Source organism: Emys orbicularis, chromosome 20, assembly GCF_028017835.1.
Source record: "Emys orbicularis isolate rEmyOrb1 chromosome 20, rEmyOrb1.hap1, whole genome shotgun sequence".
Classification (NCBI taxonomy): domain Eukaryota; kingdom Metazoa; phylum Chordata; order Testudines; family Emydidae; genus Emys; species Emys orbicularis.
The window spans coordinates 22,875,916-22,942,712 of record NC_088702.1 but is presented as its reverse complement, the minus strand read 5'-3'; the positions used below and the strand labels follow the sequence as shown (position 1 = coordinate 22,942,712).

General features: G+C 61.8%; 6 protein-coding genes across 6 annotated transcripts in view; 2 read left to right on the top strand and 4 right to left on the bottom strand.

The window, feature by feature from the left end:
• The first annotated feature begins 1,369 nt into the window (after positions 1 to 1,369).
• PHLDB3 (pleckstrin homology like domain family B member 3) lies at positions 1,370 to 17,867 on the top strand. Its single transcript, XM_065420603.1, has 16 exons — positions 1,370 to 1,392; positions 2,713 to 2,956; positions 3,756 to 3,887; positions 4,313 to 4,450; positions 4,821 to 4,949; positions 6,376 to 6,531; positions 12,662 to 12,772; positions 13,309 to 13,395; positions 14,409 to 14,504; positions 14,703 to 14,802; positions 15,000 to 15,111; positions 15,451 to 15,541; positions 16,337 to 16,396; positions 16,536 to 16,752; positions 17,173 to 17,258; positions 17,733 to 17,867. The coding sequence occupies exons 1-16, from the start codon at positions 1,370 to 1,372 to the stop codon at positions 17,865 to 17,867; spliced, it is 1,917 nt and encodes a 638-aa protein (XP_065276675.1).
• Positions 17,868 to 20,405: 2,538 nt separating this feature from the next.
• LOC135892702 (chemerin-like receptor 1) lies at positions 20,406 to 21,449 on the bottom strand. Its single transcript, XM_065420493.1, has one exon. It carries the CDS (start codon positions 21,447 to 21,449, stop codon positions 20,406 to 20,408), a length of 1,044 nt encoding a protein of 347 aa, XP_065276565.1.
• Positions 21,450 to 31,349: 9,900 nt separating this feature from the next.
• LOC135892734 (chemerin-like receptor 1) lies at positions 31,350 to 36,236 on the bottom strand. Its single transcript, XM_065420531.1, has 2 exons — positions 36,153 to 36,236; positions 31,350 to 32,357 (listed from the first exon to the last, which is right to left on the bottom strand). Exons 1-2 carry the CDS (start codon positions 36,186 to 36,188, stop codon positions 31,350 to 31,352), a joined length of 1,044 nt encoding a protein of 347 aa, XP_065276603.1. The 5' UTR covers positions 36,189 to 36,236.
• Positions 36,237 to 41,865: 5,629 nt separating this feature from the next.
• LOC135892758 (chemerin-like receptor 1) lies at positions 41,866 to 46,558 on the bottom strand. The gene is made up of 2 exons (XM_065420557.1): positions 46,523 to 46,558; positions 41,866 to 42,873 (listed from the first exon to the last, which is right to left on the bottom strand). The coding sequence occupies exons 1-2, from the start codon at positions 46,556 to 46,558 to the stop codon at positions 41,866 to 41,868; spliced, it is 1,044 nt and encodes a 347-aa protein (XP_065276629.1).
• A 6,215-nt stretch (positions 46,559 to 52,773) lies between these two features.
• LOC135892826 (ly6/PLAUR domain-containing protein 3-like) lies at positions 52,774 to 57,970 on the bottom strand. The gene is made up of 5 exons (XM_065420620.1): positions 57,904 to 57,970; positions 56,123 to 56,254; positions 55,737 to 55,907; positions 55,509 to 55,652; positions 52,774 to 53,270 (listed from the first exon to the last, which is right to left on the bottom strand). Exons 1-5 carry the CDS (start codon positions 57,968 to 57,970, stop codon positions 52,774 to 52,776), a joined length of 1,011 nt encoding a protein of 336 aa, XP_065276692.1.
• Positions 57,971 to 60,846: 2,876 nt separating this feature from the next.
• The window catches only part of LYPD5 (LY6/PLAUR domain containing 5), an 8,613-nt gene continuing 2,662 nt past the window's right edge, over positions 60,847 to 66,797 (top strand). The window contains exons 1-3 of the mRNA XM_065420566.1: positions 60,847 to 60,904; positions 65,946 to 66,044; positions 66,468 to 66,599. Of these exons, the coding sequence (XP_065276638.1) occupies positions 60,847 to 60,904; positions 65,946 to 66,044; positions 66,468 to 66,599 (289 nt within the window). The remainder of the gene's footprint in view (positions 60,905 to 65,945; positions 66,045 to 66,467; positions 66,600 to 66,797) is intronic.

Here is a 66,797-nt window from a genome sequence, read left to right as displayed (position 1 = left end):
CTGGGTTCTCTCTCCAGTTCTGGGAGGGGAGCGGGGTCTAGTGGGGACTCCTGGGTTCTCTCCCCAGCTCTGGGAGGGGAGTGGGGGCTGGTGGTTAGAGCAGGGCTGGGAGCCAGGACTCCTGGGTTCTCTCCCCAGCTCTGGGAGGGGAGTGGGGGCTGGTGGTTAGAGCAGGGGGGGTTGGGAGCCAGGACTCCTGGGTTCCCTCTCCGGCTCTGGGAGGGGAGGGGGGTCTAGTGGGTAGAGCAGAGGGGCTGGGAGCCAGGACTCCTGGGTTCTCGGTCTGTGGCTGGCCCTGACGTGCCCTCCCCTCCCGGGCGCTGATGTCACAGGTGGTGTGTTTCCAAGCTCGGGCTGGAAAACGAGTTTGAGCAGCCGCTGCCCCCCCGCCGGGACCGGAGCCGGACGCGCGGGCAGGAGAGCCCGGGGGCGGCCGGTGAGCGGGGCTGGGGCAGGGGTCCCGGAGCGCAGCGGCCGTCACCTGGCCATGGGGGTTGGGCGGAGCGGGGGGGTGGGAAAAAACCGAGGGAGAAAGAGAGAAAGAGAAACAGAAAGAGGCGTGTGTGTGTGTGTGTGGGGGGGGGGGGGTTGGCTCGTGACCTTCCCCCCATGGCTCGCCTGACCCTGCTTCTCTTCCCCAGTTCCTACAGCAACTCCCGGACACCTGGGTTCTGCCTGCGTCCTGGGAGCAGAGGGAGGAGGGGCCTGGAGAAATCCAGGGATCGCCCCCCCCCCCCACACACACACGGATTGCGGGGTGAGTGGGGCCGGGGCTGTGGCCCTCATTGGGGGGCGGGTTCGTGAAGGGAGAGCTCCTTGATTGATTGCTGTGCTGATTAATGGAAAGAATGGGGGCCTGGGAGCCAGGACTCCTGGGTTCTCTCCCCAGCTCTGGGAGGGGAGTGGGATCTAGTGGTTAGAGTGGGGGGGGCTGGGAGCCAAGACTCGTTTCTAGCAAACAGAAAAAATGATCCCCTGGGGGAAGGGGGCGGTGGAAGTGCTGTCAGAACAGTTCAATCAATATTGAAGTGCTTTGAGATCCTCAGACAGACCGGCTGGAGCATCCTCCCCCCCGCACCCCGAAGCTGAAATACAAACATCCCCGGGATCTGTGTCCCATTCTCCGCCCCCCCCCCCCCCCCGTGGGACCAGGATCGTCCCAGCCCCCACATCAGCAGTTTGCCCCAGCCCATGGAAAATTCTGACCCCCTTTGCTATTCACAGCACCCGGCCGGGCAGTGCCAGCCCCTGGCGCCGGTTCAAGTGGGGACAATCTAGCGCTGGAGATAAAGCAGAAGGTGCCAATGCCGGGGTGAACCAGGGTCAAGGTGATTTTTCCCTGCTACAGAGCCTGTCCAATGCACACAGCATGGAGATGCGGCCACCTCTGGGGTGGGGCACTGGGGCTGGTTATACAGGGATGCTCACTCAGTGCTGAGATGTGGCCACCTCTGGGGTGGGACCCGGGGGCTGTTTATACAGAGACCCCTCGCGCAGCCCTGAGATGCGGCCACCTCTGGGGAGAAACATGGCATCTGGTGAACAGCCCTGCCACAGGTTTTGGGACAGGAAGTGAAGGAGAATTTCTGTGTCCTGTTTGACAGCAGGGGGAATCATTTTGGCATGTGGTGGTTGCTAATTTGGAGCTGATGGGTAAGTGACTTCTTTATTAACAGCCCCCACGCCCTGCCCCAGAGGTGGCTGCATCTCCGCACCGGGCGAGGGGTTGCTGTATAACCAGCCTCCCCCCCCCCCCCCCGAGGTGTCTGCATCTCAGCGTCTCGGAAGGGTCCCTGCATAACAAGCCCCATTGCCCCAGAGGTGGCTGCATCCCAAGCTTGGCAAGGGGCCGAGAGCCCCGGGGGGGTTCCGTGAGGAAGTGGGGACAGCTGGCAGGCAGGGAGGGACTGGCTGGCTCGTGGGGCAGGGGCTGATCATTTCCTTTTGTCCTGTTGGAGCAAACAAACCCCTCTTCTCGCCTGCCCAGCGGAAAATTCCCCTCCCTGCTCCGGGCTTGGCCCACTCTTGGGACTCGCCCAGGCCAGGCGTCTCTTCCCCGGTCCCCCCGCCCCAGAGATCCAGGGAGGTGCCACCTCTGGGGCAGGAATGGCGCATTGAGGACGGGGCCGCCTGCCTGCTGCAGGGCGGCCCCACACCCATGGGGACAGTTTGGCTTTTTATCAGCAGAGCTGTTCCGAGTGCCGGAGGGTCGCTTTTGGGCTGCCTTCGGCTTCGTCCCAGGGGCAGGACTCGGGGAAATGACAAGGGCAGGACCTCTGCGAGGGACACTCTCTGTAATATCCAGTGGCAGGGAGTCCCTGGGGTTAACACTTATAATGGGGGCTGTTTATGCAGGGATCCCTCGCCCGGTGCTGAGATGTGGCCACCTCTGGGGTGGGGCTATTGATACAGGGACCCATCACCCGGCGCTGAGATGCAGCCACCTCTGGGGTGGGGCTATTGATACAGGGACCCCTCGCCCGGCGCTGAGATGCGGCCACCTCTGGGGTGGGGCTATTGATACAGGGACCCCTTGCCTGGCGCTGAGATGCGGCCACCTCTGGGGTGGGGTGTGGGGGCTGGTTATATGGGGAGATTTAGGGAACCAGAAAGGAGTCACTTGAGCTGAGGCATCGGGGCCAGGGCAGAGCCCCCCACCCGGCCCCCTGCAGCCCAGCGCCCCCTAGCGCCTCCTCTCCCTTGCTGTTGCAGGTCTCTGGCCATGGTTCTCCCGGAGAATGAGCCCCTGGCGGAGCTGAGCCAGACCTCGCGATGCCCTGTCCTGGTCCCCGTGGGGCAGGACAGGCGGAGGGGGCCGTTTCCAGCCCAGGGCCCCGAGCCGGCCCGGGCCCAGCCGGTGGGTGGTGCCGATTGTCTCTCCTCCGGCCCCGGGGGAGTCACGAGCGACAGCCCTGAGGAGGACGAGGCCAGCAGCACGGAGAGTGCCCAGAACGGGGTGAGTGGCGCGGGGCCTGTCCCCTCTAGGCCCCAGGGTGGGGGACCCGCTGGCTCAGGGGGCAGGGAATTGGGCATGGGGCCTGTCCCCTCTAGGGGGCTCCAGCTCCCATCCGGCCCCAGGGCAGGCTCAGGGGAGCAGGGAATGGGGCCCTGGGTCTGTCCCCTCGAGGGGGCGCTGGCTCCCATCCGGCCCCAGGGCGGGGACTGGGTGGCTCACGGGGGCAGGGAATGGGACATAGGGTCTGTCCCCTCAAGGGGGTGCCAGTTTCCATCTGGCCCCAGGGCGGGGACTGGCTGGCTCAGGGGGGCAGGGAATTGGGCCCTGGGTCTGTCCCCTCGAGGGGGCGCCGGTTCCCATCCGGCCCCAGGGCAGGGACTGTCTGGCTCAGGGGGGGGCAGGGAATGTGACATGGGGCCTGTCCCCTCGAGGGGGCGCCGGTTCCCATCCGGCCCCAGGGCGGGGACTGGCTGGCTCGGGGGGGCAGGGAATGGGGCAGGGGCCTGTCCCCTCGAGGGGGCGCCGGTTCCCATCCGGCCCCAGGGCAGGGACTGGCTGGCTCAGGGGGGCAGGGAATGTGACATGGGGCCTGTCCCCTCGAGGGGGCGCCGGTTCCCATCCGGCCCCAGGGCGGGGACTGGCTGGCTCGGGGGGGCAGGGAATGGAACATGGGGCCTGTCCCCTCGAGGGGGCGCCGGTTCCCATCCGGCCCCAGGGCAGGGGACTGGCTGGCTCGGGGGGCAGGGAATGGGGTCCCCTTGTCGACAGGGCTGGTTCACTCCCACTCTCTCCTGCCCAGGACGTGAGCCCCCAGGCGGGCGCGGAGGGGTCCCGGTTGCGGGGGGAGCAGGACAAGGCGCTGGGCCGGGTAGCGGAGCTGGAGAGTTGCATCAAGGAGCTGCAGCACCAGCAGAAGGAGATGAACATGGAGGTGCGTCCGTCCCCGGGCTCCCCTCCCTGAGTCACGGGGATGTCTGGGGGGTGGGGGTGGGGGGCGTTCCCCGCTGCCGGCACCTGGCAAACCTGTCTCGCCGGGGCACCGCGCCCAGCCAGGTGGGGAGGGGCTGGGTGGGTCCCTGCTACAATCGCAGCAGGAGCAGCTGGGTTTGGGGAGAGGGAAAACACTGAGCTGTGCAGACAGGACACCTGGGTCCTCTCCGGCTCGGGGAGGGGAGTGGGGTCTCGTGGGTTAGAGCGGAAGAGGCTGGGAGCCAGGACGCCTGGGTTCCATTCCTGGCCGTGGGAGAGGAGTGGGGTCTGGTGACTATCGCGGGCGGGAGCTGCCCGCTGTTGGCTCTGTGCTGTGGGCCCCGATCCCTGCGGCGCCGGGTCTAACCGCCCCCCTGCTCCCGGCAGATGAAACTGGAGGGGGCGCTGCTGGAGGGGGAGCTGGCGGCCGAGTGGCGGGAGATTCAGCGCGAGGAGCAGCTGGTCCTGCAGCTGCAGAGGAGGTTCGCAGAGACGGTGCACCGGTGCCACATCGAGAGAGAGAAGGTCAGGCCCCTGCCCAGTCTCCGTGCCTCCCAGCGGCCTTTGCGGGGCTCCTCTTTTCCCAGAATCCTTTGTGCTCCCTCCCCATTGTCTGCTTCGTCCCAGAATCCTTTGTGTTCCCTCCCTCCTTGGCCCATTTTCCCCAGAATCCTTTGCCACTCTCCCTGTTGCCCACTCGATCCCAGAATCCTTTGCTCCTGTCCAGGCGTGCCCACCTTTCCCAGCACTCTTTGCTGTGGGTTGGCCCTGTCCCCAGCATTCTTTGCTTCCTCTGCCGCCAAACTGGCCCTATTCCCCAGCCTGTCAGGGACGGTGTCTGGCCAGGGGACGGGGGGAGTGTGTCCTGGCTCCTGACCCCGCCCTTCTCCGGCAGGAGAAGGCTCGGCTGGGGAAGGAGCGGCACAAGGTGGAGGAGCTCCAGAGGCAACACGCCGAGTCCCAGACCCACCTGGAGACCCAGCCCGAGAGCATGCGGGAGCGGATGCAGAGCCAGCTGCAGCAGGTAGGGGCACGGGACGGCCCAGCAGGTCCCACCCTGTGTCGAGCTGGGCAGGCTGCTACGGCCCAGAGGAAGAGACCCCGGGGTGGCCCACGTACGCTGATATGGCCCAGAGGGGACGCGTAGAGGGGACATGCACAGAGGGGGGCCGGGTTCCATTAGAGCTCTTTGAGGGGTCAGCAAACCTGGCCGAGGGGGATCCAGGGGACATGGTGCACTTAGATTTCCAGAAAGCCTTTGACAAGGTCCCTCCCCAAAGGCCCTTAAGCAAAGTCAGCTGTCATGGGATAAGAGGGAAGGTCCCTCTCATGGGTCGGTAACTGGTTAAAAGATAGGAAGCAAAGGGTAGGAATAAATGGTCAGTTTTCAGAATGGAGAGAGGTAAATAGTGGTGTCCCCCAGGGGTCTGTACTGGGACCAGTGCTATTCAACATATTCATCAATGATCTGGAAAAAGGGGTAAACAGTGAGGTGGCAAAATTTGCCGATGATACAAAACTACTCAAGAGAGTTAAGTCCCAGGCAGACTGCGAAGAGCTACAAAAGGATCTCACAAAACTGGGTGACTGGGCAACCAAATGGCAGATGAAATTCAATGTTGATAAATGCAAAGTAATGCGCACCCCTCAAGAAAGAGATCTTGGAGTCATTGTGGACAGTTCTCTGAAAATATCCACTCAATGTGCAGTGGATATCATATTGCCTCTATTTAAATCCAGGGTACGCCCACACCTTGAATACTGTGTGCAGATGTGGTTGCCCCATCTCAAAAAAGATCTGTTAGAATTGGAAAATTTGCAGAGAAAGGCAACAAAAATGATTAGGGATATAAAATGGCTGCGATATGAGGAGAGGTTAAGAAGACTGGGACTGTTCATCTTAGAAAAGAGACGACTAAGGGGAGATAGTGAATAAGGAAGTGTTATTTGCTCCTTCTCGTAACACAAGAACCAGGCATCACCCAATGAAATTACTAGGCAGCAGGTTTAAAACAAACAAAAGGAAGTATTTCTTCACACAACACACAGTCAACCTGTGGAACTCCTTGCCGGGGGATGTTGTGAAAGCCAAAACTATAACTGGGTTAAAAAAAGAATTAAGTAAGTACCTGGAGGATAGGTCCATCAACGGCTAGTGGTCAGGGCCATGACCCCCTGCTCTGGATGTCCCTAAACCTCTGACTGCCCGGAGCTGGGAGTGGATGACGGGATGGATCACTCAGTAACTGCCCTCTGAAGCACTGAGCATCGGCCCCTGTTGGAAGACAGGATACTGGGCTAGATGGACCGTTGGGCTGGCCCAGTATGGCCATTCTTATATATAGCCCAGACGTAACAGCCCCCTCCCCCGCTGTAACCCACTAGACCCCGCTCCCCTTCCAGAGCTGGGTTAGAACCCAGGAGTCCTGACGGGATCTCCCTCCCTGCAGACGTCGGAGATGCTGGAGGGAGCACTGAAGAGCTACGAGGACCTGGAGTTCCAGCAGCTGGAGCGCGAGAGCCGCTTGGAAGAGGAGAAGGAGGAGGCCTGCCAGGCCTTGGCCCGCCAGGTGGCCCAGGTGCAAGAGAGGCTCAAGGAGAGGAAGGTGAGTGGGGCCAATCCTCAGAGATCCACTCCAGGTCTTACCCTCCTCCTGCAACTCCATTCCGGGGCACCAGGGATCCGGTTCTGTATCTTACCCTCCTCCCAGGGTGGAACCTGCGACTCCATTCCAGGGGCACCAGGACCCGGTTCCATATCGAACCTGCGACTCCATTCCAGGGGCACCGGGATCCGGTTCCATATCTTACCCTCCTCCCGGGGTGGAACCTGCGACTCCATTCCGGGGGCAGTGGGATCTGTCTCCAGGTTGTGACCGGAATGTCCTGTTCCAGGTCTTCCGGCAACCAGAGTGTGATCCAGAGGGGGAGGGGACCCAGAGACAGGGATCCAGGTCTTACCTTCCTCCGGGACAGTGGCACCCGGAATCCATTCCAGGGGTGCCAGGACCCAGTTCCATATCTTACCCTCCTTCTGGGTTGGAACCTGCGACTCCATTCCAGGGGCATCAGGACCTGGTTCCATATTGAACCTGCAACTCCATTCTAGGGGCACCTGGATCTGGCTCCATAACTTACCCTCCTCCCGGGGTGGAACCTGCGACTCCATTCCAGGGGCACCTGGATCCGGCTCCATATCTTACCCTCCTCCCGGGGTGGAACCTGCGACTCCATTCCAGGGGCACCTGGATCTGGCTCCATAACTTACCCTCCTCCCAGGGTGGAACCTGTGACTCCATTCCAGGGGCACTGGGATCTGGCTCCAGGTTGTGACCGGAAAGTCCTGTTCCAGGTCTTCCGGCAACCAGAGTGCGATCCAGAGGGGGAGGGGACCCAGAGACAGGGATCCAGGTCTTACCTTCCTCCAGGGCAGTGGCACCCGGAATCCATTCCAGGGGTGCCAGGATCATAGAATCATAGAATCATAGAATATCAGGGTTGGAAGGGACCTCAAGAGGTCATCTAGTCCAACCCCCTGCTCAAAGCAGGACCAATTCCCAACTAAATCATCCCAGCCAGGGCTTTGTCAAGCCGGGCCTTAAAAACCTCCAAGGAAGGAGACTCCACCACCTCCCTAGGTAACGCATTCCAGTGCTTCACCACCCTCCTAGTGAAATAGTGTTTCCTAATATCCAACCTAGACCTCCCCCACTGCAACTTGAGACCATTGCTCCTTGTTCTGTCATCTGGTACCACTGAGAACAGCCGAGCTCCATCCTCTTTGGAACCTCCCTTCAGGTAGTTGAAGGCTGCTATCAAATCCCCCCTCATTCTTCTCTTCTGGAGACTAAACAATCCCAGTTCCCTCAGCCTCTCCTCATAAGTCATGTGCTCCAGACCCCTAATCATTTTTGTTGCCCTCCGCTGGACTCTTTCCAATTTTTCCACATCCTTCTTGTAGTGTGGGGCCCAAAATTGGACACAGTATTCCAGATGAGGCCTCACCAATGTCGAATAAAGGGGAACGATCACGTTCCTCGATCTGCTGGCAATGCCCCTACTTATACAGCCCAAAATGCCGTTAGCCTTCTTGGCAACAAGAGCACACTGTTGACTCATATCCAGCTTCTCGTCCACTGTGACCCCTAGGTCCTTTTCTGCAGAACTGCTACCTAGCCATTCGGTCCCTAGTCTGTAGCAGTGCATGGGATTCTTCCGTCCTAAGTGCAGGACTCTGCACTTGTCCTTGTTGAACCTCATCAGGTTTCTTTTGGCCCAATCCTCTAATTTGTCTAGGTCCCTCTGTATCCGATCCCTACCCTCTAGTGTATCTACCACGCCTCCCAGTTTAGTGTCATCTGCAAACTTGCTGAGGGTGCAGTCCACTCCATCCTCCAGATCATTAATAAAGATATTAAACAAAACCGGCCCCAGGACCGACCCTTGGGGCACTCCGCTTGAAACCGGCTGCCAACTAGACATGGAGCCATTGATCACTACCCGTTGAGCCCGACGATCTAGCCAGCTTTCTATCCACCTTACAGTCCATTCATCCAGCCCATATTTCTTTAACTTGGCGGCAAGAATACTGTGGGAGACTGTGTCAAAAGCTTTGCTAAAGTCAAGGAATAACACATCCACTGCTTTCCCCTCATCCACAGAGCCAGTTATCTCATCATAGAAGGCAATTAGGTTAGTCAGGCACGACTTCCCTTTGGTGAATCCATGCTGACTGTTCCTGATCACTTTCCTCTCCTCTAAGTGTTTCATAATTGATTCCTTGAGGACCTGTTCCATGATTTTTCCAGGGACTGAGGTGAGGCTGACTGGCCTGTAGTTCCCCGGATCCTCCTTCTTCCCTTTTTTAAAGATGGGCACTACATTAGCCTTTTTCCAGTCATCCGGGACCTCCCCCGATCGCCATGAGTTTTCAAAAATAATGGCTAATGGCTCTGCAATCTCATCCGCCAACTCCTTTAGCACCCTCGGATGCAGCGCATCCGGCCCCATGGACTTGTGCACATCCAGTTTTTCTAAATAGTCCCGAACCACTTCTTTCTCCACATAGGGCTGGTCACCTTCTCCCCATATTGTGCTGCCCAGTGCAGCAGTCTGGGAGCTGACCTTGTTTGTGAAGACAGAGGCAAAAAAATCATTGAGTACATTAGCTTTTTCCACATCCTCGGTCACTAGGTTGCCTCCCACATTCAGTAAGGGGCCCACACTTTCCTTGACTTTCTTCTTGTTGCTAACATACCTGAAGAAACCTTTCTTGTTACTCTTAACATCTCTTGCTAGCTGCAACTCCAAGTGTGATTTGGCCTTCCTGATTTCACTCCTGCATGCCTGAGCAATAGTTTTATACTCCTCCCTGGTCATTTGTCCAATCTTCCACTTCTTGTAAGCTTCTTTTTTGCGTTTAAGTTCAGCAAGGATTTCACTGTTTAGCCAAGCTGGTCGCCTGCCATATTTACTATTCTTTCTACACATCGGGATGTTTTTTTCCTGCAACCGCAATAAGGATTCTTTAAAATACAGCCAGCTCTCCTGGACCCCTTTGCCCTTCATGTTATTCTCCCAGGGGATCCTGCCCATCTGTTCCCTGAGGGAGTCAAAGTCTGCTTTTCTGAAGTCCAGGGTCCGTATTCTGCTGCTCTCCTTTCTTCCTTGTGTTAGGATCCTGAACTCGACCATCTCATGGTCACTGCCTCCCAGGTTCCCATCCACTTTTGCTTCCCCTACTAATTCTTCCCTGTTTGTGAGCAGCAGGTCAAGAAAAGCTCTGCCCCTAGTTGGTTCCTCCAGGACTTGCACCAGGAAATTGTCCCCTACACTTTCCAAAAACTTCCTGGATTGTCTGTGCACCGCTGTATTGCTCTCCCAGCAGATATCAGGGTGATTAAAGTCTCCCATGAGAACCAGGGCCTGCGATCTAGCAACTTCTGCTAGTTGCCAGAAGAAAGCCTCATCCACCTCATCCCCCTGGTCTGGTGGTCTATAGCAGACTCCAACCACGACATCACCCTTGTTGCTCACACTTCTCAACTTTATCCAGAGACTCTCAGGTTTTTCTGCAGTTTCATATCGGAGCTCTGAGCAGTCATACTCCTCTCTTACATACAACGCAACTCCCCCACCTTTTCTGCCCTGCCTGTCCTTCCTGAACAGTTTATATCCATCCATGACAGTACTCCAGTCATGTGAGTTATCCCACCAAGTCTCTGTTATTCCAATCGCATCATAGTTCCCTGATTGTGCCAGGACTTCCAGTTCTCCCTGCTTGTTTCCCAGGCTTCTTGCATTTGTGTATAGGCACTTAAGATAACTCATCGATCGTCCCTCTTTCTCAGCATGAGACAGGAGTCCTCCCCTCTTGCGCTCTCCTGCTTGTGCTTCCTCCCAGGATCCCATTTCCCCACTGACCTCAGGGCTTTGGTCTCCTTCCCCCGGTGAACCTAGTTTAAAGCCCTCCTCACTAGGTTAGCCAGCCTGCTGGCGAAGATGCTCTTCCCTCTCTTCGTTAGGTGGAGCCCGTCTCTGCCCAGCACTCCTCCTTCTTGGAACACCATCCCATGGTCGAAGAATCCAAAGCCTTCTCTCCGACACCACCTGCGTAGCCATTCGTTGACTTCCACAATTCGACGGTCTCTACCCAGGCCTTTTCCTTGCACAGGGAGGATGGACGAGAACACCACTTGCGCCTCAAACTCCTTTATCCTTCTTCCCAGAGCCACGTAGTCTGCAGTGATCCGCTCAAGGTCATTCTTGGCAGTATCATTGGTGCCCACATGGAGAAGCAGGAAGGGGTAGCGATCCGAGGGCTTGATGAGTCTCGGCAGTCTCTCTGTCACATCGTGTATCCTAGCTCCTGGCAAGCAGCAGACCTCTCGGTTTTCCCGGTCGGGGCGGCAGATAGATGACTCAGTCCCCCTGAGGAGGGAGTCCCCGACCACCACCACCCTCCTCCTCCTCTTGGGAGTGGTGGTCGTGGAACCCCCATCCCTAGGACAGTGCATCTTTTGCCTTCCAATCGGTGGAGTCTCCTTCTGCTCCCTTCCCTCAGATGGGTCATCTAGTCCACTCTCCGCATTAGTACCTGTGGAGAGAACATGGAAACGATTGCTCACCTGTATCTCCATTGCTGGTGCATGGACGCTCCTCTTTCTCCTTCTGGAAGTCACATGCTGCCAAACCTCTTCACAATCCTTCTGTCCCTGCTGTGCCTGCTCTGAATCTTCAGAACATTGTGGCCGTAGAAGCATCTCCTGACGTCTGTCCAGGAAATCTTCATTTTCCCTTATGCAACGCAGTGTTGATACTCGTTTCTCCAGCCCTCGAACCTTCTCTTCCAATATGGAGACCAGCTTGCACTTTGTACAGACAAAGTCGCTTCTGTCCTGTGGAAGAAAGACAAACATGGCACAACCTGTGCAGGTTACAACAGCTGATCGCTCACCTTCCATATCCCTGTCCTCTTAAGAGCTTCCTCAGCTGTTGCAGGAACTACTCAGAGAAACCTGCAGATGAAAGCCTCAGTGAGCTCTCTCCAGGCGAACTCCCAGGCAAACTCCCTCTGTTAGCCTCTGCTGTTCGCCGCTCAGCTGGTTCACTGCTGACTGCCCTTATATACCAGTCAGGCCCACTCAAGGCCCACCTGGAACAAAGCACTCCCAATTCACACTTTTCAAACAAACAAGCAAGCAATCAAGCACACGGTCAAACTGACCAACTGTCCCAGCAGCAGACACTCAGATACTCACCAACACAGCCCCCCTAATGCAGCACTTAGCGTACCTCCTCTCGGACAGCTCCCAGGCAAACTCCCTCTGTTAGCCTCTGCTGTTCGCCGCTCAGCTGGTTCGCTGCTGACTGCCCTTATATACCAGTCAGGCCCACTCAAGGCCCACCAACACAGCCCCCCTAATGCAGCACTTAGCGTACCTCCTCTCGGACAGCTCCCAGGCAAACTCCCTCTGTTAGCCTCTGCTGTTCGCCGCTCAGCTGGTTCGCTGCTGACTGCCCTTATATACCAGTCAGGCCCACTCAAGGCCCACCTGGAACAAAGCACTCCCAATTCACACTTTTCAAACAAACAAGCAAGCAATCAAGCACACGGTCAAACTGACCAACTGTCCCAGCAGCAGACACTCAGATACTCACCAACACAGCCCCCCTAATGCAGCACTTAGCGTACCTCCTCTCGGACAGCTCCCAGGCAAACTCCCTCTGTTAGCCTCTGCTGTTCGCCGCTCAGCTGGTTCGCTGCTGACTGCCCTTATATACCAGTCAGGCCCACTCAAGGCCCACCAACACAGCCCCCCTAATGCAGCACTTAGCGTACCTCCTCTCGGACAGCTCCCAGGCAAACTCCCTCTGTTAGCCTCTGCTGTTCGCCGCAGAGTCCTGAGCAGTGAGTCCGTTCCAGAGGGCATGGGGGATCCTGCTCCACCCAGAGCCCATTCCAGAGGGGCAGGATGATCCAGCACCGGGTCTTACCCTGCTCCTGGATGGCACCTGGGAGGGCTGGGCCCTTGACTCCATTCCAGGGGGGCATTGGGATCCGGTGCCAGGTCTTACCCACCTCCTGGGTGGGGGGCTGTCCCCACAATTCAATGCAGGGGGGCCCCCAGGGGTGGGGTTCCCCCTTGCTAAGTCCCGGGTAGGGACACCTGGGCTCTTGGGGGAGGGGGTGTCGCCTCCCCCGCAGGACTCTCACCTTCCCCCGTTCCCCCCCAGAGGAAGGTGCGCAGGCTGGAGGCCCAGGTGCGCTCGGTGCAGGAGCACATGGCGGGCGAGTGCCGCAAGCTGGCGCAGGAGAAGGGAGAGGCCGTCCAGAGCCTCAACTTGGTGAGGAAACCCTCCCCCCACCCGGAAAGAACCCAGGAGTCCTGGCTCCCAGCCCCCAATCCCCATCTAACCCCATTCTCCTCCCAAACCTGGGATAGAACCCAGGAGTCCTGGCTCCCAGCCCCCAATCCCCATCTAACCCATTCTCCTCCCAAACCTGGGATAGAACCCAGGAGTCCTGGCTCCCAGCCTCCTGCTCTAACCATGAGACCCCACTGCCCTCCCAGAGTGGGAGGGAGGGGGGTTGCCTGGCCGGCTGGGCCCATGGGTCTAAGTAGGGGGCAGGGCAGGACCCTATGGGGTGGAGCAGGAGATGGGGCAGGACCCGGTGGGGCAGAACCCAGTGGGTGAGAGCAGGGGATAGTGCAGGACCCCGTGGATCTGAGTGGGGGGCAGGGCAGGACCCCGGGGGCGGGGCAGGACCCAGTGGGTGAGAGCAGGGGATGGGGCAGGACCCTGTGGAGCTGAGTGGGGGGCGAGGTAGGGGGTGGGGCAGGACCCCAGGAGGTGACCCCTGCCCCGGCCTGTGTCCCCAGGAGAGGCGTCGGCTGGAGGAGCTGGGCAAAGTCTGTGAAGACGAGAGCAGAGATGACTCTCCTGTCAGTAACCAGGAGCTCACCAAGGTAACCCCCATCCGCCGGGGTCCCCCCGGCACACCCATCCTATGCCCCCACCTACCTGTGTCCCACCTGCCAGATTCTCTCCCCCCCCATCCTGTGTCCCCCACCTCTCCCTTCCCCACCCGCTAGAGTCCCCCTCCCTGGCCCCCCACCCCTGCCTGCTCCCGTTCAGATCAAAGCTTCTCTGCTGTATCCCAAGGCTGTGCCCCCTCTTGCCCCCCCCGGATGCCTGGGTCCCTCCAGCTGCGGGCCGGGAGCCCCTGGTTAAGAAACACGTTGACCCGGTGTCCCGGAGACCCAGACCAGCAGCGACTCCCAGGCAGCGTGTGACGCAGCCGGGAGCCCAGCGTAGAACAGAGCTTGGGAGCGCAGGGAGAAGGGACCTGCAGCAAAGTCCATGTGGGGGCCCCAGAGCCCTGGACTCCCCCCTCTGAGTCCCAAGCAGGAGCCTGACCGGGCCCCAGACCCGCCTGTTCCCCCTCCTTGTTCCTTTGTCTCTGACCCGGGCCAGCACGGACACCGCCCCCTGATTCTGGCAGCGGAGGGGGCCCGGCCATCAGGTGCCAAGCTACAGCGTGTCTGGCCAGTTCTCTGTCCCAGGCAGCCAGTCAGTGTCACACCTGCCCTCCCCTCCCACCACCAGAAACTTGAGTAACACATAGGGGAAACTGAGGCACTCACTGTGTCTTCAGAGAAGACAGGCAGAACATTCCCACTTCCTCACACCTGGGCAGGTGGGGTCATGTTGCCACCTGCTGGTGAGTTCCAGCCATTGCAGACAGGTGGCTCCGAGGAGAACTGGGAGCCAGGACTCCTGGGTTCTCTCCTTGGGTCTGGGGAGGGGGGAATGGGGTCTGTTGATCAAAGCAAGGGGGCTGGGGCCCGGGACACCTGGACTGTTTCACTGGTTCTGGGAGGGGAGTGGGGGCTAGTGGTTAGAGCAGGGCGGGCTGGGAGCCCCACCCCTGCCGTGTCCGTGTGTCTGTCCGTACGTCGATGTCTCCGTGTCTCTGCAGCTCATGTTCACCCAAAAGACGGATCGGAAGGTCGTGGTGCTGGGCTGCGACCAGCGCGACCCGGCCTGCGTGTTCTCCGTCCGCAGCTCCGTCCAGGTGTGTGTGTCCGTCTGTCCTGTGCCCGTCCCCCGCCGTCTCTGCTCTGTGTCTGTGCTCGCCTGTGTCTGTGCCCCTTCCTGTCCCCCACCCCGACGGCTAGGAGGGGGCAGAGCCCTGGGGGCGGGCAGTGTCGGGGTACCTGGGGTGGGGGTGGGGTGAACCCCGCTCGTCGACCCCCTTGCTGTCTCTCTCCAGAGCTCCTTCGGGCTGCAGAGATCGAGGAGCCTGCCTCGAAGACGGGGGGACCGGCTGGTCCCCCGCCCCACCCAGCGCCCCCTCTCGCTCGAAGCCAACGGTAGGAGGGAGGGGATGGGAAGGATGTGTGTGTGTGTGTGGGGGGGGGTATATTTAGGGGGTTGTGGGGCTGGGACATCTCCCAGGGCACGGTGTGGGGCCGGGTGGGACCAGTGGTTTTTTTTTTGCGGGGGGGGAGGGGGTTCTCTGTGCCTGTGGGGTGCTGATCGTCCCCCCCCCCGTCTCTGTCTCTCTCAGGGGGGCTAGACTCAGACGTCCTGGCGCTGCAGCTCTCAGCGGGGGGCGACCGGCGCTGCGTGCCGCTCAAACATCTCAACGCCCCCCTGTACCCGCTGGGGGGGCCATACAGGTGAGATTCCCCCAATGGCCCCCCTCCATCCTTCGCCCCCCATCGTCCCCTCCATGCCCCTGATCACCCCCATCCCGCCCTCTTCCCCCCCTCCCCGCCCCTCCGTGCCTTCCCCCAGGCACCTCCGCGCCCGCCCCCCCCTTTGCACTGCCCTGTCCTTGGGTCTCCCAGATGCAGGCCCCTCCAAATTCCACCCCCGTATCAGAAGCCCCCTATCCCATTCTGCCCCCCTCCCCTGGGATTTCCCTCCTACCCATAGGGGGGGGACCCCTGGGTGTCTCCCTGGGTCACTCCAGGCTCCTCACGCCCCATCGACTCCATGTCCCGCTCCCTCCGCAGCAGCGTCAGCTCCTGTGTCACCAAACTGGCCGAAATGGAGCGGATGGTGCGGGAGGCCATGGCAGAGAGAGAGCGGCTGCTGCAGGCGCGGGTAAGAACCCAGGAGTCCTGGCTCTCCCCCCACCTCCCGCCGACCCCCAGCTCTGACTCACCAGCCCCCACTCCTCTCCCAGAGCCAGGGAGCGAACCCAGGAGTCCTGGCTCCCAGCCACCCCCCTTTTCTAATCCACTAGACCCCACACCCCTCCCAGAGCTGAGGAGGGAACCCAGGAGTCCTGGCTCCCAGCCCCCCCTGCTCTAACCACTAGACCCACTCTCCTCCCAAAACCAGGGAGCGAACCCAGGCCCCCGGCTCTAACCATTCCACCCTATCCCCTTCCCAGAGCCAGTGAGAGAACCCAGGAGTCCTGGCTCCCAGTCACCCCACTTTTCTAATCCACTAGACCCCGCTCTCCTCCCAAAACCAGGGAGCGAACCCAGGAGTCCTGGCTCCCGCCCCTCCCCTGCTTTAACCACAGGACCCCACATCCCCCCACGTGTCTGTCCCATGGTCTCCAGGGCGGTAATAGGGAAGTCGGGGTTTCGCTGCATCAGCTCCTGGCTTCCTCTCCCCCCCACCCTCCTGCACCAGACACCAGAGCGGGGAACACAGAGTGGCTGGGATCGGCCATGCGTGGGGCGGGGAAGGGGAGGGGCTTGCTTGGAGGTGGGGGCAGGGCCAGGATGGAGGCGGGGACAGAGGGGTGGGGGTGGGCAGGGTCAAGGTGGGGTGTGTGGCGGGAGGGGAGCCGGGGGGGCCAGATTGGGGTCTTTTGGGGGTGGAGGGGCCGGGTCCCCCCCCCCACGGTGGCCACTGGGTCCTGACCCCCCCCCCCCATCCCCGCAGGAGGCGAAGCGAGTGGCCCACGGGGAGACACAACACACGGAGCCGCCCCCCCCTGCCCAGGTGAGACACCCTCCCCCCCCCCCCCCCCCCGAGCCAGCCAGTCCCCCCAGGGCTGGATTGGGGCCGGGATTCCCGGCATTTCCCCCCCCCCCCCCCCATGTGCACACACACACATTTACCCCCTGCATTGCCTGTGCAGGACCGGGGGCCGGGGCCGGCGCGGGAGCCCCCTGCCCCCCTGGACCTGCGTGCCCACCTGGAGGCCTCGGGGCACAGCCTGGAGACCTGCCCCGAGGTGCGGGTGACGGGCAGGGCCTGCCGCGGCTTCCTGGTCAAGATGGGCGGGCGCATCAAAACCTGGAAGAAACGTTGGTTCTGCTTCGACCGTCAGCGGCGCCTGCTGGCCTACTACGTGGGTGAGCCCCAGTACTATCCCCCTGACACCCTCTGCCCCATGGGGGCCACCGGGTACCCCCTGCCCCCCGGGTACTCCCGTCCCCCAGCATTAGGGTGATCAGGCAGCAAGTGTGAAAAATCGGGACGGGGGTGGGGGGTAATAGGCTTCTATGTAAGAAAAAGCCTCAAATATCAGGACTGTCCCTATAAAATCGGGACATCTGGTCACCCTACCCAGCATCCCCGTCCTGTTCACCCACCCCCCGGCACCCACCCCCAGTGATGCCTGCTGGCCTACTCCGTGGGTGAGCCCCCCAGGTATCCCCCTGGGTGCCCCCTTCTCTGCTACTCCCCACTAGGGAGCCGGTGCCTCCTGCATCCTCCTGTAACCCTGCCCCCTCCCAGCCCCCCTTCCTAATCGCTGCCCCCTCTCGTTGCAGACAAAGAGGAGGCGAAGCTCAAGGGCGTCATCTACTTCCAGGCCATCGAGGAGGTTTATTATGATCACCTGCGCAGCGCCTTCAAGGTACGCCCGCCCCCCAGTGCCGGGACCCACAGTTTCCCTCTCCAGCCCCCCAGCCCCCCCCCCCCAGCACCAGGACCCATGGCATCATCCCGCCCCCCAGCCCCACAGTGTCCTCCCACAACCCCCCAGCACCAGGCCCCACGGTGTCATCCTGCCCCCCAGCACCGGGACCCACGGTGTCGTGTCCCCCCCGCCCCCAAACCTCCCTAGTGCTGGGACCCACGGCATCCCCCTCCAGTGCCAGGACCCACAGCATCCCCCCCAGTGCCTGGATGCACGACACTCCCCCCCAGCATGGGGACCCACAATGTCCACCCCAACCCTCCAGACCCCCAGCGCTGGGACCCACGGCGTCCTGCCCCCCAGCCCCGGAACCTATGGCATCATCCCCCCAACCCTCCAGCGCCCCCCAGCCCAGGGACCCAGGGGGTCCCAGCCACTCCTCCACTGGCTGACCCTTTCCTTCCCCCACAGAGCCCCAACCCCAAACTGACCTTCTGTGTCAAGACCTACGACCGGCTCTTCTGCCTGGTGGCGCCCAGCGCCGAGGCCATGCGCATCTGGATGGACGCCATCGTCACGGCCGCCGAGGAGAACACGCGCTATTGAGCCGGGCCCGCGGAGCGCCCCAGGGACCCACCAAAGACATTGTCCACCTGGTGGGCGTGGCCAGCTGGGCCATTGGCTCCGCCCCTGGGAGGGGCTTGAGGGCAGGGCAGCCAATGGGGGATGGACTTGGTTCTTGAAGGTGTGAAGCCGTGCTGGCCCCGCCCCTTTTGACCTCGACCGTGGTGGGGAGCAATGGGGCGCAGGCATTTGCCTCCAGTCAGAACAGGGCTCTTCTAAAACACAGACGTTCCCGGAACTGGCACCAATGGGAGGCAAGTGGCTTTGAATCCCGACCAATGGGAGGAGGCTCACTCAGAATTCTGGCCAATCAGAGGAGGCCTAGTTTGAAGGCTGGGCAATTGGATGCGTGCTCGCCCGGGACCTGCACCAATTGGTGGAGAGAAAGGTTGAGACCTAGCCAACCGTAAAAGACTTGTTCAGAATCTGCACCAATAGGAGACCTGCCTTAAATGCCAACCAATGGGAGTGTGGGGTGGGGAACACCTGGTTGGAATTCCCACCAATTGCATGCAGCCTGGCTTTGAAACCTGGCCAATTACCCAAAAGACTGGAATTTGCACCACTGGGAAGAGACATGGACTGAACTGACCAATGGCGGCTTGGAATTCCCATTGACTGGCTGAAATCTCGACCAATGGGAGCAGGCTTCAGGGATGCACCAATTGGAGGAGACTGGGATCGAACTGGCCAATGGCGGCCGTGCCTGGAGGGCGCTGTGGCCAAGTCCCGACCAAGGGGGAGTGTGGAGTCTCTCTGATAGGGCGGCATTCCCAGCATGCTTTGTGCCATGTGGCCAAGGCTCAGGGGGCCGGGGCTGAGCCCAAACGTGGCAGCAGGGGGAGCCCCCTACCCCCCTGGATCTCGTCTGTACCTGCCCCCCCCCCCATGTGTCTGTTGTGGGCCCCAGGGTCGCTGCCCCCTGCTGACGCCAACTATTTATTACAGAAACTCGTCCGACCGATGGGCCGTGTGTGTCTAGTTCTATTGCAGCCGGTGCCCCTCGCTCCCCACCCGAAGCCCTCTGGGCTCCCCCACCCCAAGCTCTGCCAGTGGCCCTCGTGCCAGACCCGCAGTCCCCTGGGCTCCCTCCCCCAAGCTTTGCTGGTGCCCCTCACTCCCGACCCACAACCCCCTGCCAGTCCAGCCCTTGCCAGCTCTGCCGGTGCCCCTCACTCCTGGCCCCCAGCCCCCTGGGCTCCCCCCGCAGCTCTGCCGGTGCCCCGGGTGGATCACAAAGCAGCAGGTGATAGACTGGGAGGTTTGTGACTGGCAGCTCTGACCCCCAGACTGTGGGTGTCTCAGGCACACAAGGATTGGCGGGGCCTCCCAGAGCCAGGGAACGAACCCAGGAGTCCTGGCTCCTGGCCCCCCTGCTCTAACCACTAGACCCCACTCCCCTCCCAGAGCCGGGGAGAGAACCCAGGAGTCCTGGCTCCCAGCCCCCCTGCTCTAACCACTAGACCCCACTCCCCTCCCACGGGTGGTGATAGAACCCAGGAGTCCCAGCCCCACCATGCGCTAACCACTAGACCCCACTCCCCATCCTGAGCTGGGGAGAGAACCCAGGAGTCCTGGCTCCCAGCCTCCCCACCCCCACTCTTAACCACAACCTCTCCTGTGCCGATAGCACTGAGTCACAAGGAGCCCTTTGTCTCCGGCTGAGCCGGGCCTGCGCTGGGGGGTGCCAGGCTCCCTCCCCCGTGTCGGGGCTGGGCTCACGTGCAGCGAACAGGCCAGAGACGTTCAAGGAGAAGCCGTTGTTTTAATGGGATGATCCATGGTATGAGTTTGTGGGGACTCAGACCAAACTGCCACTGGGACAACCCGGCCCCCTGGCTGGACTCCCGCCCTGGGGGGATGTAGGAGGGGCCAGGCCCTAAGAGAATGAGAGGCACATTGGTGGGGGAGATGGGATGGATGGGTGTGCACAGGGTGGATCTGTGTGTGGGGGGGGGGCATTTGGGGGGTGGGAAGGGAGGGGGGGACTATTCGCCCCTACCCAAGCTGCTGTCTGTTCTGCAGACCCACAGACAAGTCTCTCTAGGACAGGGAAGCACATTGGTGGGGCCGGTGGGATACCTCGTGGCTGGGTGTGGGAGGGGCTGTGTGCGCATGCGGGGGGGGCGTGTGTGTGTGTTGGGGGTGGGCAGAGGCTGTGTTTGTGGAGCTCTTCCTCCGAGTGCTTTGGGGTGGATGGAAGAGTCTGGTTCTAGGACAGCTGCACTCACGTTGGTGGGGGTAGTGGGATGGATAAAGGCTATGGGTGGGGGCGCTCTGTGTGTGTGTGTGTGTGTGTGTGTGTGTGTGTAGCCCTCTTTGCCACTGTCCCCGCTCTGGGGACGTCCGCAGGTCTCCGGTCAGGAAGAAGCACATTGGTGTTTGCGGTGGGATGGCTGGGGGCTCCTTTGGCATCTGTCTCTGTACTGCTCTCTTCGCCACTGCCGTCCGTGCCAGGGCCCCCACCTCACTCAGTCTCTGTCTCCCTTGGCTCCAGAGGCCCCGCTCCCTCGGGGTCTCTCAAGCCAGGTTGGGGGCCACCGAGCTCTGGGCCAGCCTGTCCACGGAGGAGGCTGCCTCCTTCCTGCAGCTGTGGGACCTGGCTGAGTAGGCCATGTCCTCAAGCAGGGCCCGGCGGAAGGCCCCGGCCAAGGTGGTGCGGCCCAGCGCACGGCGGAAGTCCAGCCCCATGAAGAAGTAAAGGACGGGGTTGGCACAGCTGTTGAGATAGGCCAGGGAGGAGGCGAGAGGCAGCCCCACGGCCATGGCCTGGCCCTTGACGCCCGCCAGCTTGAGGAGGAGGAAGAGGTGGTAGGGGGCCCAGCAGAGGAAGAAGGTCACCACGATGGCCGCCATGACCTTGAAGGGCTTCCTGGAGCGGATGGTGGCCGGGCGCCGCCTCAGCACGGCTGCCAGGGCCCCATAGCAGGCCAGGATGATGGCGAAGGGGACCAGGAAGCCGCAGAGCAGCCGGAGGAGATATAGCGTCAGCTTGGGTCCTTCTCCCAGCGTCAAGGAGCACTTGAGGCTGTTGGTCTTCCCCTCTGGGACCAGGTTGCGGTAGAGGTAGAAGGGCAGGCTGGCCGCGGCGGCCGCCCCCCATGCCCCGGCAGCAGCCGCCCACGCCAGGTGGGGTCCCCGGCGGTTCTTGGACCACACCGGGAAGGCCACGGCCGCCAGGCGGTCCAGGCTGATGGCCGCCAAGAGGAAGACGCTGCAGAACATGTTGAGGTATTTGATGAAGCTGGTGGCCTGGCACAGGAAGGCGCCGAAAGGCCAGTGCCCGCGGTAGAAGGTGTTCTTCACCAGAGGCACCACCCGGGTGACTGAGAAGATGAAGTCGGCCACCGCCAGGTTGAGGAACCAGACGCAGTTGACGGAGCGGCCGGCCCGGCGGGCTGTGAGCCAAATCACCAGCCCGTTGCCCAGCGAGCCCCCCACACAGACCACGGTGTAGAAGACGACCTGGACTAGGTCCATGATGGCGTTCAGGTCAGACATGGCCTTGGCAGGAGAAGGACCAGGGCTGGTCAGCCAGAGACCGGAGGAGACATTGGCCTCCATGACGGGACCTGAGACAGAGAGATTGAGAGTGGGGAGAGGCCTGTTCCCAGAGCCTGCCAGTCCCCCGCGCTGGAGCCGGACCGGTGCCCCCGAGAGGGGAGAGCCCTGTGCCCCATTCCCTGCCCCACTGAGCCAGCCAGTCCCCCACCCTAGAGCCCAATTGGGGCTGGTGCCCCCTAGAGGGGAAAGGCCCCATGTCCCATTCCCTGCCCCACTGAGCCAGCCAGTCCCCCATCCTGGGGCCGGATCAGGACTAGTGCCCTCTAGAGGGGAAAGGCCCCGTTCCCCATTCCCTGCCCCACTGAGCCAGCCAGTCCCCACCCTAGAGCCCGATTGGGGCTAGTGCCCCCTAGAGGGGAAAGGCCCCGTTCCCCATTCCCTGCCCCACTGAGCCAGCCAGTCCCCCATCCTGGGGCCGGATCAGGACTAGTGCCCTCTAGAGGGGAAAGGCCCCATGTCCCATTCCCTGCCCCACTGAGCCAGCCAGTCCCCCACCCTAGAGCCCGATTGGGGCTAGTGCCCCCTAGAGGGGAAAGGCCCCATGTCCCATTCCCTGCCCCACTGAGCCAGCCAGCCCCTGCCCTGGGGCCGGTGCCCCCTAGCCAGGGAAGGGTTCACAGCAACCCTCTCTGGAGGTGGGGCCGGGTTTATTTGCATGGCCAGGCTGACCCCGCGTCTCCCCCGCCTCCCTTTGTCCATCTCTGGGCTCCCAGCCACGCGCCCCGTGAGCGGTGGAGCTATCGGTGGCAGCCCGGGGGGTACGTCTGGCTCCTTGCCAAGTGTCCCGAGCTGTGGGTGGACAGAGGGCACCGTGCCAACTTCCACACCTGGCTTTTATCACTGCCGCACCCCCCCCGGCTGGCACTGCGGCTGCTGCTGGGATGGTGCCTCTCAACCAGGAAAAGGGGAAATAACCCTGTGTAGGGCTTCTAGGACGCCTGGGTTCTCTCCCTGGCTGTGTGAGGGGAGAGGGAGCTAGTGGGGGGGGGGGGTACTGTGAGCCAGGACTCCTGGGTTCTCTCCCTGGCTCTGTGAGGGGAGTGGGGGTTGGGGGGGGGGGTACTGGAAGCCAGGACTCCTGGGTTCTATGCGGGGCAGACCCAGTCCTCCCACTTATCCAGAACAGGGACATGGTCCAGACTCACCCCCACCCCCCGAAAGCTAGCAGAGCCCAACCATCGGCATAGCATAAGCAAGACAAATCTCAGCCACCCCCCCTCCAGCCCTGTCCCAGCTTGCATCTGGAGCATCCTCGGACCCCCCCCAGAACGGCACAACAGACCCCCCACCGGTCTGTCTACACTTGGGGACAGCCAGACGCACCCTCACTTCGCTCCAGCCAGCGCTGAAAAATAGCGAAGAGTCGGGGGCACCCCCCCCGCGCAGCCCCTGGCTCCCCCTGCTGCCTGGCCTGGGTCGGTCTGACTCCGATGGGGCAGCACTTGTCCAGCTGCAGGGCAGACACACACACACGGAGCTAGGGTGTTCTAATGCACATGCCATGTCACAACCGACACACAACGCGTGTGCACACAGAGAAAAACACAGAGCGATTGTTATCACGCACACAATGTCACAACCAGCACACAACGCGTGTGCACACACACACAGAAAAACACAGAGCGATTGTTATTACACACACAATGTCACAACCGACACACAACTTGTGCACACACACAAAAACACAGAGCGATTGTTATAACACACACAATGTCACAACCGACACACAACGTGTGCACACACAGAAAAACACAGAGCGATTGTTATAACACACACAATGTCACAACCGACACACAACGTGTGCACACACACAGAAAAACACAGAGCGATTGTTATAACACACACAATGTCACAATCGACACACAATGCTCGCACATGCGTACACACAAACACACAGTGGTAGAGTATTATAATGCACGCACCATGTCACAACACACACAACATGTGCACACACTCAAAACGGAGAGCAATTGTTATAACACACACAAAAAGTCACAACTGACAAACATCGTGTGCACACACACAGAGCTAGAATGTTATAACACACACAGTAACAACTGACACAGACACAGAGCTAGAGTGTTATGCACACACAGTCACAATCAACACACAACGCATGCACACACAACACACACGGAGCGATTGTTATAAGGCACACAGTCACAACTGACACACAACGTGTGCACCCACCCCCCGCACAGAGATAGAATATTACGCCCCCCACCCCGCCCCTGCCCATGTTCCCAGTCCAGCCATGACAGGGGCGGTGTGGGGCCCAGGGTGGCGTGGCCGCCCGCCCCGTTACCTGGGGAGGCAGCGCCCGCCGGTCCTGTCTGCTTGTCTCTGGCTCTGAGCTTATTTTCCAGGAACCCAGCGGCCGCCAGACGGTCACCCCCCCCCTTCCCCCGGGGTTGGGCCCTGGCCAGAGCGGACGTGCTGGGGGCGTGATGTGCTAAAAAGGAGAACTGGGGGCGGGGGGGGGGCATCAGGGAGGGAGCTGTGGGGTCAGGGCAGGGCCGGCAGCGGAGAACCCAGGTGTCCGGGCGGAGCAGGTGGAGACACAGGGCAGGGCTCGCTTAGGAGCCAGCTGTGACCAATTGGGGAGGGGGAGGATTCCCAGAATGCACAGGTGTCAGGCAGCTCCCAGCATGCACGGCGGTACCATGGCCAAGCGGGGGGGGGCGGCAACAGTTCCCCGCATGCACTGCTCCCCTTGGCATGGCAAGGCCTTAGGGCGCAGGGCTGGTCTTGCCTGGTGGGCGTCTCGTCATCCCCCAGTTGCCCCTTGCCCACCTCTGCCCTGGGCTTTCGCTTCTTCCCCAGCTGGTGGAACAGGAAGCCGGGTTCTTTTATCCCCTGGTGAAAAACTCCCCGGGGGGCAGGGGCCTCGGTTCCCCTTTTCACATCTGAAACCGGAGGTGTCTTCTTCCTGCCACCTGTAAGCCAGGCTGGAGCCCGGCCCGCCCGCCATGCCCGGGGAAAGAGACCCCTGGCTCCCTTTGCCCGCCCTGGGAGGGGAGTAGGGCTAGCCCCTCGCTCTGCGCCCCTGGGGCTCCCACCCCCAGAGGGAGCAACGCCCCCCCAATCTCTAGCTGCAGTGACTCTGCCAGCGTCGCACAGGAGGTTTATTGAACGTCTGGACCCAGCCCAGGCAGTTCTCAGGGCCCTCGGGCCTGGCCAGCTGGGTCTGTCCCGTCCCCATGGGTCCGGCTGCTCCTTGTCCCCAGCCCAGCCCATCCCCCTCCTTCCAGCCGAGCCCCCTAAATCCCCTCCCCCACCAGCCCCTCCTCCGTCCTCAGTCCCAGGTAAACAGGTCACCTGGGCCCCTCTCTTCCCTCCTTTGTCCTCCCCGTCAGGTCCCCGGGCCCCTCTCTTCTCAGCCCATTGCCCCCCGCACTGGCCAGAACCGGCTGGCTCCCAAAGTGGGGGGCCTCCTGGTCACCAGTCGCTGGGCCCCCCATCTCCAGGCCATTGTCCAGGTCCCGACTGCTAGGCAACGTCACACCTGGTCCCCTGCAACAAGAACCCCCCTCTCCCTTCCCCTTTACACACACAGCACACAGGGAAACTGAGGCACACACCGTGCTCATGCAGAGCTCTAAGAAAATCTCCCACTTCATCACAAACACACACACACACAATGTCACAACTGAGACACAACACATCAGCACACACAGAAAGCTAGATTTTTCTACCACACACGGAGTCACACAACGTGTGCACACCCCCGCCCCCCACGCACAGAGATCGAATATTACACCCCCTCCACCCCGCCCCTGCCCGTGTTCCCAGTCCAGCCATGGCAGGGGCTGTGTGGGGCCCAGGGTGGCGTGGCCGCCTGCCCCGTTACCTGGGGAGGCAGCGCCCGCCGGTCCCGTCTGCTTGTCTCTGGCTCTGAGCTTATTTTCCAGGAACCCAGCGGCCACCAGAGTGTCACCCGCCCCCTGGATTTGGCCCCCAACCAGAGCAGGATGTGTGAGGATGCACCAAAAAGGAGAACTGGGGGCATGGGGGGGGGGCACTGCCTGTTGCTGCCAGCATGGGGGCCGGGGGAGGGGGGGCATCAGGGCAGGAGCTGGGGGGTCAGGGCAGGGCCGGCAGTGGAGAACCCAGGTGTCCGGGTGGAGCAGGTGGAGACAGTGGTGAGCTGGATCTGGTTCGCACCAGTTCACAAGAACCGGTTGTTAAATTTAGAAGCTGGTGTAGAAGCGGCTGTTAAAGGGGCGGGTGGGCGGGCGGGCAAACAACTCCGGTCCGCAGGCCACATCCGGCCCGCGGGACCGTCCTGTCCGGCCTGCCTGAGCTCCCAGCTGGGGAGGCTCCCCCGGCCCCTCCCCCGCTTCCCCCCCTCGCAGAGCCGCAGCGCACTGCCGCTTTGAGCGGGGGGGGGGGGGGGGGGAGCTGCGAGCTCCAGCGTCCGCGCGGCATCCTTACACGCTGCCCTGAGCAGCATGGTAAGGGGGCCGGGCCAGGGCTGGAAGGAGGGGTTGGATAAGGGGCAGGGAGTGGTTGGAGGGGGCGGAGGTTCTGGGGGGGCGGTCAGGGGACGGGGAACGGGTGGGGTCGGGTAGGCGTGGGAGTCCCGGGGGTCTGTCGGGGTGGTGGTGGATGGGGTTGGGGCAGTCAGGGGACGGGGAATGGGGGGGGTTGGGTAGGTGTGGGAGTCCCGGGGGTCTGTCGGGGTGGTGGTGGATGGGGTCGGGGCAGTCAGGGGACAGGGAGCGGGGCGAGATGGGTAGGGCGTAGGGTCCTGGGGGGCAGTTAGGGTGGGGGGTCTCGGGAGGGGGTGGTCAGGGGACAAGGAGCGGGGGGGTTGATGGGTTGCGGGTTCTGGCGGGGGCAGTCGGGGGCAGGGCATGGGTGGGGGTCGGATAGGGGCGACAGGCTGTTTTGGGAGGCACAGCCTTCCCTCCCCGGCCCCCGATACAATTTTACAACCCCGATGTGCAGGGCCGGCTTTAGGGAGTGCGGGGCCCGATTCAAACAGTTTCGACGGGGCCCCGGCAGGGATGACTTAAAAAAACACGTAAAAAAACACGTGGGGCTTGCACTCACCGGGTGGCGCGCCGTGTCTTCGGCGGCACGTCCTTCACTCGCTCTGGGTCTTCGGTGGCATTGAAGGACCCGCCGCCGAAGTGCCGCCGAAGACCCGGTAGGGAACTGGTTGTTAAGATTTTGGCAGCTCATCACTGGGTGGAGACACAGGGCAGGGCCAGCAGCGGAGAACCCAGGTGTCCGGGCGGAGCAGGTGCATACACAGGGCAAGGCTCGCTTAGGAGCCAGGTGTGACCAACTGGGGAGGGGGAGGATTCCCAGAATGCACTGCTGCAGCGTGGACAAGGGGGGAGGAGCATTCCCAGCATGCACTGCTCCCCTTTGCATGGCAAGGCCTTAGGGCGCGGGGCTGGTCTTGGCTGGGGTGTCTCCTCTGCATCAGTTCCCGGGGGGTGCTCGACCGCCGCTCTGCCCCAGGCCCCGTCCCCACTGCACCCCTTACCCAAACCCCCTCCCCACCTCGTGACACCCCCGCTCCGCCCCAGGCCCCACCCCCACTGCACCCCTTCCCCTCCCACCTCTTCCCACCCCCGCTCTGCCCCAACTGCACCCCTTCCCCCACCCCCCATCCCACCTCTTCCCACCCCTACTCCACCCCTTCTCTCAAGCCGCGGTGGGCGGGAGGTGCTGGGAGTGAGGGGGAGAAGCTGATCTGTGGGGCTGCCGGTGAGTGCCGAACACCCACTATTTTTTTTCCATGGGTGCTCTGCCACCCCTCGCCCACCTCTGCCCTGGGCTTTTGCTTCCTCCCCGACCGGTGGGATGGGAAGCCGGGTTGCTTCATCCTCTGGTGAAAAACTCCCCTGGCCCCAGAGCAGGGGCCTCGGCTTCCCCTTTCCAGATCTGAAACCAGAGGTCTTCTTCCTCCCCGTGGCAACCAGGCCGGAGCCCAGCCCATCCGCTATGCCTTGGGAAAGAGACCCCTGTGTAACGATGCGGTTCTGGCGGGACCCAACTGAGAGTGCCAATTCAGGACAAATTGCTAAAACAGGGCAGTTACAGCCCAAGGCTGGGGTCTTTCCACGTCTAAGGCAAACCAAACCAGCCAGACAGTGAAGATTTTCGTCTCACCCACTGGCTAACCAGAAGTCACACAAGCAATTCCCTTAGACACTCCACTTTCCCAGTATCACCACCAGTGCCACTCGTTATGGGGACGAATGGTTATGAAAACCAATACCCCAGTAAAAGGAAAAAGGTTCTCCTGATCCCATAGGACCAAGCCCCAGACCCAGGTCAATATACAAATCAGATCTTACCCACAAATCACGCTGTTGCCAATCCTTTAGAATCTAAAATCTAAAGGTTTATTCATAAAAGGAAAAAGATAGAGATGAGAGCTAGAATTGGTTAAATGGAATCAGGTACATACAGAAATGGCAAAGTTCTTGGTTCAGGCTTGTAGCAGTGATAGAATAAACTGCAGGTTCAAATCAAGTCTCTGGAACATCCCCAGCTGGGATGGGTCCTCAGTCCTCTGTGTAGAGCTTCCGTTTGTAGCAAAGTCCCTCCAGAGGTAAGAAGCAGGATTGAAGACAAGATGGAGATGAGGCATCAGCCTTTTATAGTCTTTTCCAGGTGTAAGAACACCTCTTTGTCCTTACTGTGGAAAATTACAGCAAAATGGAGTCTGGAGTAGGGTTACCATACGTCCTCTTTTTCCCGGACATGTCCGGCTTTTCGGCACTCAACCCCCCGTCCGGGGGGAATTGCCAAAAAGCCGAACATGTCCGGGAAAATGGCGGCTCTGCTCTTCCCCTGACTCTTCGGCTCTGTTTAAGAGCCGAGCTGCCCAAGCGCTATGGGCTTCAGGCAGCCCCCATGCCTCCGGACCCCAGCCGCCGGGCCGGGCACTTCCCCTCCTGGGATCGGGTGGCGCAGGGTCCGGAGGCACGGGGGCTGCCCGAAGCCGGTATCGCTGGGGCAGCTCGGCTCTTAAACAGAGCCGAAGAGTCAGCGGAGCAGAGCCTCCAGCCGCGGCGGCTCTGCTCCTCCCCGACTCTTCGGCTCTGTTTAAGAGCCGAGCGCTACGGGCTTTGGGCAGCCCCCATACCTCCGGACCCTGCGCCGCCGGAGCCCGGGAGGGGAAGTGCCCGGCTGGGGGCGCAGGGTCCGGAGGCAAGGGGGCTGCCCGAAGCCCAAGCGCTACCGGCTTCACGGTTTGCCGGGCAGCCTCCAGACCCTGCGCCCCTGGCTGGGCACTTCCCCTCCCGGGCTCCAGCTGCGCTGGGCAAGCGCCGGCCGGGGGCGCAGGGTCTGGGGGCTGCCCAGCAAACCTTGAAGCCGGTAGCGCTGGGGCAGCCCTTTCCCCGTGGCTGGGAGTGGGAGGGAGGAGGGGGCGGAGTTAGGGCGGGGAAGGGGCGGAGTTGGGGCGGGGCTGGGGGTGGGGGAAATGGGCAGGGACAGGGCCCGTGGAGGGTCCTCTTTTTTTATTTGCTGGATATGGTAACCCTAGTCCGGAGTCACATGGGCCAGTCCCTGCATACTTTGCTGAGTCTCAAGGCGTATTTGCCTTCTCTCAATGGGTCAGTTGTATAGCTGATGGTCCTTAATGGGCCATCAAGCAGGCTAGGCAGAGCTAACACCAGTTTGTCTGGGATGTCACCCAGCAGCATAGCATAAGTTTGAAATACTGACAGTATAGAGCCAATATTCATAACTTCAACTACAAAATTGATACACACATATAGACAGCATAATCATAACCAGCCAACCATAACCTTGTCTTAGACACCTCATTTGACCCCCTTTATACAAGTTTTGGTGCCACTACAGGACCTTGGTTGCAACCATGTTCTATATGGTCCCAGTTCAAATCAATAACATGACACCCTGGCTCCCTTTGCCAGCCCTGGGAGGGGAGTAGGGCTAGTGGGTCAGAGTGGCGGGCTGGCAGCCAGGACTCCTGGGTTCTATACCAAGCTCTGAGAGGGGAGTGGGGTCTAGTGGTTAGAGCAGGGAGGGCTGGGAGCCAGGACTCCTGGGTTCTCTCCCCAGCTCTGGGAGGGGAATGGGGGGTCTAGTGGTTAGAGCAGGGGGGGCCTGGGAGCCAGGACTTCTGGGTTCTATCCCCAGCTTTGGGAGGGGAGTAGGGTATGGTGGTTAGAGCAGGGGAGGCCTGGGAGCCAGGACTCCTGGGTTCTCTCCCCAGCTCTGGGAGGGGAATGGGGGGTCTAGTGGTTAGAGCAGGGGGGCCTGGGAGCCAGGACTCCTGGGTTCTATCCCCAGCTGTCTCACTGATTCACCACGTGATGGTGGACGAGTCTCGCCTGTTCTTTGCTCTGTAACAAACACCCCAGATGGCCACTGGGAGTGCCAGAGCCACAGCCCCGCTCACTAAAAGACATGTTGCCGCCCATGGGAGGAGCTTACCAAGCCCTGCCCACTAAGTGGCATGACTCCGCCCAGGGGTGGAGCTTGCAGAGCTCTACCCCACTGGCTGTTCCATCCAGGTGCCGCCCCCCAGTGCTAAAGTCACACCCGCCGCCTTTGGTCATTCATAGAAACCCAAGCCACTTTCGCAGCTTTATTCGCCTTTTTTGGGAGAGGCTATTGCCGAGACGGCGGAAGGATACAAAGCTCAGGGAGAGGGCGGGGAAGTTCTGGCCTGTAACACAGAGCATGACTTTCAGGATGCTTATTGGAGGGACTATTTTTGCTGGCATTCATCTGCCGGGGATAGGATACAAAGGAGATAAGGGGACGATCTCTACTTGTTCGGTGGACTGGACTACTTCTTTTGAGTGGAAGAAGACAGAAGGGGGCGTAATAAGGCCCAGCCCTTGTATTTAAAGGGCACAACTTTCCCATGTGTGTTTCAGGGACTATATTTTGTGGTGGAAGGCCACAAAACAGAGTGCAAGAAGATGACAAAGGAAGTAGTCCCGGTACCTGCATATGATGGAGCTTGATTTTCAGATTTTTAAGGGGCTATTTTACCTTTTGTTGTTTGGCGGAAGGACACACACAAGTAATGGAGGAACGTCACAGGGCTTCTGTACGAAAAGGGCCTGGTTTTCAGCTATTATTTTTTTGAGGGACTATTTTTTTGGCAGAAGGACACACAATCAGTATATATTGAAAGTAGATCCGGTTCCTGTATAAAAAGGGTCCAGTTTTGAGGGACTACTTTTGTGGTGGAAGGATACTCGGTAGCTGTCCTTTGAAAGTAGAGCCGGCTCCTGTGTAAAGTGGCTGGATTCCCAGAATTCTTTTTTTTTTGGACGGACTACATTAATTGGTGGAAGGATACACCAACCAATGGGGTGGTCAATGTAACAAAAGTAGATCTGAGCCTTCTGTATAAAAAGAGCCTGGTTTTAGGAATCACTCCACCCCAGTCTGAAAATCAGGCCCCAAAATGGTGGCCAGGTGGTGGTATGCATGGCAACCACCATGGCCACAGCCTTGTAACAGCTCCGCCCACCCTGTGGGGTGGCGGCTAGTGAGTATCACTGAATTCCTGAAGCATGGGGAAGGGGCGTGGCCTGTTATTGCTCCGGTGTGGCCAATGAGGGCAAGAGTTCCCAGCATGCTCCTCTGCAGTGTGACCCGTAAGCTCCCGGCATGCACTGCTCCGGCATGGTTCATGGGCTCCCAGCATGCACTGCTCTGGCGAGGCTCTGGGGTCCCAGCATGCACTGCTCCAGTGAAGCCCATGGGATCCCAGCATGCATTGCTCCGCCATGTCCCATGGGCTCCCAGCATGCACTGCTCCAGCACGGCCCTGGGCTCCCGGGATGCACTGCTGTGGTGCGGCTCTGGGCTCCCAGCATGCCCTGCTCGGTGCCATCCCACAGCTGCCCCCCACCCCTCATGGGGCCCTGGCCCCTTCCCCCTGCCCTGTCACGGCTGCATCATCCGCAGCTCGGAGGAGGTGGTGGAGCCCAGCGAGCGGTTGCTCCGGCGACCGCTGCCGGAGCCCAGCGAGTCTTCGGCCATGGCGGCCTCCAGCCAGCGGGCGCGGCTGCTGCCCCGCAGCCCCTCCTGGAAGCGGCGGCCCAGGAAGGCGTAGAGCAGGGGGTTGAGGAAGCAGCCCAGGCAGGTGAGGCTGAAGGCCAGAGAGGAGCCCACCTTGAAGGCCGCACGGTTGCTCGGCGACCTGTGCAGGAAGTTGAAGATGTGGTAGGGCAGCCAGCAGAGGAAGAAACTCAACACCACGGCAGCTACCACCTTGGCCGTACGGTTGGGCCGGCGGCCCCGGTGCCCGGCCCGCAGCATCACGACCACGTGGCAGGCCGTGATGACCAGCAGCGGCGCCAGGAAGCCGGCCACGAACCGCACCACGATCAGGGCCTGCTGCCGCGCCACCCTCGTCGCCTCGTCCCCGAAATTGTTGATGCAGAAGCAGCGCTCGCCCCGGCAGGTCACCTGCCGGAAGACCAGGTAGGGGGCCGAGAAAGCCCCGGCCAGCAGCCACGCCACGGCGGCCGCCCCCCAGGCCAAGCGCGGCGTGCGGAACCGCTGGGCCCAGACGGGCCGGGCCACCAGCAGGCAGCGATCGGCCGAGATGAGCGTCAGCTGGAAGACGCTGGCGAACATGCTGAGGAAGAGGAGGGAGTTGACGGCTTTGCAGAGGAAGTTGCCGAAGGCCCACTGATTGTCCGCGGCGGTCTTGGCGGCGTAGAAAGGCAGCAGCAGGGAGTAGAGCAGGTTGGCCAGCGCCAGGCTCAGGAACCAGATCGAGTTGACCGTCCGGCGCATGCGGAAGCAGTTGACCCAGACCACCAGGCTGTTGCCCACCATGCCCAGCAGGGAGGAGACCACGAAGATGGCCACCGAGAGCTGGTCGAGGACGTTGGAGGTGGGCGTGGTGCTGTTGTTGGCCACGGGTGAGGTGGCGTTGCCAGAAAGCTGAGGAGAAGTGACCGCTTTAGCACGTGGCCCGGCCGGTGCCCCTCACTCCCAACTAGAATTGCCAGGCGTCCGGTTTTCTCCCTGCCTGCCCCAGCGCTGCACGGCTTCCGGAAGTGATCTCCATATCTGGCTCCTAGGCGCAGGGTCTGCCAGGGAGACTCCGTGCACTGCCCCTGCCCTGAGCGCCGGCTCTGCAGCTCCCATTGGCTGGGAACTGCGGCCAACAGGAGCTGCGGGGGAGGTGCCTGCGGGAGTGGGCAGTGCACACCGCACAGAGCCGCCTGGCCGCCCCTGCGCCTAGGAGCCGGACATGGCGGCTTCTTCCAGGAGTAGCGCGGAGCCAGGGCAGGCAGGGAGCCTGCGCTGCCGGCTGGGAACCACCTGAGGTAAGTGCCGCCTGGCCGGAGCCCGCACCCCGAACTCCTGCCCCAGGTCGGAACTCCCTCCCTCACCCTAACTCCCTCCTGCAACCTGCACCCCCCACACACCCCACCCCCAGCCCTGCACCCCGTCCCACACACTAACTCCCTCCTGCAACCTGCACCCCCTACTCCCCCCAGCCCTGAGCCCCCTCCCGCACCCTAACTCCCTCCTGCAACCTGCACCTCCGCCTGCACCCCACCCCCAGCCCTGAGCCCCCTCCTGCACCCTAACTCCCTCCTGCAACCTGCACCCCCCCACACCCCACCCCCAGCCCTGAGCCCCCTCCCGCACCCTAACTCCCTCCTGCAACCTGCACCCCCCCACATCCCACCCCCAGCCCTGAGCCCCCTCCCGCACCCTAACTCCCTCCCGGGGCCCGCACTCCCTCCTGTACCCCAGCCCTGAGCCTCCTCTTGGAGCCCACAGCCAAATTCCCGCTTGGAATGTGCACCCCTCATCCCCCACCCCACCCCCAGCCCTGAGCCCCCTCCCGCACCCTAACTCTCTCCCAGGGCCTGCACCCTGCACTCCCTCCCTCTGCCCCAGCCCAGAGCCCCCTCCTGAACCTCAAACCCCTCATCCCCGGCCCCACCCTAGAGCCCACACCCCCAGCTGGAGCCCGCAGCACAACCCCCTGGCCCAGCCCAGTGAAAGTGAGGGAGGGTGGGGCCTGGGGGAGAGCGAGCAAAGGAGGGAGGGGGGATGGAGTGCGTGGGGGGCGGGGCCTCGGGGAAGGGGCGGGGAGGGGACAGGGCTAGTGTGTTCGGTTTTGTGCAATCAGAAAGTTGGCAACCCTACTGCTGACACGCAGCCCCTCCTATCCCCCCCACCTCTGCCAGTGCCCCCCACTCCCAACCTGCAGCCCCTCCTATCCCCCCACCTCTGTCAGTTCCCCCCACTCCCGACACGCAACCCCTGCTATCCCCCTACCTCTGTCAGTTCCCCCCACTCCCGACAAGCAGCCCCTTCTGTCCCCCCGCACCTCTGGCAGTGCCCCCCACTCCCAACATGCAGCCCCTGCTATCCCCCCACCTCTGCCAGTGCCCCCCACTCCCGACACGCAGCCCCTGCTATCCCCCCACCTCTGCCAGTGCCCCCCACTCCCAACCTGCAGCCCCTCCTATCCCCCCACCTCTACCAGTGCCCCCCACTCCCAACCTGCAGCCCCTCCTATCCCCCCACATCTGCCAGTGCCGCCCACTCCCAACTTGCAGCCGCTCCTATCCCCCCCACCTCTGCCAGTGCCCCACACTCCCAACCTGCAGCCCCTCCTATCCCCCTACCTCTGCCAGTGCCCCCACTCCCGACACGCAGCCCCTGCTATCCCCCCACCTCTGCCAGTGCCCCCCACTCCCGACCCGCAGCCCCTGCTATCCCCCCACCTCTGCCAGTGCCCCCCACTCCCAACCCGCAGCCCCTGCTATCCCCCCACCTCTGCCAGTGCCCCCACTCCCGACCCGCAGCCCCTGCTATCCCCCCACCTCTGCCAGTGCCCCCCACTCCTGACACGCAGCCCCTTCTATCCCCCCCACCTCTGCCAGTGCCCCCACTCCCGACACGCAGCCCCTGCTATTCCCCCCAGCAGACAGCTCCAGGACCTCTTGTCCAGGGCTGGCTCCAGGTACCAGCGCAGCAAGCAGGTGCCTGGGGCGGCACATCCGGCTCTTCGGCGGCAATTCGGTGGCGGGTCCCTCAGTCCCTCTCAGACTTGGGGTGGCAAAACCCCTGGAGCGTTAGCCCCAGTCCAGCCGACTCTCCGCCATCGCCCCAGATCTGTTCCGGAGTCGCCGCCCCCGAGGGGAGAGCCCCCGGCTGACGGTTGCGGTTCCTCGCCGCGGGCGGGGATGTGCGGACAAGTTAAAACACCCAGCGTTTGCCCGTGCGCTCTGGGTCCCTGCCCCGGCCCCCTCGGGATTTTCTGATATCTGGGCCCTCTGCTGACGTTAGCTGGGAGGGTTTGATGTTCCCATCCCAGACACTGATCCCAGCAGTAACTAGCGCAGAGCATGACCCGATCCCCGCGGGACCCCACTGGAGACCCCCGCCCACTTGAGGAGGAGTCCCTGGTTACAGGTTGTGACGAAGTGGGACTGTTCTTAATGTTTCCTCTGAATACTGTGCGGGTGCCTCAGTTTCCCCTATGCATTTCTTAAGTCTCTAGGTGGTGGGATAAAGGCCAGTGTGCATAAATGGCCAACACTCTGTCTCCTGGCAACAAATGGCCGGGGCCCTTCCCCCTTGCAAGGGGATAGCTAAAGGTGAACAAAGATCAGGTGACCTCCTGGCCCGGGAAAGAGACAAAGGCCAGAGAGGAGGGGCTGGAGGGGGTTTCAGTTGGGAGCTGGCTGGGGACGGGAAGCGAGGGCAGACGGGGTTGTCTGGCTCGCTGGGCCCCAGAATGGACCCGGCGGAGGGGTCCCGTTCTCTGGACCTACAAGCTCTGTTTTAGACCATGTTCCTGTCATCTAATAAACCTCTGTTTTACTGGCTGGCTGAGAGTCACGTCTGACTGTGAAGTGGGGGTGCAGGACCCTCTGGCTGCCCCAAGACCCCGCCTGGGCGGACTCGCTGTGGGAAGCGCACGGAGGGGCATATGCTGAATGCTCCAAGGTCAGCCCAGGAGGTGAAGCCGTGTGAGCTCCTTAGCCTGAAGACAGTCTGCTCCGAGGGAGAGGAGGCTCCCCAGAGTCCTGACTGGCTTTGTGGGGAGCAGTTCCCGAGCATCGCCCGGGGACTCCGTAACACAGGTGCGCTCCAATGCCCTCGCGCTTCACCGGACCCACAGGCTGGCTTGGGGGCCTGACTCCTGTGGGCGTGCCCAGTGCTAGGGCAGCAGCCTGCTGAGAGGGACCCAGAAGTCCTGGCTGCTCCCCCCTATGTACACCCCCACTCCAGTGTTAGAAAAGGTGGGGCTGGGATTCAGGACTCCTGGGTTCTCTCCCTGGCTCTGGGAAGGGAGTGGGGTCTGGTGGTTAGAGCAGGGGGGCTGGGAGCCAGGACTCCTGGGTTCTATCCCCAGCACTGGGAGGGGAGTGGGGGGCTAGTGGTTAGAGGGGGAGAGCTGGGAGCCAGGACTCCTGGGTTCTCCCCCTGGTTCTGGGAGGGGAGTGGGGTCTAGTGGTTAGAGGGGGAGGGCTGGGAGCCAGGACTCCTGGGTTCTCCCCCTGGTTTTGGGAGGGGAGTGGGACTCTGGGTTCCATTGGGGACCCTCTTTGGCTGGATATTGGGGCAGGTCTCTGGGTTCTCTCTGTCTGGGCTGCCGGGAGGGATGGGGACATGGGCTCCCCCCATCTCTGGTGCTGGTAGACGGCTGTCCCTGCGGCATGGCCGGCTCCCTGCAATCTCTGTCAAATCAAGCCTTGGACTTACCTGCCCCCAGCTCCTGGTGGGGACGGGGGACGCCATGGGCCCGGGAGCTGTGGTTGGAGGTAGACCAGAGCTTGTTCCTCTCAGCGCTGTCTGCAGTCCTGGGGCTGGGGCTGTGCAGGCTGCGTGGAAGATAAGAAGTTGAGTAACACCAGGGCACTGGTAGGAAGCGATTAGATGCGCCCCTTCTGGGGGGGAGCGTTGTCCCTGCCCCAGGAGAGCAGAGCAAGGCAGGGCTGGGAGCGGGAGATCTCAGGTGCGGAGGTGTGACGGTGCTGCCCGGGGGAGCCAGCTGAGGTCACTCAATCAGGGTGAACTGCAAACAAAACGGGGCAGACACACCCCAAGCTGGTGGATCTTCCAATACTTAGATTTACCAACCAGCCCAAAACAGCTTCTGTAGTACCTCACTGGTTACTCAGACGTCCAAACAACGCAGTTCCCTTAAAGTGCCCAGCCTCAGGCCTCCGTCCACACGCACCTGTCAGATATGATGATAATTACTGAAAATCTTATCTCATCATATAAAAGAAAGGTTCTTCCAACCCCAAAGGATCAGCCACATACCCAGGTTCAATTACAACTTAGATCTTACCCAAAATACTCGCTATAGCCAATTCTTATTAACTAAGCTAAAATTTATTAAAAAAGAAAAGAGAGAGAGAGTGTTGGTTAAAAGATCAATATACAGACAGACTTGAATTCAATTCTTGAGGTTCAGGTACATAGCAGAGATGAGCTTGTAGTTGCCAAAAGTCCTTTTAGAAATAGTCCATAGGTTATAGTCCCATGTCCATATTCAGGGTGACTCCAGGCAGTGACTGGGGATCTCAATCCTTATGATTTAAGGTTTCCCCCTCTTGAAACCCAAAGCAGATCTGAGATGAAGCAGGATCGTGTCCCAGGGTTCTTATACATTTCCAGCAGCCTTTCGGCCTGAGAAAACAATAGGCCTAACTCTCCTTCCAAACATCCTGGCAATTAGCACAGGGTAATTTATCCATTAAACAGTTCAGATACAGGTTACCACAACCTTCAAAGAGACATAGAGACAATAATACTATTTCCCTCAAGTGTCTCCCTAAATGTTAATATTCCTTTTTTGATCTTTGAATTAAAGTGATAGCAATAGACAAGACTTGTTTGCTTACATCACAAGCCCTGAGCAAACATCTACCCTTGAGATCTCTAACAATGCCAGCTGCATTTCAAAGCTCTATTCATTTACAGATCTTCCTAACCAGTCCTTAAGGTTCACCCATGGGTCAGGTCAGTCTGAGTTAATTAACTCTTTCTGGCCCTGTTACCTTCCAGTGAAATATTATATTACACTCATAACGTCACAGGAGGACGGGGGGAGGGCTCAGCATGGGCAGTCCCAGGCTGGTGTCTCCTGAAGGGGGCTGAGTGGGGGCAGGGGTGATGGGGACCTGGGGGGCTGGATATCCTGGGTCTCCTACGTCCTCTGCAGGTGTAGAGGTCTCTGACGGACGAGGAACCAGGATGCTGGGGGAAAAGGAGAGCAGCATGCGCCTCTAGGGGCTGGTGCACAGGGCGGATAACAGCTACACTAGCGCTGCCAGCCAATGGAGCTACTCCTTTAGCTCCTCATAGGGGATAATGGCTATACTGGTGCCGCTGGTTTGGGGGCAGGGATGGTCTCCTGCAATGCATCTGTGCAGCGCCTGGCGCAGTGGGGCCCCGATCCTGAGCAGGGGCCCAACTGCAACACAAGTGCCTCCTGACGGCCATGGCTGGGCCTGGCAGCGCCTTGTGGCCTTGGCCTGGATTTTCCTTGACGAAGCGTCTTAATTGATGCTGCGTCGTTGTGTCTCTTCTGGTGCCGCGTAGCGCCGGGGGCTTGTGGCTGAGGCGCCTGGGACGCAGGACTCCTGGGTTCTGTTCCCGGCTCTGCCGCAGACTCACTGTGAGAAACCGGCCATGTTACTGCCATCCCCCCGCCTCGGTTTCCCCATCTGTGCAAGCAGCTCACGGTGTATATTTCACAGTAAGGTGCCACCTAGAGATCTGGTCTGAGCTCAGGGCCCTGTTGTGCCAGGCGCTGCAGAGACAGTCCCTGCCCAGAGAGCGCCCAGTCTCAATAGGCAAAGGCTGGAAGGGGAAACCGAGGCAGCAAGAGGGGAAGAGACTTGTCCAAGGTCACACAAAAGTTGGTGGTAGAGATGGGGAGAGAACCCAGGAGTCCTGGTTCCCAGGCCCCCCTGTTCTAACCACTAGACTCCCCTCCCCTCCCAAAGCCAGGGAGAGAACCCAGGAGTCCTGGCTCCCAGCCCTATGTCCTTACTCACTAGATCACATTGCTTGTCTAGCTAAATTGCCCCTCTCTCCTCAGCCCATTGTCCCCCCACTGGCCAGAACCGGCTGGCTCCCAAGGTGGGGGGCCTCCTAGTCACCAGTCGCTGGGTCCCCCATCTCCAGGCCATTGTCCGGGTCCCGACTGCTAGGCAACGTCACACCTGGTCCCCTGCAACAAGAACCCCCCTCTCCCTTCCCCTTTACACACACAGCACACAGGGAAACTGAGGCACACACCGTGCTCATGCAAAGCTCTAAGAAAATCCCTCACTTCATCACAAACACACACACACACACAATGTCACAACTGAGACACAACGCATCAGCACACACACAAAACCAAAGTTTTCTACCACACACACAGTCACAACTGACACATGTGTGCACCCCCCCCCACGCAGAGATCGAATATTACACCCCCCCCACCCCGCCCTTGCCCGTGTTCCCAGTCCAGCCATGACAGGGGCTGTGTGGGGCCCAGGGTGGTGGCGCCCAGGGTGGCGTGGCCGCCTGCCCCATTATCTGGGGAGGCAGCACCCGCCAGCCCCGTCTGCTTGTCTCTGGCTCTGAGCTTATTTTCCAGGAACCCAGCGGCCGCCAGAGTGTCACCCGCCCCCTGGATTTGGCCCCCGGCCAGAGCAGGATGTGTGAGGATGCACCAAAAAGGAGAACTGAGGGCATGGGGGGGGGCACTGCCTGTTGCTGCCAGCATGGGGGCTGGGGGGGGCATCAGGGCAAGAGCTGTGGGGTCAGGGCAGGGCCGGCAGCGGAGAACCCAGGTTTCCGGGCAGAGCAGGTGGAGACACAGGGCAGGGCTCACTTAGGAGCCAGGTGTGACCAACTGGGGAGGGGGAGGATTCCCAGAATGCACTGCTGCAGCGTGGACAAGGGGGGGAGGAGCATTCCCAGCATGCACTGCTCCCCTTGGCATGGCAAGGCCTTAGGGCGCGGGGGTGGTCTTGGCTGGGGTGTTTCCTCTGCCTCAGTTCCCGGGGGGTGCTCGACCGCCGCTCTGCCCCAGGCCCCGCCCCCACTGCACCCCTTCCCCCACCCCTCCATCCCACCTCTTCCCACCCCTCCTCTGCCCCAGGCAGTGCTACTACTCCACCCCTTCCCCCACCCTCTTCCCACCCCCGCTCTGCCCCAGGCCCCGCCCCCACTGCACCCCTTCCCCCACACCCACACCTCTTCCCACCCGTACTCCACCCCTTCTCCCAAGCCACAGTGGGCGGGAAGTGCTGGGAGTGAGGGGGAGGAGCTGATCTGTGGGGCTGCCGGTGGGTGCCGAACACCCATTATTTTTTTTCCATGGGTGCTCTGCCAGCCCTCGCCCACCTCTGCCCTGGGCTTTCGCTTCCTCCCCGACCGGTGGGATGGGAAGCCGGGTTGCTTCATCCTCTAGTGAAAAACTCCCCTGGCCCCAGAACAGGGACCTTGGCTTCCCCTTTCCAGATCTGAAACCGGTGCCCAGCTATCCCCAGGGAAAGAGACCCCTGGCTCCCTTTGCCAGCTCTGGGAGGGGAGTAGGGCTAGTGGGTCAGAGTGGCGGACTGGGAGCCAGGACTTCTGGGTTCTATCCCCAGCTTTGGGAGGGGAGTAGGGTATGGTGGTTAGAGCAGGGGAGGCCTGGGAGCCAGGACTCCTGGGTTCTCTCCCCAGCTCTGGGAGGGGAATGGGGGGTCTAGTGGTTAGAGCAGGGGGGCCTGGGAGCCAGACTCCTGGGTTCTATCCCCAGCTGTCTCACTGATTCACCACGTGATGGTGGACGAGTCTCGCCTGTTCTTTGCTCTGTAACAAACACCCCAGATGGCCACTGGGAGTGCCAGAGCCACAGCCCCGCCCACTAAAAGACATGGTGCCGCCCATGGGAGGAGCTTACCAAGCCCTGCCCACTAAGTGGCAGCACTCCGCCCAGGGGTGGGGCTTGCAGAGCTCTACCCCACTGGCTGTTCCATCCAGGTGCCGCCCCCCAGTGCTAAAGTCACACCCGCCGCCTTTGGTCATTCATAGAAACCCAAGCCACTTTCGCAGCTTTATTCGCCTTTTTTGGGAGAGGCTATTGCCGAGACGGCGGAAGGATACAAAGCTCAGGGAGAGGGCGGGGAAGTTCTGGCCTGTAACACAGAGCATGACTTTCAGGATGCTTATTGGAGGGACTATTTTTGCTGGCGTTCATCTGACGGGGATAGGATACAAAGGAGATAAGGGGACGATCTCTACTTGTTCGGTGGACTGGACTACTTCTTTTGAGTGGAAGAAGACAGAAGGGGGCGTAATAAGACCCAGCCCTTGTATTTAAGGGGCACAACTTTCCCATGTGTGTTTCAGGGACTATATTTTGTGGTGGAAGGCCACAAAACAGAGTGCAAGAAGATGACAAAGGAAGTAGTCCCGGTACCTGAATATGATGGAGCTTGATTTTCAGATTTTTAAGGGGCTATTTTACCTTTTGTTGTTTGGCGGAAGGACACACACAAGTAATGGAGGAACGTCACAGGGCTTCTGTACGAAAAGGGCCTGGTTTTCAGCTATTATTTTTTTGAGGGACTATTTTTTTGGCAGAAGGACACACAATCAGTATATATTGAAAGTAGATCCGGTTCCTGTATAAAAAGGGTCCAGTTTTGAGGGACTACTTTTGTGGTGGAAGGATACTTGGTAGCTGTCCTTTGAAAGTAGAGCCGGCTCCTGTGTAAAGTGGGCTGGATTCCCAGAATTCTTTTTTTTTTTGGACGGACTACATTAATTGGTGGAAGGATACACCAACCAATGGGGTGGTCAATGTAACAAAAGTAGATCTGAGCCTTCTGTATAAAAAGAGCCTGGTTTTAGGAATCACTCCACCCCAGTCTGAAAATCAGGCCCCAAAATGGTGGCCAGGTGGTGGTATGCATGGCAACCACCATGGCCACAGCCTTGTAACAGCTCCGCCCACCCTGTGGGGTGGCGGCTAGTGAGTATCACTGAATTCCTGAAGCATGGGGAAGGGGCGTGGCCTGTTATTGCTCCGGTGTGGCCAATGAGGGCAAGAGTTCCCAGCATGCTCCTCTGCAGTGTGACCCGTAAGCTCCCGGCATGCACTGCTCCGGCATGGTTCATGGGCTCCCAGCATGCACTGCTCTGGCGAGGCTCTGGGGTCCCAGCATGCACTGCTCCAGTGTGGCCCATGGGATCCCAGCATGCATTGCTCCGCCATGTCCCATGGGCTCCCAGCATGCACTGCTCGAGCGCAGACCAAGGAGATTATGACAGCTCCCAGCATGCATTGCTCCGCCATGTCCCATGGGCTCCCAGCATGCACTGCTCCAGCACGGCCCTGGGCTCCCAGCATGCCCTGCTCGGTGCCATCCCACAGCTGCCCCCACCCCTCATGGGGCCCTGGCCCCTTCCCCCTGCCCCGTCACGGCTGCATCATCCGCAGCTCAGAGGAGGTGGTGGAGCCCAGCGAGCGGTTGCTCCGGCGACCGCTGCCGGAGCCCAGCGAGTCTTCGGCCATGGCGGCCTCCAGCCAGCGGGCGCGGCTGCTGCCCCGCAGCCCCTCCTGGAAGCGGCGGCCCAGGAAGGCGTAGAGCAGGGGGTTGAGGAAGCAGCCCAGGCAGGTGAGGCTGAAGGCCAGAGAGGAGCCCACCTTGAAGGCCGCACGGTTGCTCGGCGACCTGTGCAGGAAGTTGAAGATGTGGTAGGGCAGCCAGCAGAGGAAGAAACTCAACACCACGGCAGCTACCACCTTGGCCGTACGGTTGGGCCGGCGGCCCCGGTGCCCGGCCCGCAGCATCACGACCACGTGGCAGGCCGTGATGACCAGCAGCGGCGCCAGGAAGCCGGCCACGAACCGCACCACGATCAGGGCCTGCTGCCGCGCCACCCTCGTCACCTCGTCCCCGAAATTATTGATGCAGAAGCAGCGCTCGCCCCGGCAGATCACCTGCAGGAAGACCAGGTAGGGGGCCGAGAAAGCCCCGGCCAGCAGCCACGCCACGGCGGCCGCCCCCCAGGCCAAGCGCGGCGTGCGGAACCGCTGGGCCCAGACGGGCCGGGCCACCAGCAGGCAGCGATCGGCCGAGATGAGCGTCAGCTGGAAGACGCTGGCGAACATGCTGAGGAAGAGGAGGGCACCGACGGCTTTGCAGAGGAAGTTGCCGAAGGCCCACTGATTGTCCGCGGCGGTCTTGGCGGCGTAGAAAGGCAGCAGCAGGGAGTAGAGCAGGTCGGCCAGCGCCAGGCTCAGGAACCAGATCGAGTTGACCGTCCGGCGCATGCGGAAGCAGGTGACCCAGATCACCAGCCCATTGCCTGCCATGCCCAGCAGGGAGGACACCACGAAGATGGCCACCGAGATCTGGGCGAGGACGTTGGAGGTGGGCGTGGTGCTGTTGTTGGCCACGGGTGAGGTGGCGTTGCCGGAAAGCTGAGGAGAAGTGACCGCTTTAGCATGTGGCCCGGCCGGTGCCCCTCACTCCCAACTAGGATTGCCAGGCGTCCGGTTTTCTCCCTGCCTGCCCCAGCGCTGCACGGCTCCCGGAAGCAACCTCCATATCCGGCTCCTAGGCGCAGGGGCTGCCAGAGAGGCTCCGCGCGCTGCCCCTGTCCCGAACGCCGGCTCTGCAGCTCCCATTGGCCGGGAACTGCGGCCAATGGGATCTGCGGGGGTGGTGCCTGCAGGAACCGCGGCCAATGGGATCTGCGGGGGCAGTGCCTGCAGGAACCACGTCCAACAGGAGCTGCGGGGGAGGTGCCTGCGGGAGTGGGCAGTGCACACCGCACAGAGCCGCCTGGCCGCCCCTGCGCCTAGGAGCCGGACATGGCGGCCTCTTCCCGGAGCAGCGCGGAGCCGGGGCAGGCAGGGAGCCTGGCTTAACCCAGCTGCGCTGCCTGAGGTAAGTGCCGCCCGGCCGGATCCTGCACCCCAAACTCCTGCCCCAGGTGGGAACCCCATCCCGCACCCTAACTCCCTCCTGCAACCTGCACCCCCCCACCCCCCAGCCCTGAGCCCCCTCCTGCACCCTAACTCCCTCCTGAAACCTGCACCCCCCGCACACCCCACCCCCAGCCCTGAGCCCCCTCCCGCACCCTAACTCCCTCCTGGGGCCCGCATTCCCTCCCGCATCCCTTCCCACACCCCAACCCCAGCCCTGAGCCCTGGCCTGCACCCTGCACCCCCTCCCTCTGCCCCAGCCCAGAGCCCCCTCCTGAACCTCAAACCCCTCATCCCCGGCCCCACCCTAGAGCCCACACCCCCAGCTGGAGCCCGCAGCACAACCCCCTGCCCCAGCCCAGTGAAAGTGAGGGAGGGTGGGGCCTGGGGGAGAGCGAGCAAAGGAGGGAGGGGGGATGGAGTGCGTGGGGGCGGGGCCTCGGGGAAGGGGCGGGGAGGGGACAGGGCTAGTGTGTTCGGTTTTGTGCAGTCAGAAAGTTGGCAACCCTACTGCTGACACGCAGCCCCTCCTATCCCCCCCACCTCTGCCAGTGCCCCCCACTCCCGACCTGCAGCCCCTCCTATCCCCCCACCTCTGTCAGTGCCCCCCACTCCCAACACGCAGCCCCTTCTATCCCCCCCACCTCTGCCAGTGCCCCCCACTCCCGACCTGCAGCCCCTCCTATCCCCCCACCTCTGTCAGTTCCCCCCACTCCCAACACGCAGCCCCTGCTATCCCCCCCACCTCTGCCAGTGCCCCCCACTCCCGACACGCAGCCCCTCCTATCCCCCCACCTCTGCCAGTGCCCCCCCACTCCCGACCTGCAGCCCCTCCTATCCCCCCACCTCTGTCAGTTCCCCCCACTCCCAACACGCAGCCCCTCCTATCCCCCCCCACCTCTGCCAGTGCCCCCCACTCCCGACCTGCAGCCCCTCCTATCCCCCCACCTCTGTCAGTTCCCCCCACTCCCAACACGCAGCCCCTGCTATCCCCCCCACCTCTGCCAGTGCCCCCCACTCCCGACACGCAGCCCCTCCTATCCCCCCACCTCTGCCAGTGCCCCCCCACTCCCGACCTGCAGCCCCTCCTATCCCAGCCCCCTCCTCCCCCAGCTGTGTGGGTGCCACTCACTCCCGACCCGCAGCCCTTGCTATTCCGCCCCCCCAGACAGCTCCGGGACCTCTTGTCTCAGCAGATTTCTGTTCCTGCGGCACACAGAGCCAGTCCCCGGGCGGAGGGGAGGGCGGGACACTAACCCCGGGTTTGTGCTGTCCTTTGGAGAGCCACGCAGCCCCTCCTGAGCCACGACTACGGGGGTCTCCCAACTCTTTCTCCCCCCAGCTTCAGTAGCATCGACCCCGACTTGTACTAGAGGAAACGGAGGTGAAAGGACTTTCTGGAGGTCACACGGAGAGTCAGAGACAGAGCCGGGGAGAGAACCCAGGAGTCCTGGCTCCCAGCCCACCTTGCTCTAACCCACTAGACCCCAATCCCCTCCCAGAGCCGGGGAGAGAACCCAGGAGTCCTGGCTCTTCCGCCATACCCCGTTATACAGTAGCCCTCTTGCTCCATTCACCCCCTGAGCCAATTGGGCTGGTCTCTAGCTGCCCTGTGCGTATTTGCCTGATTTCAGTCATTCCCAGATCCCCGGCCAGCAGGGACCCCTGTGGCCATCTAGCCTGACCCCCCGATAGCCCAGGCCAGAGGCTGCCCCCCAAACCATCTCCGGAGCCGTTCTTTTAGGAAACCCCCCAGTCTGAACTGAAAATCTGCCAGGGATGGAGGATCCCCCGTGGCCCTGGTGCATGGTCCCAATGATTAATTCCCCCCACCCCAGTAAAAACTGACCAGCCCCGATCAACTCTCTGCTCCCTGCGTAGGGACGGATGGACGGGGATCACGGCACCCCGGAGCGTGTCTTGGGCTCAGCACAATAGCTGGAGCTCCTGGCATCACTCGCTCGGCGACAGGGCTTTGAACCCTTGAATCGTCCTCGGGGCTCAGCTCTGACCCCTCCCCGACTGACTCTGTGCCCCAGGGCCAGACCCAGGGCTCGGCAGCGTCACCCCCGGGTCAGCTCCAGAGGGAAAATCCCCTCCCTGCTCCTCCTCGAGATCCCAGGACGGCGTTAGCCCCAGTCCAGCCGATTCTCCGCCATCGCCCCAGATCTGTTCCAGAGTCGTCTCCCCCCAGGGGAGAGCCCCCGGCTGACGGTTGTGGTTCCTTGCCGCGGGCGGGGACTTGCGGACGTGTTAAAACGCCCGGCGTTTGCCCGTGCGCTCTGGGTCCCTGCCCCGGCCCCCTCGGGATTTCCTGATTTCTGGGCCCTCTGCTGACATTAGCTGGAAGGGTTTGATGTTCCCGGTAACTAGCGCAGGGCACGACCCGATCCCCGTGGGACCCCACTGGAGACCCCCGCCCACTTGAGGAGGAGTCCCTGGTTACAGGTACGCTCCAATGCCCTCGCGCTTCACCTGACCCACAGGCTGGCTTGGGGGCCTGACTCCTCTGGGCGTGCCCAGTGCTGGGGCAGCAGCCTGCTGAGAGGGACCCAGGAGTCCTGGTTGCTGCCCCCTATGCACACCCCCACTCCAGTGTTAGAAAAGGTGGGGCCGAGACTCAGGACTCCTGGGTTCTATCCCCAGCACTGGGAGGGGAGTGGGGTCTAGTGGTTAGAGGGGGAGGGCTGGGAGCCAGGACTCCTGGGTTCTATCCCCAGCACTGGGAGGAGAGTGGGGGCTAGTGGTTAGAGGGGGAGGGCTGGGAGCCAGGACTCCTGGGTTCTCCCCCTGGTTCTGGGAGGGGAGTGGGGGCTAGTGGTTAGAGGGGGAGGGCTGGGAGCCAGGACTCCTGGGTTCTCCCCCTGGTTCTGGGAGGAGAGTGGGGGCTAGTGGTTAGAGGGGAGGGCTGGGAGCCAGGACTCCTGGGTTCTCCCCCTGGTTTTGGGAGGGGAGTGGGACTCTGGGATCCATTGGGGACCCTCTTTGGCTGGATATTGGGGCAGGTCTCTGGGTTCTCTCTGTCTGGGCTGCCGGGAGGGATGGGGACATGGGCTCCCCCCATCTCTGGTGCTGGTAGACGGCTGTCCCTGCTGCATGGCCGGCTCCCTGCAATCTCTGTCAAATCAAGCCTTGGACTTACCTGCCCCCAGCTCCTGGTGGGGAAGGGGGACGCCATGGGACCGGGAGCTGTGGTTGGAGGTAGACCAGAGCTTGTTCCTCTCAGCGCTGTCTGCAGTCCTGGGGCTGGGGCTGTGCAGGCTGTGCAGAAGGTAGGAAGTTGAGTAACGCCGGGCCACTGGCAGGAAGCGATTAGATGCGCCCCTTCTGGGGGGGAGTGTGGTCCCCGCCCCAGGAGAGCAGAGCAAGGCAGGGCTGGGAGCGGGAGATCTCAGGTGCGGAGGACGGGGGGAGGGCTCAGCATGGGCAGTCCCAGGCTGGTGTCTCCTGAATGGGGCTGGGTGGGGGCAGGGGTGATAGGGGTCTGGGGGGGCTGGATATCCTGGGTCTCCTACGTCCTCCGCAGGTGTAGAGGTCTCTGATGGACGAGGAACCAGGATGCTGGGGGAAAAGGAGAGCAGCATGCGCCTCTAGGGGCTGGTGCACAGGGCGGATAACAGCTACACTAGCGCTGCCAGCAAATGGAGCTACTCCTTTAGCTCCTCATAGGGGATAATGGTTATACTGGTGCCGCTGGTTTGGGGGCAGGGATGGTCTCCTGCAATGCATCTGTGCAGCGCCTGGCGCAGTGGGGCCCCGATCCTGAGCAGGGGCCCAACTGCAACACAAGTGCCTCCTGACGGCCATGGCTGGGCCTGGCAGCGCCTTGTGGCCTTGGCCTGGATTTTCCTTGACAAAGCGTCTTAATTGATGCTGCGTCGTTGTGTCTCTTCTGGCGCCGCGTAGCGCCGGGGGCTTGTGGCTGAGGCGCCTGGGACTCAGGACTCCTGGGTTCTGTTCCCGGCTCTGCCGCAGACTCCCTGTGAGAAACCGGCCATGTTACTGCCATCCCCCCGCCTCGGTTTCCCCATCTGTGCAAGCAGCTCACGATGTATATTTCACAGTAAGGTGCCACCTAGAGATCTGGTCTGAGCTCAGGGCCCTGTTGTGCCAGGCGCTGCAGAGACAGTCCCTGCCCAGAGAGCGCCCAGTCTCAATAGGCAAAGGCTGGAAGGGGAAACCGAGGCAGCAAGAGGGGAAGAGACTTGGCCGAGGTCACACAATAGGTTGGTGGTAGAGGTGGGGAGAGAACCCAGGAGTCCTGGTTCCCAGGCCCCCCTGTTCTAACCACTAGACTCCCCTCCCCTCCCAGAGCCAGGGAGAGAACCCAGGAGTCCTGGCTCCCAGCCCCCCAGCTCTAACCACTAGACTCCACTCCCCTCCCAGAGCCAGGGAGAGAACCCAGGAGTCCTGGCTCCCAGCCCTATGTCCTTACTCACTAGATCACATTGCTTGTCTAGCTAAATTTCCCATCAGCCCTTTCTTATCCACAAAGCCAGGCCTGAGCGCCCCTCCGGCGCCAACACAGGGATGCCACCTGCGGCTGCCACCTACACCAGCTGTGGCAACAATGATTCTCCTGGCCTAAGGCTGCCGGGATGGGCATCGGCCTATGAGCTGCTAGCAGGGCATTAACCCTTCAGGTGCTGCAGGGAGGCCAGGTCTTAGCAGCCTCCGCAGCAGATTGTTCTTGTGCAGCAAGATAATTATCTGACCGTGTTCTCATGCGTCTCGAGCTGGGGTTTTGATTTCAACACCGTGTTTCCTGTTTTTCAGGAGTCCCCCTCTACTGGAGGGCATCCAGGAGCTTACACCTCCACCCCGAAATCGAGGGCTGGGGGCCCATCAGGGGCAAACACTGATGGGGAACAGAATCGGGGCCAGACCCCAGCTGGGGTCAATCGGCTTTAGCTCCATTGGAGTTAATGGGGCCAGACCTCCAGCTGGGATCATAGAGTCATAGAAGATTAGGGTTGGAAGAGACCTCAGGAGGTATCTAGTCCAACCCCCTGCTCAAAGCAGGACCAACACCAACCAAATCATCCCAGCCAGGGCTTTGTCAAGCCAGGCCTTAAAACCAATAAGGATGGAGATTCCACCCAGTTCCCTCGGCCTCTCTTCATAAATCATGTGCTCCAGCCCCTTAATCATTTTTGTTGCCCTCCGCTGGACTCTTTCCAATTTTTCCACATCCTTCTTGTAGTGTGGGGCCCAAAACTGGACACAGTACTCCAGATGAGGCCTCACCAATGCCAAATAGAGGGGAATGATCACGTCCCTTGATCTGCTGGCAATGCTCCTACTTATACAGCCCAATATGCCGTTAGCCTGCTTGGCAACAAGGGCACACTGCTGACTCATATCCTGCTTCTTGTCCACTATAATCCCCAGGTCCTTTTCTGCAGAACTGCTGCCTAGCCATTCGGTCCCTAGTCTGTAGCGGTGCCTGGGATTCTTCCGTCCTAAGTGCAGGACTCTGCACTTGTCCTTGTTGAACCTCATCAGATTTCTTTTGGCCCAATCCTCTAATTTGTCTAGGTCCCTCTGGACCAGGGCCGGTGCAAGGAAGTTTCACGCTCTAGGCGAAACTTCCACCTTGCACCCCCCTGAGCCCTGCGGGAGCTCCCTGCCCCCCCCCCCCCGCCCTGAGGCGCCTCCCCCGTGACAGCTTCCCCCCCCCGCCCTGAGGTGCCACCCCTGCGGCAGCTCCCCCCCTGGGGAGCCGTGCGGCAGCTCCCCACCCCAGCTCACCTCTGCTCCGCCTCCTCCCTGAACACGCCGCCCCCGCTCTAATTCTCCTCCCCTCCCAGGTTTGCGGCGCCAAACAGCTGATTGGCGCTGCAAGCCTGGGAGGCGGGAGAAATGGAGCGGCGACCGCGCGCTCGGGGAGGGGGCGTAGGAACGATGTAAAAAAAAAATTGGGGGCACCACTTTTTGGCGCCCCCAAATCTTGGCGCCCTAGGCAACTGCCTAGTTTGCCTAAATGGTAACACCGGCCCTGCTCTGGACCCTATCCCTACCGTCCAGTGTATCTCCTCCCAGTTTAGTGTCATCTGCAAACTTGCTGAGGGTGCAGTCCACGCCATCCTCCAGATCATTAATGAAGATGTCAATCGGCCGGAGTTCCACTGGAGTCAGTGGGGCCAGCCCCCCAGCTGGGGTCAATCGGCTGTAACAGCACTGAATTTACATCAATTGGGGATCTGGCCCGATAGACTTTAAATCTGTATGTAGAGGGGGAGCCCAGGGCTTGGCTAGCAGGGGCTGCGGGTCAGGATTGTGGGGGGCACCGACAGAGCTGGGGGGTGAGGGGAGCCAGCGCTCTAGGCGCAAGCTGAAGCCCCCTGCCCTGGCCTAGAACAGACTCAGGTGCAGAAAGCTCCCTGGAGGCGGGGGCCTGAAATCTGTCTGTCAGTTCTTATCTCTCGTGCCTGGATCAGAGCAGAAACCTCAAGGCTGCTCCGGAGAAACGGCCTCTGATACTCTGCGAGGCGGGAGGTTTCTCAGTCGCTCACGGTGATCGACAGATACCGAGCCGGAGAGCCGATGAAGCTGATCATGCTGATAGTATGGCTTCCTTTCGGAGGTGTTTGCTGGGGCATCAGGGCGCCGAGTATGACCTGCCCGCTCGGAGCCGGCGGGGCTGACGTGTGTGGTGCTGCCAATTTCATCTCGCGGTGCACGGGCGGGGCGGCCCAGAGGTGGGGCAAACCGGGGCCAGGTGGGGTGACGGAGACGCTCTCTAGGGGCCCGAACGCGAGGGAGATTGCCCCCCGTGCCTGGCTTTGCCGTCAGCCCTCCTTGATGTTTTGGGGCAGTGGCTGGAGTCATGGTCTGCCCATCACCGTGGCCTCTGGGGACCTCGCAGTTTTTAACACATTGATCCTAGCCACCCTCCCTGCCCCCCATGGGGCTGTTATCCCCAAATTGGTGGTGGGGAAACTGCCCGAGGGACTGCATAGCGGGGGTTGGAACCCAGGTGTGCCGGGTCCCAGGCTGCCCCAGTCCTTCCTCTCGGCTGCATTGGGGCTTTATTAGGGGATGATCCCAAGGGACCATTCCAGCCTAGGAAGTGTTGAAGGACTTGTGGTAAAGGGGCTGGGTTGGGACCCCAGACAGCTGGGTTCAATTCCTAACCCTGACATTGAGTCGCTGGGTGACCTTGCTTCAGGTCCTCTCTGTGCCTCAGTTTCCCATCTGTAAAGTGGGGCGTAATCATCCTTCCCTATGTAGTATGTGCTTCAGGGCAGGGAGCGTGTCTGGCCTGACTGGGGCTCCGAGCCTGGTCCAGGGGGGTTTGTGCAGTGCCCAGCATGGTGGGGGCCCAGATGCCCCCTAGAGAGGAAAGTCCCCATGGCCTGTTCCCCACCCAGCTGGGGATCTGGCCCCACTGACGCTAAAAGAAACATTTCCCTTAAATAGAGCAGGACGGGGACATTAAGGCAGCCACTGACCCAGGCAAAAAATGGGACCCCCAAAGAAACAGAACTAGACCCCTTTAAACACAGCTCCAATCCTTTTATTAATGAGCCTTTAAACCCTTCCCCGGGAATTCCCGGCCTCCTTCCCATGGCGAGAGTTGAGTCTCTGAAACTATTTACATTGGGAAGGGCAGCTGCAGCCGCGCCAGCTGGGAGAACGATTCCGGGACGCCTCACTCGCAGGCTCCAGGGCATGTGCTGAGCTGAGAGGTCAGGAAGGGGAATATTGCACAGTGAGGGGGCGTAATGGGGCCAGAGGTTTCAGGTAGCAGGGACACCAGGGTGGATGGGCCCATGGATCTGATTTGGGGCGGGGGGGGCAGGGAGAAGGCGGGATATCGGGCTGGATGGGCCCGTGGGGCTGATCCGGGATAGTCCCTATCGCCCCAGTGGGGCCGTGAGGAACTCATTGACCCCTCCGCTCTCTTAGCACCATCCCATCCTTCTCTGAGCTGTGCCACCGGGGCTGGTGGAAGGATGGGAAGCTGTGCTGGGACCCCATTATTGGGGTTAAATACCCAGCGGGCAAGATGGTGAGGGGGTGGGGGGAAGTGCCCAAGCCCACCAAGCCATAAGGATGAGCCACCCACTGCCCTTTCCTTCCCATTGCTGTGCCCTGGCCACCGTGTCTACGACCCGTGTGCTGGCGGCCATCTTGTTGCGCCATCTTCCACAACCAGCCTCGTGTGTGCGTGTGTGTGTGTGGAGGGGGCATAGACTGTGGGTCCCAATGCTGAGGCCTAGCAGGCTGTTAGAAGCCTGAGTTGCCTTTGGCGCCATGGCAACGGGACCCACCACCCTGTTGGCTGGAGACAAAATGGGTGACCAAGAATAATGGCAAGATGGCTGCTGCATGTAATCCTGTATCTGATTTGGAGCAGCCTTGGGACTTTTCCCCGGGGAATGAAGACCAAGCAGTGGCCACCTTCCCTAGACAGATGTCAACTGATGTTGCATAAAGAAACAAGATGGCTGCCCAGTGTTGGCGGATAACACAAAAGCTCGAAGGTGCATTGGCGTGGCAAAACATGCACCTGGGTGAGGTGAAGAAGGGATGGAATCCACTCAAGCGAACAGAAAAAGGGCCGTCACAGCCCTCCCCACACTGGGGTCAAACTAGGCCATGTAGAAACAAGATGGCTGCCGTGCACAGGCTGAAGAGAAGCCGGAATTTGCTGCGCTGCTATAAGGATGTGGCCTGCGATATGGGAAGGCGACACGTGGGAATTTGTTCTGGAGGGCAGGGGTAGTGTGGCTCTTCCCACTCCGTGTTGTTTCCCCTCCACTTAAAAAACAAGCTGGCCACTGCAAGTAGGCAAAACTAGGCCACGTGCAACCAAGATGGCTGCCTTGTGCAGGCCAAAGGGAAGCCTGGATTTGTGGTGGTGCCATGAGAAGGGCTCCGTGGAGACTTTGCGTGAAGGGGGCAACCACAAACGATGCCCTAGAGGGACATCAAGCCACGCCGCTTCCAGACCAAAATGGCTGCTGCGGGGAGGCCGAAGAGAAGGCCAGGTGTCGTGAGGACGGGGCTCTGCACGGAGATGCAACCTGCAGACTTAGCCCTGCCTGGCGGCGCCAACAGGGCCAACCTGGCCTGACGTCAAGAGCTGCTGTGGCACCTTCAAGACTAACAGAAGTATTGGAGCATAAGCTTTCATGGGTGAATAAGCTCCAATACTTCTGTTAGTCTTGAAGGTGCCACAGGACCCTCTGTTGCTTTTTACAGATTCAGACTAACACGGCTACCCCTCTGATACTCAACTAAGAAGATGGCTGCCGTGCATAGGCCGAAGCCTGGCTGGAGTTCAAGAAGTCAGGGGGAGGCTGGCCAGCGGAGCGGGGATGGGGGCAATGGGGGGGTGAATGGGTGGGGGGCGTCTCGTGCCGTTTCCCCTCCCTGGTGCCCCCTTCACAGGAGCAAGGTGGACCCGAGCAAGACCAGCCAGGCCGAGGCGCTCAGCCCCGCCGCGCCCCCCTTCCCGCCGCTCGGCAGCTTGACGCCCGGGTTGTTCCGCCGCTCGCCCTCCGTGGTGATGTGGCGGTCATCCCGGATGAGGTCCTCGTGGTCGTCATGGTCCTCGTGGTCGTCATGGTCCTCGTGGTCCGGAGGCAGGGGCGTGGGAGCGGCAGTGACCGTGGCGGCGGCGGCGAGCGTGGCGGTGGCGGTGACCGTGGCGGTGGCATTGGCCGTGGCGTTGGCGCCCGTGGCGTTGGCCCCTTGGCCGGGCATGACCTCCAGCCGGGGGATGTTGGGGGCGAAGAACGTCTTGTTGGTCAAGTCCCTGTTGCAGAGGTGGCCGGAGCAGCAGGAGCCCACCAGGTTGACGGCAATGCTGCCCCTTGCCTCCTTGGTGCAGTCCTTGTTCTGCACGCAGCCCTTGATGGGGCGGCTCAGTGAGAAGTTGCCTGGGGGAGACGGGACGGGGGAAAGTCAGGGGAGGGCCGTGCTGCAGGGAGCGGGGTGGGGTCCCACTCCCAGCGGTCGGTGCTGGCCCCGATGCACCACTAGGGGGTGCTGTGCTGTGTGAACAGGGTAGGGGCCCTCCCCGGGCTGTTGGTGCTGACCCCCAATGTGCCACTAGGGGGCGCTGTGCTGTAGGGAGGGGGGGCCCTCCCCTGGCTGTCAATGCTGGCCCCGATGCACCACTTGGGGGCGCTGTGCTCAGTGCCGGGTTTACAATGGCGCCATGGAGCCGGGCCCATGCTCGGAAGGGGCCCCGGCCTGCTCCGCTTGCCCTGCGCCCCGAGACCCCGCTGGCTCCCCCCACCCACCACTTGCTCCTCTCGGCCTGCCCACCGAGGGCTCCTCTCCACCCTGTGGTCCCACCCCTTGCTCCTCTGTGCCCCTTGGCCAGACCCCATTGCAACTCCGGCTCCGGGCAGTCTCTGCTTCCCACCACCTGTGGGGCCCCGTGTCTCCCCGGAGCTGAGCCGAGCCGCCTGGGACTGGTGCAGAAGCCTGGCCAGTCTCAGCTGGGGGGGGGGGGGGGAAGGCAGTGTGGGGGGCTTACCTGGGCCCCTCCAGGCAGGTGGGTCCTGAGGGAGCCCAGCGGGGCAGGCTCTGGCCTGGCTGATCACACCACTCCTGAGGGGCCGGAGCGATTCCCGGCCCCAGGACCAGCCCTGGCTGCGCTGCCGGCTCAGCCCGACAGACAGTCGCCTCCCAGCAGGGCCGGTGAGTGCGGTCGGGAGGCAGGGGGTTGGGAGTGGTCTCTGGGGGGTGCTGGGCTCGGGGGAGGGAAGATCTGGGTGTTGGGGCACTAGGGAGTGGGGGTTCTGGGGGGGATGCTGGGCAGTTGTGGTGGGGCTGTGGGCAGGGGGCGCAAGGCAGGAGTGGTGTTATGCAAGGCGCTGTGCATTTGTGGGCGGGGGGGGCGGGGGTACTGGGCATAGTGGGTCCGGGGGGCTCTGGCCATAGGGAATTGGGGGGATGTTCCGGTGGGGGGGGGGGGGGGGGGCTGTGTGGTGCGGCATGGGCCCGCCCCCGAGGGGAAGGGACAGGCTGGCAGCACAGGGCTGGGTGGGCCAGTGTGCTTCTGGCAACTGCTGGTTTGTGACTAGCACAGGGCTGGGCGGAGTGGGGCCGCCCCCCCCCCCCGCCGCAATGCCTCTGGCCAGCCCCTCGCTCTGGGGACCGACATCCCCACACCAGGCTCCATTGCCCCATGGGGCGGGGGGCCCACAAATATGTGTGGTGCCAGGTCCACAAAGGGTTAATCCGGCCCTGGCTGTGCTGTAAGGAGTGTGTGTGGGGGAAATGGGGTGCCCTCCCCTGGCAGTCAGGGCTGGCCCCGATGCACCACTAGGGGGCACTGTGCTGTGGGCCCTCCCCTGGCAGTCAGGGCTGGCCCCGATGCACCACTAGGGGGCACTGTGCTGTGGGCCCTCCCCTGGCAGTCAGGGCTGGCCCCGATGCACCACTAGGGGGCACTGTGCTGTGGGCCCTCCCCTGGCAGTCAGGGCTGGCCCCGATGCACCACTAGGGGGCGCTGTGCTGTGAGCCCTCCCCTGGCAGTCAGGGCTGGCCCCGATGCACCACTAGGGGGCACTGTGCTGTGGGCCCTCCCCTGGCAGTCAGGGCTGGCCCCGATGCACCACTAGGGGGCGCTGTGCTGTGAGCCCTCCCCTGGCAGTCAGGGCTGGCCCCGATGCACCACTAGGGGGCACTGTGCTGTGGGCCCTCCTCTGGCAGTCAGGGCTGGCCCCGATGCACCACTAGGGGGCACTGTGCTGTGGGCCCTCCCCTGGCAGTCAGGGCTGGCCCCGATGCACCACTAGGGGGCACTGTGCTGTGGGCCCTCCCCTGGCAGTCAGGGCTGGCCCCGATGCACCACTAGGGGGCGCTGTGCTGTGAGCCCTCCCCTGGCAGTCAGGGCTGGCCCCGATGCACCACTACGGGGTGCTGTGCTGCACCAGAGGCTGCCTTTCTGGGAGTGGAGGGGATGCAAAGCCAGAGCACGATTTGCAAAGATCCGCCACGCCCTTGGCCCCCTGTCGGGGCGCGAACCCCGGTGTCCCGGCCAGCTTGCCATCGTGGTGATTGCAGGCGGCTTCCCAAACCTCCCTGGCTCCCCGCGCTGGCCAAACAGCTGCCGCGCCTCGCCCCAGAGGGGGCTGCCTCTGAGTGTCCCGCCCGGGCCTCACCGACTTTCATGGTGACGTTGCCGTGGAAACAGCCCTGGTACCCGTCGTAGCATTTCACCACCGTGGCGTTGCCGGGGGAGCAGGCCTCGTTGCCTTGGCAGCTGTAGCACTCCAGCCCGTTGGGCACCCGGGCGCTCTCGTTACCTGGCGACCAGACAAAGGGGGGGCAGTTAGAGAGGAGGAGGTGGGGGGCCGGCCCCTCCCCGCACCCCCCGGTGGGGCACTTACTCATCGGCTGCAGTGCCATGGCCCGGATGTCCAGCTGGGAGTTGCAGCGGCTGCTGTTACAGTTGCGCACCTGGGAGAAGGCTAAGATGCCGTGCAGGTCCACGCCCTTGTCGTTGGTGCCCGTTCTGCCCAGGCCGCAGCCCTTCTCGCCCACCAGGAACTGCCCGTGGCCTGGGGAGACAGCCGGGGGGTGAGCGAGTCGGGAGAGAACCCAGGCGTCCTGGCTCCCAGCTTCCCCCTCCCCCACAGCTTTAACTCCCCTGCCAGACCTGGAGACGGAACCCAGTGCCCCCTGCTCTAACCCACTAGATCCTATGCCACGCCCAGAGTCAGGGAGAGAACCCAGGAGTCCTGGCTCCCAGCCCTCACCCCGAGGGCTCACTCACTCCATTTCACGGCCGCCACGGTTTCCACGCACACTTGGGCGTTGGCTGGACACGAGATCGTCTTCATCTTCTCCGGGCTGCAGCCGCCGTCGCTGCGCTCCACACAGCTGTGGCACTCCAGGGCCATGGCTCCTGCATGGGGGGGAAGGAATCTCTGTGAAACCTGGTGTGGCTGGCACGCCCGTGGGGGGACCTGCCTGGGCCTGTCCCCGGTGGGGGGGGGACCCCTAATCTCTCAAAGGCCGGTGACGTTTGTGCTTTTTCCCAGGTAATTTTGCACAGCTGTTTGCACGGCTCCCTCTCCTCTTTGCACGGATTCTCACCTGCTTTTGCGTGCAGATTTGCACCCTTCCCTCACCACTTTTGCACTTTTCCATGTGAACTGGCACGTTTCCCTGTGTAATTCCGTCTGTACAATTTTCACCTTTCCCTTGTAATGTTGCATGTCAAATGACACAGAGACGTGACAATCGACATGGGACCACGTGAAAGTGAATATGCAAATTTGCAAGGAAAGGTGAAAATTAGCATGTCAAATTACATGGAAACATGACACTTGACGTGTTAATTTTCACCTTTCCCTTGCAACTTTGCCTGTTAATTTTTATGTTGTCCCATGTCATTTTGCATGTCAATTTTCATGTCGTCTTACATGCCAATTTTCACCTTTCCCACATAACTTGGCATGTCAATTTGGACCCTTTCCCGGGTTACACGTTTCCCTGTGTAATTTTACGTCAATTGTCCCCTTTCCCCTCCTCGTGGATTGTTCCCCAAACTCCTGCTTCATAAACATGCAAGTGGGTGTGTCCGCATTTAATGCCCCTGCGCATCTTCAGAGAAATTCGGTGGCGCGTTTCCTCTCCCTTTTTGCACCAGTTTGAACGCACTAGAAGTGCGCTCACTTTCCCACCTCTCTGGACCCCCCCATCCCCGGCTCTGTAAATTTGCACGGCGAGTGGCCCACCTCCCCGCCCTCGCTGCGTTATTTCCACTGTACATTTGCAGAGATTTGCCGCCTTTCCCCTCCTCTTTGCACTGTTTTCTCCAGGCGTTTCCACGGACACTTGCACGAGGGTTTCCTTCTTCGCACCATTTGTCTGGGAACTTGCACTTGTGTTTGCACTTCTGTTTCTCACGAACACTTGCATGGGCGACAGATCTCCCTCTTTGCCCCCTCCTCCGGTGGGTGGCTGTGTCAGCTCCAGGATGGGGGTGACCCCACCCCGGGGTGAGGCTGGCGTCCCTGGGAGGAGTTCTCCCAGTTGGCAATGTGCCCCAGACCGATTCCAGGTGGAGCGACCTGTCCCAGCATGCACAGCACCTCTGCCCCCCCCCAATCCCATGGCACTAACGGCTTCCCCCTCCCATTCCAGCATGGAGAATGGAGTCAATACCCAGCCCCCAGACCTGGGGAAGGGGGGGTCGGTGAGCTGGGGGGGTCCCCTCTCCAGGAGATCCTAGAGGAGAAAGGCCCTAGCCCCATTCCTTGCCCCCCAGAGCCAGCCAGCCCACTACTCTGGGACTGGATGGGAGCCGGCGCCCCCTAGACGGGAAAGGCCCCCTGCCCCATTCCCCACCAGCCAGCCCCCTGGCCTGGGGCTGGATTATAATGCCATCACTCAGTCGTTCTCTCGAAGGAGCCGGGTTTCCCTGGCAGATGCAGCTGAGATAAAAACACCCCATCAATCTGCCCCGGGCCCGGTGGGGGGGGACCCAGATTCGTCCCCCCTGGAGCAATGCCCCGTCCCAGCCCCCGGGTGTGCTCCCCGGCCCCGTACCTTGGAGGAGCAGTGCGGCCGCCAGCAGGAGGAGGGGACCGGCTCTCGGGTGGCGGGGGGCTCCCATGGCTGCGTCTGCCTGGACTAAGCGGGTTCTCTCGGCTCCCGGCAGCTTCCACGCGATTCCGGCTGCCAGCGCCAAGCTAAGACGATAAATAAGGGGAGGCAGATGGGGCGGGATGTCCCCGCCCCCCCCTGCACATCCCACCCTCCCTGGCTTTGGTGCGGGGCCCCAGGCCGGTGATTATTCATGTTGCCGCCCCAGCGCCAAGACCTGGCGCGTCGGTACCAGGGCGGTGGCTGTCCCAGGAACCAGCCCGGCCAGTTGGGGGAGCGGGCAACGCCTTGGCAGGGCAGCTTCGACGCTGGGGGCTCAGCGCAGGGGGAGGAGGAGCCCGGGGAGGCCTCGGGGCGGATCGGGACTGGGGAGGCCCCCAGCAACGGCGAGGTGAGTGTGCCCCCAACCAGCTCCCCGTGGCACGGTGCCCTGTGCCCAGTCCCCTGCCCCGCTTCCTGTGGCCCAGCAGCCCCTGGTGAACCCCCTAGCGTCACACTGGGGCATTGGGGCCAGGACGGGGTCAGCAGGACACACTGACACATCGAGTCACCCCAGCCCACCCCCGTGCCCCGTATCGCTGCCCAAGGGCACTGAGATCAGCACTGACTCAGCGCCTGGCCCCTGGCATGAGCTGGCACCGAGGGCCCAGCCTCAGCCCTGGCCTGGAGGAGACACGAAACACGCAGCCAACATAGGTGCTCATATGTGTGGCAACCAGCACCCTAGACACCAGGTATAGTGGTTAGAGTGAGGGGCTGGGAGCCAGGACTCCTGGGTTCTCTGCCCCGCTCTGGGAGGGGAGTGGGGTCTAGTGGTTAGAGCAGTGGTGCTGGGAGCCAGGACTCCTGGGTTCTCTGCCCAGCTCTGGGAGGGGAGTGGGGGCTGGTGGTTAGAGCAGTGGTGCTGGGAACCAGGACTCCTGGGTTCTCTCCCAAGCAGGGTTGTGTTTTGATGGGTGGGGGTGGGGGTGCTGTGCATGTTGTTGGGTAGCTCTGCCCGCCCTGCAGTGCAGCCCCCACCCGGGACCCCGATCCCAGCCTTGGCGGACCCCGAGGCTTCTCAGGCCCAGCAAGGAGGTAGCTGGGGGAGAGGAGGAGCAGGCCCGATGTCCAGGAAATTGGGGTGCAGCTGGGCCCCGAGTCCAGACACGCAGCTGCCCCTCCCTTGTCTCACCCGCCCCAGGGCGAATCCTTCCCTTCCCCAGAGCCAGCAGCAGGCAGCGCCTGAGTCACTGGGGCCTGGGGGTGGGGTGTGGGGAGCACAGGGCCCCCCTTGTCCCAGGCCTAGGAAACAGGGACACACCCAGGGAAAGACTCACAGGGAGGGGGCAGGGGATGGGACAGGAGGCCCTTCCCCTCTAGGGGGCGCCAGCCCCAATCTGGCTGCAGGGGACAGCACTGTGAATGTACAGCACCCCAAGGATCTGTCCCTGGGGGACTGGGATCGAGTTGGGGGGCAGGCTGGGAGCCAGGACTCCCCGGTTCTCTCCTTGACTTGGTGGGGTGGGGAGTGGAGTCTAGTGGTTAGAGCGGGGGGGGGGGAGGGCTGGGAGCCAGGACTCCTGGGTTCTGTCCCTGGCTCTGGGAGTGGAGCAGGGGCTGGTGGTTAGAGTGGGGTGGGGGCCAGGACTCCTGGGTTCTGTCCCCGGCTCTGGGAGGGGAGTGGGGGCTGGTGGTTAGAGTGGGGGGTGGCTGGGAGCCAGGACTCCTGGGTTCTGTCCCCGGCTCTGAGAGGGGAGTGGGGTCTGGTGGTTAGAGTGGGGGGGTGTGGCTGGGGGCCAGGACTCCTGGGTTCTGTTCTACCGCCTCCCTTGAGTGCGCTTTGCATTACGTGCAGAGGGCTGGTTTCCACCAGGGCGCCCAGCCGGGTTCCCCAGGGGCCGGACATGCCCCATTGGGATGGCAGTGGGTGGCTTTCCCCCAGCCGCTGGCACCAAGTGGCAGGACTGGCCTTACCGGTGGGCACTGGTGGCGACCGCTGCTCGGGGAGCCCGGGCAGGAAACGGGCACCTGGGCTCACTTCGCCCACCAGCCCTACCCGGAGGACGAGCTCTTCCTCATAAGAACATGCGAACGGCCACACTGGGTCAGACCAAGGGTCCATCAAGCCCAGTATCCTGTCAGCAGACAGTGGCCAATGCCAGGTGCCCCAGAGGGAATGAACAGAACAGGGAATCATCAAGTGATCCATCCCCTGTCGCCCATTCCCAGCTCCGGCAAACAGAGGCTAGAGACGCCATCCCTAATAGCCATTGATGGACCCATCTTCCATGAACTTATCTAGTTCTTGTTTGAACCCTGTTATAATCTTGGCCGTCACAACATCCTCTGGCAAGGAGTTCCACAGGTTGACTGTGCGTCGGGTGAAGAAATACTTCCTTTTGTTTGTTTTAAACCTGCTGCCTATTCATTTCATTTGGTGACGCCTAGTTCCTGTGTTATGCAAAGGAGTAAATAACACTTCCTTGTTTACTTTCTCCACACCACTCAGGATTTTATAGACCTCGATCATATCCCCTCTTAGTCATCTCTTTTCCAAGCTGAAAAGTCCCAGGTTTATTAATCTCTCCTCATACGGCAGCCGATCCATCCCCTTCATCATTGTTGTTGTCCTTTTCTGAACCTTTTCCAGTTCCAATAGATCTTTTTTGAGATGGGGCGACCAGATCCCCTCCACATCCCCTTCCCGGAGCTCTCCCTGTGGGGTCGGGGCGGGCAGCGCCAAGGACCAGGTGAGGGACACAGCCGAGCATGGGCGACGCCGGGCGATCTCTACCGGCCGGGCCCCAGCTCCAACTCCAGCCACAACACTGAGCTCAGTTTGTTCCCCGCGTGGCTCAGGTTCGTGGGACACTGGATGTTCGCTTCATCCGGCGCTCGGAGCCCATGTTCTTTTCATCGCTGACTCGAATTGAGCCGAATGTTGTGCCCTTTGCTCTTGTTAGTGAATCGTAAAAACCTGGGAGCTCGCAGCCCCTATGCCTGCAACCTTTGCTGACACGGCTGCCCCCCCCCCAGCGCTGAGGAAGGGGCCATTTCCCCTCAGCCGGCCCTGCCCGGAGGGTGCTGGGCTCTCGTGCCAACCTGGCTCTGAGGGTCCCAGGGCAGCTGAGACTTAGGGGGATGTCAGGGTCTCTTGGTGGCTGCTGAGGCCTTGCAAATTCAGTGCAGGCCATGTCATGTGGCATGAGCGCCCTCTAGGGGCGAAAGGTGGTCAGTACTCCAGTCAGTACCCCAGTTCTATCCCAGCTCTGGGAGGGGAGTGGGGGCTGGTGGTTAGAGCGGGGGGGCTGGGAGCAGGACTCCTGGGTTCTCTCCCCGGCTCTGGGAGGGGAGTGGGGTCTGGTGGTTAGAGCAGGGGGGCTGGGAGCAGGACTCCTAGGTCTTCTCCCCGGCTCTGGGAGGGGAGTGGGGGCTGGTGGTTAGAGCAGGGGGGCTGGGAGCAGGACTCCTAGGTTCTCTCCCCGGCTCTGGGAGGGGAGCGGGGGCTCATGGGTTAGAGCGGGGGGGCTGGGAGCAGGACTCCTGGGTTCTCTCCCCGGCTCTGGGAGGGGAGTGGGGGCTGGTGGTTAGAGCAGGGGGGCTGGGAGCAGGACTCCTAGGTTCTCTCCCCGGCTCTGGGAGGGGAGTGGGGGCTGGTGGTTAGAGCAGGGGGGCTGGGAGCAGGACTCCTGGGTTCTCTCCCCGGCTCTGGGAGGGGAGTGGGGGCTGGTGGGTTAGAGCAGGGGGGGCTGGGAGCCCGGACTCCTGGGTTCTCTCCCCGGCTCTGGGAGGGGAGTGGGGGCTGGTGGGTTAGAGCAGGGGGGGCTGGGAGCAGGACTCCTAGGTTCTCTCCCCGGCACTGGGAGGGGAGTGGGGGCTGGTGGGTTAGAGCGGGGGGGCTGGGAGCCAGGACTCCTGGGTTCTCTCCCCGGCTCTGGGAAGGGAGTGGGGGCTGGTGGGTTAGAGCAGGGGGGCTGGGAGCAGGACTCCTAGGTTCTCTCCCCGGCACTGGGAGGGGAGCGGGGGCTCGTGGGTTAGAGCAGGGGGGGCTGGGAGCCAGGACTCCTAGGTTCTCTCCCCGGCACTGGGAGGGGAGTGGGGGCTGGTGGGTTAGAGCAGGGGGGGCTGGGAGCCAGGACTCCTAGGTTCTCTCCCCGGCTCTGGGAGGGGAGCGGGGGCTCGTGGGTTAGAGCAGGGGGGGCTGGGAGCCAGGACTCCTAGGTTCTCTCCCCGGCACTGGGAGGGGAGTGGGGGCTGGTGGGTTAGAGCGGGGGGGCTGGGAGCAGGACTCCTGGGTTCTGTCCTGGTTTGCGTGCGGCTGCGATGGGATTTCTGGCGGGGGGGGAGGGGTTGTAGGCCTTGGGGCTGTGCCAGCTGCCAAGTTGTTTGTGCTAACACAAGAGCTGCTCTTGGGCAATGTCCTGTCATGCGGCATCCTTGGGGAAGCGGCCGCCTGGTGAGGGCCTGTGGGAGCCTGGGAGTTTGGAGCCGGGGCGCTGAACACAGAGGAGGCCTTGGGCCTTGGAAGGTTGCCGAGCCCCAGCCCAGGTACCTGCTGCTCCCCCCAGGCCCTGCCCCTGCCCCCAAAGCAAGGCGGGCTGGACGGGCCCCATCCTGGGTAGAGGGAGAAGGGCGCAGGGAAACGCCAGGTGCTGCCCCTTGCTCCGGGGATGGGCTACAACAGCGTCCTCTGCTGTTCCCAAGGCCTGGGCGCTGGAGGGCCCCATGGGCTGCCGGCGTCTGTGGGGCACCCCACGCCTCTGGGCTCATGGGGCTCGGGCTGGGAGCTTGGCTGGGGAGCCTGGCAGCTCTCCGAGGGGTCTGTACCCTCGTCCGGGATCCTTCAGCCTCGAGCCAGACCCCTGGCCCCTGCACTGGCTGCACCCAATGTTTGGGGCCGGCCCCGGGGCTCCCCCCTGCAGCTCCCCACTGCTTCCACTCAGCTGGCTCGGGGCGTCAACTGCGGCGGCAGGGTCCTAGTGTCCCCCCCCACTAGAGCCAGGGCAGGCTGCCCTTCCCCCCCCCCGACCCTTCCCTTTTCCGGCGGGCCCCTCCCCCGCCCGCAGGCACCGCTCCTGCCCCACACTGGGCAAGGGGCAGCCCCATCTCCCACCCCCAGTGAGGCTACAGTGAGGGGCAGCAGCAGGGGAGGAGGCGCCCATGTGATGGCAGCCCCCCCCCCCAGCACCCACCACAGGGGAGGCGAGGGGGCTTCCTGGACCTGAGAGGGGCCCTAGGAGCATGTGCAGTGACAGTGGTGGGGGTGAGTGTGGTGGGGGAAGGGAGAGGGGGGTCCCTCCCCCGGAGCTCGCTGCTGCCGGTGGGGAGAGGGCTGGGCGGAGTCCTCCTCTCTGGCCTGTCTGCACCCCAAACTCCTCATCCCCAGCCCTGCCCCACCCCAGAGCCCACCCCCCCCAACCCTCTGCCCCAGCCCTGAGCCCCTCCCACACCCCAAACTCCTCATCGCAGCCCCACCCCAGAGCCCACACCCCCAGCCCCACCCCACACCCCAACCCTCTGCCCTAGCCCCCGCCACCCCACACCCCAACCCTCTGCCTTAGCCCCTCCCACCCTGCCACCCCCAGCCCCACCCCACACCCCAACCCTCTGCCCTAGCCCCTCCCACCCCGCCACCCCACCAGGTCTGGCGGCTCTGGTCTTTGGGGCCGTGTCCTGGAGTTGGTTCCCCAAGAACTTCCTTTTGGACCCCAGTTTATACAGTGAAACTTGAGTCCTGCTTAGCTGTACCTTAACCAATCATGATACTAACATTTGACTAACCAATCCTAACATAGTGTAACACAATGCTCTAGCCAATCATCCCCCACCACCTTCATTAATTCACACCTAGCCAAATTAATTATGTAACAGGCAGAAACAATCAAAGAACCAGACAGACAAACAACAGGGAAGTGGGGACCATAAAGATAAAACAATAAAGAAATGAGCTACTGATAAGTGGTTTCTTGCCAGACAGGATGTACCAAACTAAGTTTTCTGTAACCATCTTAAGATCTGTTTCTGTATCCGGTGATAGTGGGGCCATTAGGACGGGGTCTCCTTCTTACCAGCCTGATCTTACATTGTTTCGGGTTACCATACGTCCGGGTTTCCCCGGACATGTCCGGCTTTTCGCTCTTTAAATAGCCGTCCGGGGGGGATTTCTAAAAATCTAAAAATGTCCAGGATTTCCCCCCAGTCGGCTATTTATTGACCAAAAAGCGGCTGACAGGGCGGCCGAGCGCCGCTCGCATTGGGGCCTCGGCAGCCAAAACCCCTTCCCAGCTCCCCCCATCCCCTGCAGCCTTAGCACGCCGCCTGGCAGCGCTGGGGGGCGGGGCTGTGCGCCTGTGAGGGAACGCGGCGGTGGGGCTGGCAGCGGCGGCCAGAGCCCCTCCCTCGCTTTCCACAGCCTCAGCACGCCGCTCGGCAGCGCTCGGGCGGGGCGGGGCGCTCCTTGGGGCGCGGAGCCAGACACCTGCTCTAAGCCGAGTGGCACGGTAAGGGGGCCGGGGAGTTGGAGAAGGGGGGCAATCAGGGGACAGGGAGTGGGGGGGGAGGGTTGGATGGGTCAGGGGTTCTGGGGGGGCTGTCAGGGGGGCGGGGGTGTGGATAAGGGTCGGGGCAGTCAGGGAGCAGAGGGGGTTGGATGGGTCGGGAGTTCTGGGGGTCCTGTCAGGGGGTGGGGAGCAGTTGGATAGGGCATGGGAATCCCGGGGGTCTGTCTGGGGGCGGGGGTGTGAATATGGGGCGGGGGTGTGGATAAGGGTCAGGGGACAGGTAGGGTCCGAGGGGGGCAGTTAGGGTGTTGGGTTCTCAGGATGGGGCAGTCAGGGGACAAGGAGCAGGGAGGCTTAGATAGGGGGTGAGGTCCTAGGGGGCAGTTAGTGGCAGGGGTCCCAGGAGGGGGCAGTCAGGGGACAAGGAGCAGGGGAGGTTGGGGGTTCTGAGGGGGGCAGTCAGGGGGTGGGAAGTGGGAGGGAGTGGATGGGGGTGGGACAGGGCAGGGGCAGGGCAGGGGCGGGGCTCCCCCTCCCCCCCAGTGTCCTCTTTTTTGATTGTGGAAATATGGTAACCCTACATTGTTTTAATGTCATTTCGATGTGACTTCCTGCTTCTTAGCGAATGGCTGCTGCTCGGCTGTTCTTTGAACCTGGCTGCAGACAAAGGCCTGATCCTGGCAGTGGTTGCAGAGGAAGGTGCAAGTGGCCAGTGGTAGAATTAGCTGTTCCTTCCTGACCCTTGTGAGGGGGCGGTTAGCTCACAGCCTGGAGCATGGGGGTTCTGGTTACTCTAATCCCCCCTAGAGCAGTGGTTCTCAGACTGGTGACCCCTTTCACACAGCAACCCTCCGAGTGCGACCCCCCTAATAAATTAAAAACACTTGTTATGTATTTAACACCATTATAAATGCTGGCGGCAAAGCGGGGTTTGGGGTGGAGGCTGACAGCTCGCGACCCTCCTTGTAATAACCTCACAACCCCCTGAGGGGTCCCGACCCCCAGTTTGAGACCCCCTGCCCTATAGGAACCCTGGATTCTCCCATTGGCTGTACAGACCTCCCCTGCTCCCCATGAGACCCCCCCCCAAGCCCAGGACCTCAGCAAGGTCCTGTAGCAGTGAGTTCCACGGGGTAATTTTGCAGAGGGTAAATAGATATCGGTTGATATTTACCTGTTATTATCATGAGCCGCAGCAGTGGGACTGATATGGCACCGACGCGCCCCACGCTTGGATCAGGGCCCCCAGTGTGCTAGGTGATGCAGACACAGAGATGTTTTCAGTGGGGCAGGACTCGGGGGCTGTATCCCTGGCTCTGGGAGGGGAGTGGCGTCTAGTGGGCTAGAGGGGCTGGGAGGCAGGACGCCTGGGTTCTATCCCCAGCTCTGGGAGGGGAACGGGGTCTAGTGGGTTGGAGCGGGGGATGTCTGGGAGCCAGGACTCCTGGGTCCTTGGCTCACCTCACAGAGAGGCCCAATCCAATGTTAACCCTTTCCCTGCAGAACACTGGCGAATGTCCAAGAAAATGCACCCCAGTGATTCCAGGCAGGTCCTGAAGGGGGCGCTGCTCTGCTCCCTGCTCTCAGCTCTGCTGCTCCAAGGTACTGACACATCTCCACAGAGTCCAGCGGGGTCCTGTGTTTACTGGTGGGGGCATGGGCTGGGAGCCAGGACGCCTGGGTTCTCTCCTGGCTCTGGGAGGGGAGGGGGTCTAGTGGTTAGAGCGGAGGGGCTGGGAGCCAGGACGCCTGGGTTCTCTCCTGGCTCTGGGAGGGGAGGGGGGTCTAGTGGTTAGAGCAGGGGAGCTGGGAGCCAGGACTCCTGGGTTCTCTCCTGGCTCTGGGAGGGGAGGGGGGTCTAGTGGTTAGAGCAGGGGGGGCTGGGAGCCAGGACTCCTGGGTTCTGTCCAAGTTCTGGGAGGGGAGTGGGGTCTAGTGGTTAGAGGGTGGTGGGGGCGGGGGAGTGGGGCTGGGAGCCAGGACTCCTGGGTTCTGTCCTATCCTCTCCCATCTCTTCTCTCCCAGTGGCCGTTGGGCTGGAGTGCTACAGCTACACGGGCACCTTCACGGGCAACATCTCTCTGGGCGAGGTGCCCAAGGTTACCTGCGGGCCGGCGCAGAACGTCTGTGCTGAGGGGCTGATCGCCCTGAGCATCGGTAACGCTGCCTGGAGATCTGGGGCACCCCGGGACGGCACCACTCCCCGAGGGACAGAGCTGGGATCATCAGGGGGCTGATCCGGGAGGGGGCAGGATACTGGGCTAGATGGGCCCATGGGGCAGATCTGGGGGGAGGGGGCAGTTCCGGGCTAGATGGGCCCTGGGGCAGATCTGGGATGGGGGGGGGATACCGGGA

What these genes read in the sequence shown, in the direction of transcription:
- PHLDB3 (XM_065420603.1), top strand. Translation starts at nt 1,370, where the DNA reads ATGGAGATGCGGCCACCTCTGGG. An exon ending in GCCACATCGAGAGAGAGAAG is followed by an intron (nt 4,451 to 4,820) that starts GTCAGGCCCCTG and finishes CTTCTCCGGCAG; the next exon opens with GAGAAGGCTCGGCTGGGGAA. An exon ending in CCTGCTGGCCTACTACGTGG is followed by an intron (nt 16,753 to 17,172) that starts GTGAGCCCCAGT and finishes CTCTCGTTGCAG; the next exon opens with ACAAAGAGGAGGCGAAGCTC.
- LOC135892702 (XM_065420493.1), bottom strand. Translation starts at nt 21,449, where the DNA reads ATGGAGGCCAATGTCTCCTCCGGTCTCTGGCTGACCAGCCCTGGTCCT.
- LOC135892734 (XM_065420531.1), bottom strand. Translation starts at nt 36,188, where the DNA reads ATGGCGTCCCCCGTCCCCACCAGGAGCTGGGGGCAG. An exon ending in CCACCAGGAGCTGGGGGCAG is followed by an intron (nt 32,358 to 36,152) that starts GTAAGTCCAAGG and finishes ACTTCTCCTCAG; the next exon opens with CTTTCTGGCAACGCCACCTC.
- LOC135892758 (XM_065420557.1), bottom strand. Translation starts at nt 46,558, where the DNA reads ATGGCGTCCCCCTTCCCCACCAGGAGCTGGGGGCAG. An exon ending in CCACCAGGAGCTGGGGGCAG is followed by an intron (nt 42,874 to 46,522) that starts GTAAGTCCAAGG and finishes ACTTCTCCTCAG; the next exon opens with CTTTCCGGCAACGCCACCTC.
- LOC135892826 (XM_065420620.1), bottom strand. Translation starts at nt 57,970, where the DNA reads ATGGGAGCCCCCCGCCACCCGAGAGCCGGTCCCCTCCTCCTGCTGGCG. An exon ending in CGTGGCGGCCGTGAAATGGA is followed by an intron (nt 55,908 to 56,122) that starts GTGAGTGAGCCC and finishes CTGTCTCCCCAG; the next exon opens with GCCACGGGCAGTTCCTGGTG. An exon ending in CAACGTCACCATGAAAGTCG is followed by an intron (nt 53,271 to 55,508) that starts GTGAGGCCCGGG and finishes CGTCTCCCCCAG; the next exon opens with GCAACTTCTCACTGAGCCGC.